This window comes from Halichoerus grypus, chromosome 8, assembly GCF_964656455.1.
Source record: "Halichoerus grypus chromosome 8, mHalGry1.hap1.1, whole genome shotgun sequence".
NCBI classification, from domain to species: Eukaryota; Metazoa; Chordata; class Mammalia; order Carnivora; family Phocidae; genus Halichoerus; species Halichoerus grypus.
Genome location: NC_135719.1, coordinates 132,424,995 through 132,497,083, shown reverse-complemented (window position 1 = coordinate 132,497,083; position 72,089 = coordinate 132,424,995).

Below are 72,089 nucleotides of genomic sequence, written 5' to 3'. Positions count from 1 at the left end.
TTTTCTACAAAGAATTTGGAAGTGCTAGTGGTATTATGGTGCTCAGAAGTTTTTCACTCCACAGAAAGATGAATTCCCCATTTTTTTGAAGAGAAAAATAAACACTGTATAAGGGAAGGCTTTTGTACTAATTGTTTATCCACATTTATTTAGGCATTTATTAATTACCAAAAAGCCTTTTTAAAATTTACTTTTGTAGACATTTATTAATGAGCTAGAATATAATTATTTTAGGTTTACCTTATAAAGAACATAATGTCTTTTACAGTCTTATAGAGTTAAATTTACAAACTAGAATCTCCATGTTTCTGCTTTTCTCCATATATTTCCTTGCAACATAAAGTGCAATAATTATATTTTTTGAATATTAAGTAGTTTTCCAGAAGGTGAAGATAAACAAATTTGAGTCCTTTACACTGGTGCTAAAATATTAATGTGAAAATTTCACCAGGCCAAATACTCAAAATCATATAATAAATACAGAAATAGGGTATGGCAATTAGGTGAAAGAAATCAATAAACTTATTAATAGATAATTATTATGATAAAATTTGTAAATATCTTAATTCAGCATACTCCCAGACATTTTTGTCATATATCTTCAGTTAGAACACACAAGAAAACCTCTTTACATCAATCAAAAGCTCACCTTTGAAGGGTTCATTGTATATCTGGCACTTTTGACTAAGAGCTATTATTCAGCAATAGAAAACAATTATTGTCATTTTTAAAACAACTATTTGTAAGACTCTAGAGCTTATAATGTGGATTTGCATATATTTTCAAGACTAGGACAGGTTTTGGTCGCTTACATTTTCATTCCATGACAGTTACCCTTGATTTGTAGCAAGGCTACCACCATGAATGTCGAAGCACCTGCTACCACCGATTCTCATTCCTGGGAGAGTGCCTGTCTTTGAAGCTGCAAAGATCACATTATATATAAGTTTCTGCAGTTGAAAAGGCCAGTGCGAAGCCGTAAACTGAAAGGTCAGACATGATGTGACTCAAAGAATGGAAATAGTTTGGTTGTTGCTAATTATACCCATCCTGTCAAACCTACATGCACTTTGAAAATTATTTGGGAGTTACATTTCACAAAATAAAAAGGCCCTATTTGCTCTGAGCTTCTCTATTTAGCAGAGTATCTGACTTGAGCGTAAGCTCTGCTCACCCTAGGATAGAGACACATGTGCACATCTGGGAAACTAGAGGTGCAGACCCTTCACGGTTGTTTGGGGCTAAGAGTCGAAGGATTCTTTTTTTTTTTCTTAAAGATTTTATTTATTTATTTGACAGAGAGAGACACAGCGAGAGAGGGAACACAAGCAGGGGGAGTGGGAGAAGGAGAAGCAGGCTTCCTGCAGAGCAGGGAGCCTGATGCGGGGCTCGATCCCAGGGCCCTGGGATCATGACCTGAGCCGAAAGCAGACGCTTAACGACTGAGCCACCCAGGCGCCCGTCGAAGGATTCTTCTCGTGCCGTAGAAGAGGATTCTGAAAATGGTTTTGTCATTCCGGATGTCTTCCGATCATCTTCACAAAGATTTATTGAATCTCACGAAGAAGAAAATTTCATCTCAGAAATATTAAAATAAATTAGCAAAGTGAGAAATACTAAAATAACTGCTTCACAAAAATCTCCATGGGCCGGGCGCCTGGGTGGCTCAGATGGTTAAGCGTCTGCCTTCAGCTAAGGTCATGATCTCAGGGTCCTGGGATCGAGTCCCGCATCGGGTTCCCTGCTCAGTGCAGAGCCTGCTTCTCCCTCTCCCTCTGCCACTCCCTCTGCTGTGCTCTTCTGTCTATCTCTCTGTCAAATAAATAAATAAAATCTTAAAAAAAAAAAAAAAAAATCTCCATGGGCCGTTGGGAGTAGTGAGCTCAGGAGACCCAAAAGTGGGAGCTCAGTCAACTAACAGAAATGTGACCGGTATCTTTTAGGTCAAACACACAGTGGCCCTGGTACCTCAGCATGAACATCTGTAATTCCGAGAGCCAGAACAGGCAAGGTGGAAATCACAGACTGCAAAGAAATAACCTTCAACGACCTCTGAAAATATCTAAGGGGAACAGTCATTGTAGGTGTGGTTGGGACAAGCAACCTGTCCTGTCTATTTAAAGGGACACCTCCAGACACATAAAACTGTTTAGACATGTAGAGTGCAGACTCTTGGATCCCTATAATGGTTTAAAAAAAATCTTAAACTTCAGCTAATTCATATTGGACCTTCTTCATATTGGAGACAAGAAAATGATGGTGCAGACTGTTAACTTTTTTCAAGTCCCCTATCCATTTAGAACTGCAATTGAAAGCCAACTCTCTTCTCCTAACCCTGAGAATTGCCTCTCATAGAATATTCAACTCCACAAGTATTTGTTAAGCACCTCTTGAATGAACAGCATTAAGCCTTATACTTTAGGTATTTTTCTGCATTTAATGGTGCCATTTTGGGAGAAACATAAATTTTAAGAACCTCAAATGTCTTGGTGTACAGAATAGCTTTCCTGTAGTACTCTATAATCCTAAAATTATGAAATAAGCTTCAATGGTATTGAATCTTTTCCAGTAAGTAATTAAAGCATAGTGAAAATCTGGAGATGAAGTGCACCACGGGAAGGGGAAAGCAACAAAATGTGCTTATACTTCAGCACTGGGCAGTATGAGTAACCTCAGGAAACGTCCATGTAAAACACATCGCCGGACTGCAGCAGACGTTGCATTGGGATGTGATTTTGCTTTCCTCCTAAAATGTGTCCTTTCATTTCATGCACTTCCTAAACAAGAAACGCCCATAACGCTGTGATGTAAACTGTTCATTCTGTCTTGGAAAGCAGATACCATTTAAATATTTATAGTAACACTAGTCTCCAATTTGCATTGACTGGTTCATAGTTAAACCTTCAGTCCAGATAAACACAACTCCATCAAGATGGCATATAAAAACTACTTCATCTAGTCATTTGCATTTTTTCAGGGTTACATGTCATCTTTCTCTTTTTAAATGGACATATTTCAAAAGTTTTAGCTATTAAAGTTTCTATAATTTTTCTTTAATTATTTATTTATTTATTTGACAGAGAGAGAGAGACAGCGAGAGAGGGAACACAAGCAGGGGGAGTGGGAGAGGGAGAAGCAGGCTTCCCACCAAGCAGGGAGCCCGATGCCGGGCTCAATCCCAGGGCCCTGGGATTATGACCTGAGCTGAAGGCAGACGCTTAACGACTGAGCTACCCAGGCGCCCCAGTTTCTATAATATTTAAAAGCAATAATTTTAAAACCGATTTCTTGGACTAGGTTATTTATCCCTGTTAATCCTTTTATTTATTTTTCCCGAACTTCTGCTTAAGTACTCTCAATCAGCCTTCTATATTCTCCTGAATGATCAGCCAGACTTCTATTTTTGGTTCATGAGCTCTTTGGCAATGTCATCATAGCTTTCAAGACATTTAGCATCCACTTTTCTTGGCTAACCTAACCGCCATTCCTGTTCTACTTTTTGCTCCGTTGCCTTCACCACAGAAAAAAAAAATGTCACATAGCTTTTGAAAGTAAGACATAAAATCAACTTGAGGTTTTGGGGGTAAATAATACAGCTAATGTTCTTAGGGTATGAGAGTTTCATAACTATTAAACAAATCTGAGTCACTTCATTTAGAAAAAAAAGTGGTTAAAAGTACAATCAAAGATGATTTAGAGATTGACCCACAATTTGATGGATTTTTCAAAAGTATATTTAGTCCAAATTGTAAAAGTTCCTGATGAACCCATAGGAGAAAATATTGGCTTTCTTAGAAAAATAAAAGTATAAGCCATAAGCTTTTTAAAAGGACAGAATTGAAATTCATGAAAATAAAGACTTTGGCACTTTAAAAGATGATGTTAAGAAAACAAACAGGCAAGTCAGATGATAAAAAATAATTACAAAATATGGCTGATATAGGACATTTTCTAGATAAAAAATTTTCTAGTTTTTTTTTTTTTTTTTTTTTTTTTAAGATTTATTTATTTTAGAGAGACAGAGACCTACATGGGGCTTGATCTCTGGACCCTGAGATCATGATCTGAGCTGAAACCAGAGTTGAATGCTTAACCAACTGAGCCATAGGCGCCCCTAAACATCTTCTAGTTCTTAAAAAAATGAACAAAAAATGTTCATTCCAGGAAACAAGATATATAAATTTCAAATAATCACATGAGAAGAGCCTTGTTTCTCATTTGGGAAATTAAAATTAATTTCACACTGAGATATTATTACACATTCACTGGAACTTATAAAATTGAAAAGACTGACAACAGCGTATGTAGACAATGGTGGGGAGCCACCAGAATTCTCATACATTGTTGTTGGAAGGTACAATGGTACAGAAACATTTGAAAATTATTTGACTGTTTCTTAATCTTTCTGTATGACTTAGCTTCTTCATTCCTATGCATTCATTCAAACTAAACGAAGATGTATATCCACAAGGACTTTTACTCAAATGTCCATAGCAGCTTTGTTCACAATGGCCCCAACTGAAAGATCATTAATTTGTGAATGGATAAACAGATGGAGGTGTATCCATACTACTAAGTACTACTAAGCAATAAAATTGAATACTAGCAAGGAGTACTACTCAGTATTAAAAAAGAATGAACTGCTGATACAGCAATATGAACCTATCATTCAAGCATTCTGCAAAGTAAAAGAGTCAAACACAGACTACATAACATGCTTATATGGACCACATATACACAGAGCTGCTTACATACACTTACAAGACTACACACACACACACCTGCTTACATAAAATGCAGAAAACTCAAAACTAGAGACAGACATAGATTTGTGGTTGTCAGAGAGTGAGAATGGGGTAGGAGGATTCAATGAAGCGGGGGTGGGGAACTTTTTATGTTGATGAAAATGTTCTGTATCTATCCTGTATTATGGAAATAAAATACAAGCCGCATAATTTTTAAAATTCCAGGAGCCATATTTAAAAAGTTAATAAGAAAAAAGTGTAATTAAACTTAATTACAACATATATTCTATGTAACCTGACTCATCCAGAATGTTCTTCTCTATGTTGCTTTCCTGTTTCCAGTGCTCAATCACCACATGTGTCTGGTTGCTCCCCTATTGAATAGTGTAGCTCTATAACACGGTAACTCACATTATGATTGACAGAACTCATAGAATTGTACACTGAAATTCATTATTTTATTGTATGTAAATTATACATTAAAAAGCTAACCAAAAATGAGCAAAATAAAACAGCACAAATGAGGAATGATGAAAATGCGTAACTCCTCTGTATACTTTTAGAATATAAGCACTATATTTGGATGTCTATCTCTATCATCTATTAATTTATTTATGTTGCATTTTTCAACATTCAAAAACAAATTGTTTCAGAAACTATATTTTCTATAGACAGAAAGCCAGAAGCAGAGCAAAAACAAAACAGGATACATAGAGTTCTTTTTCCAAAAGTGAGAGCACGCTGTATACATTGTTTTTTACTCTGCTTTCTTGACTTTCTCTATATAAATAAACACATAGTTTCTGAAACACTTGATTAACTCTCCAGTGTTGAGAAATGCAAGACATTAACATGATCTTAACATACTCTGGAGAGAGGATAGTCCAAGAGTAGCAGTGTTCCTTTAAGGTATACATAGCCCATTAATCAGTAACAATGGCAGCAAAGAAACAACTCCAAGGGAAAAGAAGTAAATCCCTTATTATGGATTCATTCTTCAACAGAATCTTTTCAGCTGACTGTTAATTTGAAATTCAAGGCAGAAATAAAAAATAGCATCTTGTCGTGTAGCTTCAGATAAATGGATGTGAGCCTGGGCCTCATCGCCCTGGGACCTCACTCTCCTTTATTTCAGTGACCTTCTGGGATAATTATGGTCACCATTTACAGAGCTTATTGATTAAGCAATTAATAAATGATGATAAACCCAGGAATTGCTAAGTGTAAGCATTGAGGCAGCAGCAGACAAGTGTTGACTACTAACCTCCACCTGGGTAATAGCAGAGCCGGGAGAAAACGCAGGAAGTACAAGCATTCCAAGGGTTGACGCTCTGCAAGGTGGGGATATTAAAGAATTCCAGCCATTTACTTTCATCTGCCCTCCATTCATAGCACTCTAAAGCACTGTCCAAACAGACATTTCAAGCAGTGACTTATCATGAGGAGGAGACTGAAAATGCTTACTGTCCCACACATTTTCACACAGAATATGTGCATCTAGTCTCCACTATCTTTACTGTCCTAAGTATCCAGTTGTATATTGTTGGAAATTATTTTTTCCTGACAGCCCACAAAGTGAAACAGTCCTAAGAGGCTCTTTATTTAAATTCAAAGAGCAAGTGTTAAGATTTTCTGCAAAAATACTTTTTTAAAATTAAAGTGTTCTGCTGTGTTTCTTTGCATATACAGTAAACATGAGTATATATTATCATGAGAGACAGTATATAGGTTTAATTCCTTATGATTTCACTTAAATAGTTCTTTCTTTTGCTTTCTTATGATTTATGATTTCACTTAAATATTACTTTTATTATGGAAATACATAAAACAGAGTTTCCAGTTGAAAGATGTAGGCTAAAACTATTTCAAAACACTTTTGATACTAAGAAATATTTTTATGTATTCAAATACACATTTTTAACATGGTTGGAGAATCCCACTTACATTATTATTCTTTATAATGAATACATAAATGAGCTACAAAATTTAAGGTGAAGATTTAATCTTAGCAAACAGGAAGCATGATACACTATACCTTTGCACGGTGTTTAAGTTCTTATTTGGCATGTTTATTGATAGTTTCCAGTATGTTCATTGATAGCTAACTGATAATTCTTATCTGGTATGTTTTTGACAGTTTCTGGTATACTTTATTGATATATATGTATGTTTCGTTAGAATAAGAGATTATCATGAAGAGATATGTTTTTATTTAAGATGATTATTAAAACGATGACCAGGCAATAGACAGTACTCTGGCTTAAAAACAATAAACTATCAACAGAGTTACAATCTATACATATTTATTAGCTGTGGTAATCACAGCTAATATCTATGGGTTATCTATGGGTATCATAGATATTAAAATCTATACATTCTATTGCATTATTCTGTTCTTGGTGTGATTTTGGAAACACAAACTACCAAGTAAGATGCCAGTCTCCTCTGGTCAAGCCTGTCTGGGCCTTAATAATCAGAATCCACAAAGAGGAGTCGCTGAATGGAGGTAATAACATATTACCTTTGTCCCAGGTATTTTCCCTATACCTAACTCCAAACCCAGCAGATATCACCAGTTGTTTAGGACTTTTTTTCTTGCTAGTTGGCAGGATGGTCAAGATTACTAACCATTTATTCTGCCAAGTCATTACCTAGTGAAACAAATGAGCATTTTCTGTCCAGATATTTAACTAAGTGTTCTTTATACTCAAATGCGTCCTTATCTGAAGAACTGCTGAAATAGTCAACTCTCTCCTACTTATGCTTATGAAGAGTCGTGAAGTCATAAAAAGACAAGCAAACTGAAACTTGCTTTTAATTAACATCTAATCAGATTCTTGAATTTATATGTTTAAACCCTACAAGGGTTCCTTCCTCCTCTTCTGGAAGAGAAGCTATTTCTATATATAATGGCAGGGAGTGCAGTCAGAAGTTCTGTGTTTGCTAAATTATCAGTTGACAGATCATTTCTACCACCTAGCAGGCCACAGAGGAAGGAAGTGCCAGGCAACCTTCAACACCACTATGGTTGGATCTAGCAGGTGATCCACAATCAGCTTCTTTAGGCATTTTTTTTCACCTTAATCATAAATTATTTCACTCCTACAGAAAATCCAAGAGACTAAGATGACAACTATATACTCTCCATCCAGGTTAATAAATTTTTTTTCAGGTTAATGTTGCTATATTTGCTTCAAATATTTTCATTTTATGTTATTTTCTTTTTGAGAAATAATGTCTAAGAAATACAGTTCCAACCCTCTGGGTATAATTCCCTAAGCACATTCCCCAGCCTGATCCTGAAAAATGTAACTGCTATTCTTAATTTGTGGTGTTCTAATCCATGAATGCATATGTATAATCAACGAGACTTGCTTGCATGTCTTAAACATTTTTATAAATATTCCCATACTGTAGTGGCTATCATTCCACAACTTGCTTATTTTCACTGTACATTGTTTCATAATTTCAACATTTGATTCATGCAGCTCTAGTTCATTAATTGCAACTACTGATTAGAGTTGTATTTCATGAGTATTTTATAATACCAATGAATTCCTTAGCAGACATCCTGGTTTTTGTGAAATTTTTTTTTTTACTATTTCAAATAATACTAAAATGAACATTCTTTAAGACGTGTCCTGGGCACTTGTATAAAGAGCTTCTGAGGGCTATTTATCTGGATTGCCAGGTGTTTACACCTTCAGCTTTACTGGGTATGGTTCCATTCGTTCTCCAGAGTGGTGACACTGTATTACAGTCCCATTATCCGTGTATGAGGGCTCCCTTTCCCAACAGGTAATGACTCTCTAACATTTGGGCTCTTTGGAAAACTAATACATGTGAAAAAAATCTCATTTTTGAAAACTTTGTCCTTTTCTATAAATTTTCTCTTTACATATTTTGCCCTAAAGGATAACTTTACTCACCCTTCTCCTTCTGCTATGTAATTATTTTATTTAAATCACTGCTGTCTTTTCCTGCGGTGTCCCTCACCAAGGTACCCCTCCCTGCAAGATTATACTTTCTAGTTCTACTAATGTCACTTTTACCAAAGGACTTGATTTGCTCAGTGAAATCTGAGTGAAAGTAACTCCTGTCAACTCTGAGTAAAGGCAGTGTGGGCCAGATTATGGTTTGCTCTGAGCTCATCTTTCCGTATCACAAGACTAGAGATTCCCAGATAGAAGTTCCTCCATCAGCCTGACTCACAGAGTGAAGATTGTATGGAGCCAAGCTAAGGTCAATCTACAGTAGACATTTAGTGGGAGCAAAAAAACGCACCTTTAATGTATAAGCTACTGAGATTTGGGGATCATATTCTAGCACCGTACAACCTCTTGAAACTGATTGAAATAATGATCCTACCATTTGCTATCTTCCCATCCTTTACTTGGTCGATGCTTACATAGACAAGGTTTTCTCTTTTCCGTTTTCTTTACCTCTGCTAGTTGGGAAGCTTCGGATTACAACTTTTCCAATGGTTGTCCTTAAGTTTTCAGCCCATAAGAAACTTAGCAAGCATGATACTGATCACTCCCCCTCCACAATTGTGGTATTCCTGGCTCGATTTTTAACTTTACCTTTATTTTAAACCACACACAACAGTCTCTATATATTTTTTTTTTTACTGTCAATAATTTATTAAGTTTACCGATATATTTTATTTATTTGTACAGAAGGTCTGTTGTTTTTACTTTTGATTACTTTCTCCCTCTGGTTTACTGTTCCTTGTCTAGTGATCTGTGGCTGTTTGGATGTTGCCTCTGGGTCTCCCGTGTAAAACTAAGTCTTATAATGACAGGTTGTGGTTCGTGCCTCCATGCTGATATTAGAAATATTGAAGTACTGGTCCAGGGACAGCAGGTAGCTTTGCTCAGGTCCTGATGAACATGTTGTGTCTTTGTCCTCCCACTCATTAAGCCTGTGTTCCCACATGAACCTCAACCCCAAGACGAGTGCTATGTGCATTTCCCAGCCAGGGCCCCTGTGAGCACTCTGCATGGTCCTATATTTTGCGTTTGGAACAACTTGTAACTACTCAAAGAAAAAGACTTTTTATCACTTGTAAAATACCCTACCAACTCCCCACCCCCAACCAAACTTATATCCAAGGAGAGAAACTTTTTCTAATTTGCACAAAGTGCCTGTATAGTTTAGCGGAAACTAGTTTCCACCTCCATTTAGCAATTTTCATTCCTGTTACTCCTCAAGAGCTCGACTCCCAGCTGCCACTCTCTGCAGCTCCATTCATCTCTTTGGATTTCTTGTCCTTGGAAATATAAATCTTTTTAAGCCTGGCTTTGGTTGTAAAGTTTTCTCCTTGGGAATGCTACCTGCCATTCAGATGTGTTTAGAGCAGAGTAGCTCTTCAAAGCATATCCTTGCTACGATCATAATGAATGACATTTGAATTCTCTCATAATTCCTCTTGAAAGCAATACTCCCACCTTCTCTGATTCGATGTCCTCACCCTCCTCCTTTGTGAAACATCAATTTACCCCACGTGAGAAAGGAGTCTTGACATTCTTGTACTTTTTATTTTGTACATTTAGCTGTCTTTGCTTTAGCCAGATTTTAATAGGGCTTTTTCTAAACCAAGGCGACTACTAGTGTTGCCTGGGAAAGGGTTGGATTCTGGTCCTGTGAAATAGGGAATGGCACCTGAAAATCCAGTTAATTTTATCCAGTTAGTTTTATCCACCAAGCATAACCCAGACTCCTTTCCTCCTAAGTTAACTAGACCAACACCTCTACACAGTGTAAGTATATATTTTCTTCCAAAGAAAACACAAACTTTTCTTTCTTCTTTCTTTCTCTTTTTCTTTCTTTCTTTTCTTTCTTTCTTTCTTTCTTTCTTTCTTTCTTTCTTTCTTTCTTTCTTCCTTCTTTTTTAAAGATTTTATTTATTTATTTGACAGGGAGAGACACAGCGAGAGAGGGAACACAAGCAGGGGGAGCAGGAGAGGGAGAAGCAGGTTTCCCGCTGAGCAGGGAGCCCGACGCAGGGCTCGATCCCAGGACCCCGGGATCATGACCTGAGCCGAAGGCAGATGCTTAATGACTGAGCCACCCAGGTGCCCTAATTTATTTATTTTTAAAACACTAATTTCTTACATGAGGAAAGTCACTGACTCTAATTAGCATTCCTAGTTTCTCTCTTTCACTCTTCCCCACGCCACCCTGCATAGCGTGTGTGTGTGTGTGTGTGTGTGTGTAGAAACAATATTGGCATTATTGTGGCTGAGGGGATATTTCCCTCCTTCAGGGTCTGCTTTCATGCCCAGGCCCTATATCATCCAAGAGTGTCTTGGGCTGACCTCTCTGAGGCCAACGGCATGCTCCTCAAACAACCTTTCTAGTACTTAGGATATTTGATGGCTCAACACCTACTGCCCTCTGTGCATGGTGGTCCATAGCTCTTCCAAACAGCTAAGAAAACCACTGTGAATGTCCATCTCGCCCATCATTCTGCCCTGTAATAAGTCCCATCTTTAAAATTCCTCTAATGTTTTCTTCTCCATTCATTTAGATACTGCTGCGACTCCTATATTCCCCAACTCCTAACAGATATTATTTCAATTGCCTGTTCCAACTAGGCTTAATGCAACATTGAGCTTAATGCAAGCCCAATGCTTGCCTTTTGGGGATATCTGGGAAAGACAGATCAAAGAATTTTCTTAAAAACCTTACTTTTGGTGACCCACATCCGATCTGACTTCTGATGCCTATTATGGAAGACCCTCTGTCCTGACTTGTCCCTTTAGCTTGGCACATGTCAGTGCTGAAAATTGCATTCCCTGTTAGGAAAGAAGGGTCTCCTATTTCAGGACAGAAATAGTCCAGCTTGAACCAGGATAAAATTGTTCTCTGCTAATACCACACTTGGAGCAAGAATATAACTAATTTGACATTTGACACTTTCCACAAATTAGAAATTAATTCCTACAGTCAAGGAAAACCCAACTCTTCACAGGCCAGATTAATAGCTGTCCTGTATATTTATATCAAATTTATTAGTAGTAGGCTCATAATATATTACTTATGACATTGTTATAAAAATAAAAGGAAAGGTGATTGTGTGTATTAGTTTTCTATTGCTATATAACAAATTACCACAAACATAGCAGCTTTAAAAAGATACCCAGTCATTCTCACAGAGTTTGACAGCTCAGAATGCTGTGTGGGGTTGGATGGCTTCTCTGCTGAGGTTCTTGCATGGCTGAAACTGAGATGTCCTCCAAGTTGGGCTCTGATACTAAGGCTATGGAGAATAATTCATGTCCAAGCTCATTCAGGTTTTTGACAGAATCCACATCCTTGTAATATACATCTGAGGTCCCCACTGTCTTGCTGGCTGCCAACTGTGGATCTCTCTCTTCTCCTAGAGACCATTCATAGTCCTTCTTATGTGCCTGCCTTCATCTTCAAACCAGAAACAGAGTATCCCAGTCCTTCTCACTCTTGGAATCTTCCTGACTTCCTTTCCTGCCATCAGCAGGAGGAGGTTCTGCCTTTAAATGGCTCAGGTGATTAGATTAGGTCCACCAAGATAATTCCCTTTGGTATAAAAAATAAAATCTTCATGGGAGTAACATGGGAGAGCAAAGGTTACAAAAGCCATCTTAAAATTCTACCTGACACAGTATGCATTCTGAAAGTGTAAATTCATTGAATACACCCTCTATGTATTATATTCCAGTTCTCATATTAAAGCCTCAGGATTGGAAGATGAATGAGATGATGAAAGAGTGTCACAAACCAAGGATTATGATTAACCAACTCCTGTGGATCTAAAGGTCAAATCAAAAAGATTAAAAATAGTGGCGCTTGGGTGGCTCCGTCACCTGGGCATCTGACTCTTGCTTTCAGTTTAGGTCATGATCTCAGGGTCGTGAGATCAATCCCCACATGGGGCTTCATGCTGGGTGTGGAGCCTGTTTGAGGTTCTCTCTCTCTCTCTTCCCCTCCCCGCTAAAAAAGGATTAAAAATATAAGAGTAGATCCTGTTTTCATTTTCTTTGGATATATACGCCAAAGTGGGATTGGTGGCTCATAGGGTAGATTTGTTTTTAATTTTTTGAGGAAACTCTGTACTATTTTCCATAGTGGCTACACCAACTTATACTCCCTCCAACAATGAAAAAGGGTTCTCTTTTCTCCACATCTACGCAAACACTCATTACCTCTTATTTTTTTGATGATAGTCAATCATAACAGGTATAAGGTGTGAGGTGATAGCTGCACCCTTATATTCATTGCAGCATTATTCACAATAGCGAAGATATGGAACAATGTAAATGTCCATCAATGGATAAATGGACATAGAAGATTTGGTATGTGTATAAAATGGAATATTATTTAGCCATATAAAGGACATTCTGTCATTTGCAACAATGTGGATGGACCTTGAGAGCCTTATGCTAAGTAAAATAGACAAACAGAAAGACAAGTATTGCATGATATCACTTATAGGTAGAATATAAAAATGCCAAACTCATAGAAACAGAGACTAGAATGGTGGCTACCAGGAGCTGGGGTGCAGGGAAATAGGAAGATGTTAATCAAAGAGTACAAACTTCCAGTTATAAGATAAATAAGTTCTAAGGGTCTAATATACAGCATGGGGACTATAGTTAACAATATGTATTATATACTTGGAAGTTGTTAAGAAGGTAGAGCTTAAATGTTCTCAACACAAAAAAGAAATGATGATTATGTAACATGCTACAGCTGTTAGCTAATGCTACGGCAGTAATCATTTTGCAATATATATCAAATCAACTCAGTTGTATAATTAAACTTATATAACATTATATGTCAATTACATCTCAATAAAGCTGGGAAGAATTAAAAAATAATAGATTAGTAAAATATGGATGTATTATCAAAGGTCTTTAGCCTAAAGAGAGAAAGAGAATGTAAATAGTGGCAATGTAATAGCATTTGCAGGTGCCATGATAGTATTAAGTGCTGGATTCTCGGGAGCTTAAAAGAGGAGTAGTCCAACTGGGTATTTACCCCGAAGATACAAATGTAGGGATCGAAGGGGTACGTGCACCCCGATGTTTATAGCAGCAATGTCCACAATAGCCAAACTATGGAAAGAGCCAAGATGTCCATCGACAGATGAATGGATAAAGAAGATGTGGTATATATACATATACAATGGAATATTATGCAGCCATCAAAAGGAATGAAATCTTGCCATTTGCAATGATGTGGATGGAACAAGAGGGTATTATGCTAAGTGAAATAAGTCAATCAGAGAAAGACATGTATCATATGACCTCACTGATATGAGGAATTCTTAATCTCAGGAAACAAACTGAGGGTTGCTGGAGTGGTGGGGGGTAGGAGGGATGGGGTGGCTGGGTGATAGACATTGGGGAGGGTATGTGCTATGGTGAGCGCTGTGAATTGTGTAAGACTGTTGAATCACAGACCTGTACCTCTGAAATAAATAATACATTATATGTTAAAAAAAAAGAAGAAGAAGAAGGTAGCAGGAGGGGAAGAATGAAGGGGGGGAAATCGGAGGGGGAGATGAACCATGAGAGACGATGGACTCTGAAAAACAAACTGAGGGTTCTAGAGGGGAGGGGGGTGGGGCGATGGGTTAGCCTGGTGATGGGTATTAAGGAGGGCACGTTCTGCATGGAGCACTAGGTGTTATACGCAAACAATGAATCATGGAGCACTACATCAAAAACTAATGATGTAATGTATGGTGATTAACATAATAATAAAAAAAGGAGTGGTCCATTCTACCAAGGAACTGGTAAAGCATCAAAAGTTTCCCAAAGAAGACCACACACAGCTGATTTTGAATGACAAGTAAGTCATTATGAAGTTTGCAAAGTAGCAAGGACATTCTATGACAGGAAATCTGCATAAGCAAGTCAGAGGTATATATTGACCTGTTTGCAGAAACTAATGAGCCATACAAAGGAAGTGAAGATGATATAATAATTTACTCACATTGCTGTTGGAGCCTCCATGAATCATAACCCACACTCTGATAAAGAACAATGATGTAGATAGGAGGTCATTTACTGGCATGGCATTTCTTGTCTCAAGATCCATTAGTGGCCTAATGTTTCTTTTTTTTTTTTTCCTATTTTTTAATTGTTATGTTAATCCCCATACATTACATCATTAGTTTTAGATGTAGTGTTCCATGATTCATTGTTTGTGCATAACACCCAGTGCTCCATGCAGATCGTGCCCTCTTTAATACCCATCACCAGGCTAACCCATCCTCCCCCCCTCCCCTCGAGAACCCTCAGTTTGTTTTTCAGAGTCCATCAGCTGTCATGGTTCGTCTAACCCTCCGATTTCCCCCCCTTCATTCGTCGCCTCCTGCTATCTTCTTCTTTTTTTTTTTTTCTTAACATATATTGCATTATTTGTTTCATAGGTACAGATCTGAGATTCAACAGTCTTGCACAATTCACAGCGCTTACCAGAACACATACCCTCCCCAGTGTCTATCACCCAGTCAGCCCATCCCTCCCACCCCCACCACTCCAGCAACCCTCAGTTTGTTTCCTGAGATTAAGAATTCCTCATATCAGTGAGGTCATATGATACATGTATTTCTCTGATTGACTTATTTCGCTCAGCACCTAATGTTTCTTTTAATAGCAATTCTAAACTCTTTTTTGTTAAAAAAAAAACAAGATATTTAATAATAACCCTGTTGTATTTACCCAAATCAGAACATTTAGAATTTTTATCTGTTTAAAACAATATCCCATTTTCTAATTGGTGTAATTTTCTGTTCCATGAAGACCTGTTTCCCCACATCATCTTACAGCCTCTCAAGTTTTCTCTGTCTTAAAGTACCTGTCTGCTCACCTCTTCTTACTCAACTTCTGCTCTTTATGGTGTAATTCAAATTTCTACTCTCTGAAGCCTTCCTAGTCTTCACTGATTTTGCCATTTTTCAAAATTTTCTCTCCATGAAATTTCTATTGGACATAATTAGCACTTAAATAGATTATCTTCCTTTTAAAGATTTTATTTTTAGAGCAATTTTAGATTCTCAGCAAAACTGAAGAGCAGGTACAGAGAGAGCCCACACACCACCTCCCCTACACACGCACAGCCTCCCTCACCATTAGCGTGCCCCAACAGAGTGGTACATTTACAAGCAATAAACCTACATAGACATACCATTATTACCCAAAGTCTACAGTTTACATTAGGATTCACTTTTAGTGTTTTACATTGTGTGGGTCTCGACAAATGTATAAGGCCATTTATCTACCATGTATCATACAGAATAATTTCACTGCCCTGAAAATCCTCTGTGCTCTACTTATCCATCCCATCCTCCCCCCAACTCCTGCCAATCACTGATCTTTTTACTGACTCTGGCCTTTTCTTTTCCTTCTTTGTTATTTTATTTGTATAATATATGCCTCTCTGGGGCGCCTGGGTGGCTCAGTCAGTTAAGTGTCTGCCTTCCGCTCAGGTCTGATCTCAGGGTCCTGGGATCAAGCCCCACCTGTGCTTCTCCCTCTCCTCCCCACCTGTGCTCTCTGTCTCTCTCTCTCTCTCAAATAAATCGTTAAAATCTTTAAATATATATATGTATATGCCTCTCTAACTTGATGACAAAATTGATTAATTTGATCTTCGCTCAAAACAATAAATATGTTACTCGAGTGTCAGATTTAGGATTCCAGAAGCCTTCAGGCTTCACAAAGCCATCCTGCCCTTAAAATGTACATAAAAGGATCTGAACTCTCAATCCACAATTGATGGTATAATTTGGGTATTTATATTTACCCTTATGGCATTTAGCTCCAATATCCAGTTTCAACAGAATTACTAATCCTGTCTCTATCTTTAGTATGCATTGTCTGTTTTCCATAAAACGTCACCCTCAAACTGGATACCACACTAATCTATTTATTTTATGGAGTATCACAGCAAGTTTTTTAGAGATTTTTATTTATTTATTTATTTGACAGAGAGAGAGAGAGCACAAGCAGGGGGAGCAGCAGGGTTAGAGGGAGAAGCAGGCTCTCCACTGAGCAGGGAGCCCGATGCAGGGCTTGATCCCAGGACCCTGGGATCACGACCTGAGTTGAAGGCAGACACTTAGCTGACTGAGCCACCCAGATGCCCTTGTGTTGATTTGTTTTTAATTCTGGATAAATGGAGAAGATATTACATTTATAAATTATCATCCCCAAATTAGATATTAGTAACACAAATTTTTCAAGTCATTGCTACTAAAGATTATCCCACTTGCAGTTCCACATTCCCACTGTCTTTCTAAATCCTTTTTGGCTCTCCACCCACAGGCCTTTTTAAATAGCATCTGGCATTGTCCCTTATTATTCAGAGTACATCAGTTCTTTCTGGCGTCGCACCCTCCTCATCTTGTGGGCAGCCCAGAGACATACACCAAACAAGCTCTGTTACCTGTGTTTATTTCAGCCAGCAGAGCCCTCTGCCCCGTGCGAGCTCACCAAATCCTCCCAACATAAAAATTACTGCTTTGCTGCACCTTTGGTCAGGTCACATTCTTAGACAGGGCCTCTCCAATTTATCCTGTGTGAGCAAAAGGGAGGTAGCGTAAGGATTTATGATCCTCTAGGCGAAAGAATAATGGAGGGACTGCTCTTCCAATTACATTTATTAATTAAATTAAAGGTGAGCTTTGCCCCTACAGAAATGTGAGATTCTAAAACTCATGATGAGGACAGTTCCTTCAGTGTGGGCTGAATTCTTTTCTCTTGAATTCTTCATTTACTGGAGCTCCAACTCTCACTGTTGCCAACAGGAATTTTTGCCATACAAAGATAGGAATGTGGTCCTGGGAATTTAATTATTCCTAAAACAGAATTCCTGTTTTATTGAATATAAATAGGTATGCTTAGTTATGTTAGAGATTTTATAGTACTTAAATACCAATAATTACTCAAACAGATTTATTGAAGTTTAATGGCAATGTTAATAATAATGTCGGTATGTTTTATATGCAATACTTGTTACACCTCATTAAACAGGTTGGTAAATGATCCATTGCTGTTTAATTAACATGCAATGACTGTGTTATTAAATCTTAAACTGTAAATTAAATCCTGATTTGAAACACTTAAATTTAAAGTGTGATTGAAAACTTCTTTGGGCATGAGCCCCCAGAGTCCATTTTATTTTCCATGGTTCCTTCCTACCCTACTCTACTCCTATCCCACATCATACTTTGGAATTGGAAAGTGGACTGCACTTAATTTGTGTGGCTGAATTTTTTTGAATGGAGAGAGGCATGCCTTTCTAGTAGCTGAGCAAATTGTGAATGGAAAATAAATTTTATAAAGTCGATCCAATTTCTTACATATGGAAGATTACTTCTTTTTTTAAATTAAATTAAATTTAATTTTTTATTTATTTTTTTATTATGTTATGTTAATCACCATACATTACATCATTAGTTTTTGATGTAGTGTTCCATGATTCATTGTTTGCGTATTAACACCCAGTGCTCCATTCAATACGTGCCCTATTTAATACCCATCACCAGGCTAACCCATCCCCCCACCCCCTCCCCTCTAGAACCCTCAGTTTGTTTCTCAGAGTCCATAGTCTCTCATGGTTTGTCTCTCCCTCCGATTTCACACCCCCTTTGGAAGATTACTTCTTAAAAAATATATTTAGGAAAAGAAGTAGGCTAAAGTTTTACAATTATTCCCTCATACTTTCATAGTAGGTTATACTGCAAGCTTGGCAAGCTTTATTTGGCTAATTCAGAACTGTTTACTAACTGCAAGATCCATGGTGCACATAGGACTCTTCAATCTTTGCTGAACAAGCTGGCTATAAAAAGAGCAGGTTGAGGTTAAGTGGGCAAGTGTAGTTTCTCTATTTTTAATAGTGAGAATCAAGTCCTGTTAGAGTTTATATGTATTTCAGAAATATACAGAGTGTATGTTGGAGTTTGCTTGATAGTGACCCAGAGAATATCAATATTCTCCAGATGTTGTATAAGTTTTTACATCTTCTTTTGTGTTCTTCCACCTTGTGGAACGCAAAACAGATTCCTTGTGTTAGAATTTATATTCTGTGCATCTTTTCTCCAATGCTAACCTAGAATAGCTTTCAATAATATTTTAGCATTGTATAATACAAACATCCTGAGATTAGGGAAAACTGCAATTTCAAATAACGTCCAATATCTTGGCTAGATAGGGTTGAATTATTTTCCCATAATTCTTTGGATAATATGAATAGTGCTAAAGGTGCATAAATTTTCACTTTGAGTTTTTTAAATATTTTTAAAGATATTCAGTAAAGCTTATTTGACATACCTACATATAAGATTATAGTCCTCTCTTCTGTATCTGTAGATTGAGAGAAAAATCCAGGTATTATAGAATAATAATGGCAACATTTTTTAGAATAGCAAAATAAAACATTCTCATGGAATTTCATAAACATAAAAGTGTTTCCCAAATTTTACCTTCATGAAAGTATTTGTACACATATGCTCCAAAGTGTGTACACTGGAATTAATAGTTTGTCTGGAAAACTTTCTGCACACTCCCTGCCACCGTCACCACCCCACATCTCATCATATCGCTCAGATGAACATCTCTCCTTTCAAAAGTCAGCTCAACACTGAATATTTTTTTTTAAGTAGGCCCTACGCCCAGCATGGGGCTTGAACTCATAGACCCTGAGATCAAGCGTATTATGTTCTACAAACTGAGTCAAACGGGCACCCCAACGTTGAATATTTTTTACAGCTTTCCTGTACTCCTGTAAGGAGTTAGCTTCTTCTTTGGGATTGCTCCCTCTCAAGATACTATACAGCTCTACTGTTGAGTGGTAGCTCAGTAAGAAGTACTGATGTGTTTCCATGGTTGCCTCTCCCTAATTGACTGTAGACACCTTGCAGGCACAACCCATGCCCAGTTGATCTCGAATCATGAGCCCCAGTAGAGTGATGGACACATAGTCAGAGCTCAACATTTTTAGTAAATAAATATTTACCCCTAGGATGCTATGTATGAGCATCCGCAGAGATTACCATTGCTGCATTTCACCTCAATTGTATTTTCCCGTGGTTCTGCTGATGTAAATGTGCACCATCTTTGAGATTCCCTCCATTTTCTCTTTTATCAAAACCTTCTTATAGGGCTGCCACCGGTAATTTTCCATGAGTAGAATTCCGTCAGTCTCTGAGAGGTGTTTAATGTCTCATCAGTCATCGTGGGGCAGGGCTTCCTCCAGGCAAGCTGTGAAGTCAATTCACTCATGCCACACAGGCTCTTAGCATTGTTGTCACTTAATATTTGTGAATTATAGACCGGAAGTATGTACAAAAAAAACACATTATTTCATCAGGAAAAAAATAAATAAAAGTGGTTCAATTAAACTGTGAACCTCAAAAATAGTCTAATATTCAGGTATACATTTCTAAGAAAGCACCCCTTTCTCTATGCATTTCTCCAAGATGAAGAAATTGTTACTATAGAACTTTGTTAATTTGAATTTTCACTCTCATTTTAACTTAAAACTTAAGATAGAATTAAAATATATATTTTCTTATGTAAATGAATAATTGTATTGCATTTATGTATTTACTTGTGTCTTTTCTCTCTCCACCAACGAAGATAAAGTCCTCAAGATTGATTTTTCAATGCGGAAACTGGTCTGCCTAGAATAGCAGCTGCTCAATAAAGACATGTGGAATCCATGAAGATTCAATTTCTTTTTTTATGAATTGTACTTAAATACAAGGCCTCTGCGACAGTTTGCATTTATATGGTATGTTTACATTACTGCTTTTAGTCCTATAATGGCTCTGCATGGTACATAATTCAGACATAATTCATGTAATTGTACACATAAGGTAGTAGATAAATATTAAGAGGCCTGTCCAAATTAACAGGCCAGAGAGTAGCAGAGCTGGTAATAAAGCTAATGTGCTCTTATTTTCAATTCAGGGAAATCTCTATCACACCAAGATAAATAACTGCAAGTTCACTTACATTTGTGAAAATATGATTTGCTCATTTTTAGTGTCCAAATACACAGCTTGGTAAAAAGAACCGAAATCTGACAGACATCTTAAGAAATTCTTCTGCTCTCTCTTTTCTGACCCTCTCTCTGTCTTTGTATTTTTTTTTTCAATTCATTCACATAGATTATATATATAAATACACATACGTACTTTCTTACATTTGGGTATGTTCAGTAGCACTTTTTCTTTATAACTACCTTTCTATTGAAAGGATTTATAGTATCTGAGAAAAGATGAAATAATGATTATATTCTCTCAAAGAGGCATATTCTTATTTGCCAGTGTCCAGAGAGACTTCCACTAGACTCTCCAAGTGAGTACTGTATCTCATGCTAAAAACTCTAAGAGCAGCCACTTCATATAAAATTGAAAGCACCTAACAACCAAGGCTCCTGTATGCAAAGAAGAGAAGCACAAGAGGAGACTGATTAGCATGAGAGCATGAGAAGTTCTGCTGACCTGGTTCTGCATAAAACCAGTGAAAATTACTTAAGAAGTAACAACAACAAAAACTAAAGCTTCTGGAAATGATCCTAAGGGAAAACAATACATGAATAAATATCTATGCATGAAAATCTATGAAAATTTGGTTAGAAAACCAAGAGTCAAATGGGAAGATAAAATATTCAAAGTGATAAAAAATGATCTACCAAGAGTCCTGTATCTAGGAATGTTGGCTTTCAAAAATGAAGGCAAAGTTAAGATAAATATGATAGTCATCTGCTAAAACATATTTTCAAAAATATATAGTGAAGGGGCACCTGGGTGGCTCAGTCAGTTAAGTAACCAACTCTCAGATTATGATTCAAGATCATGAGATTGAGTCCCACTTTGGGCTCTGCACTGGGTGTGGAGCCTGCTTAAGATTCTCTCTCTCTCTCTCTCCTTCTCCCTCTGCCCCTCCCCAGCTCCCAGCACACATGCACTCTCTCGCCCTAAAAAAAGAAAGAAAGTGAAAAACATAATTATAATCACAGACCCAAATGTAAAAGTGCAAAGTTCTAAAACTCCTAGAAAATAACACAGGAGAATTTCTGTATGACCTTGGGTCTGGCACTGACTTTTTAAATACAACATCAAAGTCTTGCTCCCTGAAAGGAATAAGTGATAAGCTAGACTTTATTAGAATTAAAGATTTTGCTCCGTGCAAGACAATCTCAAGAGAACTAGAAGACATGTGACCACTGGGAAAAATATTTGCAAAAGTATATCTCATAAAGTACTGTTATCCAAAATATAAAAAGAATACTTAAAACTCAACAATAAGAAAATTAACAACTTGATTTTAAAATGGGCCAGGGGTGTCTGTATGGCTCAGTCAGTTAAGCGTTTCACTCTTGGTTTTGGCTCAGGTCATGATCTCAGGGTTGTGGGATCAAGCCCCGTGTTAGGCTCGGTGCTGGGTGTAGAGACTGCTTAGGATTCTCTCTCTCTCTCTCCCCTCTGCCCCTCTCCCCCTCTCTAAAATAAAATAAAATAGGCCAAAATTCTGAACAGACACCTCACCAAAGATATATAGATAGCAAATAAGCATATGAAAAAATGTTCAACATCATATCTCACCAGGGAATTGCAAATTAAAACAACAATGAAATACCACTACCCATCTATTAGAATGGCTGAAACCCAAAACAATGGCAATACCAAATGCTGGTGATGATGTGGGACAACAAGAACTGTCATTCATTGCTGGTGGGAATGCAACGTGGTACAGCCACTTTGGAAGACAGTATGGCAGTTCTTACAAAACTAAACATTCTCTTACCATATGATGCAGCAATCATGCTCCTTAATATTTACACAAATGCACTGAAAATATGTCTACACAAAAACCTTCACATGGAAGTTTATAGCAGCTTTTTTCATAATTGCCAAAAGCAAATAAGATGTCCTCTAGTAGGTGAGTGTATGCATAAACTGTGGTACATCCAGACAGTGGAATATTATTCAGTGCTAAAATGAAATGAGCCATCAAGCCATGAAAAGACACGGAAGAACCTTAAATGAATACTGCCAGATGAAAGAAGCAAATCTGAAAAGGCTAAAAAATTTTATGACATTCTGGAAAAGAGCAATGGAGACAGTAAAAGGATCAGTAGTTGCCACAGGTTAGGAGGGAGGGAAGGATGAATTCCAGGGCAGTGAAACTATTCTGTATCCTACCACAGGGGATTACTACAATAGTGGATACTATAATACATTAATATATACTTGTCCAAACCCATAGAATGTACAACACTAAGAGTGAACCCTAATGTAAACTATGGACTTTGAGTGTCCATGTACCTTCGTCAATTTTAACAAATGTATCACTCCAGTAGGGGATGTTGATAATGGGGGAGGCTGTGTATGTGTGAGGGCAGGGGATATCTGGGGTACGTCTGTTACTTATGCTCAATTTTGTAGTGAACCCAAAACGGCTCTAAGAAAAATTAAATCTATTAAAAATCATTAAAGAAATTAAAATGTTAAGAAGAGAGAGAAACTTTATACAAATAAATAAATTTCCCTCCACAAATTTTTAATAAAACATTTAGTGTTTGGATGCCTGGGTGGCTCAATCAGTTAAACAGCTGACTTCTGCTCAGATCATGACCCCAGGGTCTGGGATTGAGCCTCACTTCTGGCTCCCCACTCAGCAGGGAGTCGGCTTCTCCTTCTGCTCCTCCCCCTGCTCATGCTCTCTCTCTCAGTAAATAAATAAAATCTTAACAACAACAACAACAACACATTAATCGTTAAATATATGCATGGCATTCTGCTTTTTGTGTTAGGGACTCAAGTTGAAACACAGGTGAGTTGTATCTACAAGATGCTCACATTCTCTTTGGCCAGATGAAATACATACACACAGAATAATTTTTGCAGGCCATGTAATGGTGACTACCATAAGGAAGATTTAAATGAAGTTTAATGGACCTTCAAAAGGAGTACTTACCTCTTTCAGGGAAAGTTCTTTGAGGCAGGTGGCATTATCACTACTCTTTGAAAGAAGGAAGGACTCTGGAATATATATAAATGTCGAAGGTCTTTCCTGGTGGAAGGAACTGCAAAAGTAAAGGCATGTGGTTTAGACAGTGGAGGTTTAAGAACATATGTAAACCAAAATCAAGGATTTAATTCCCGAGAGAAAGCTTGGACACGTAAAATCGAGGGGGGAAGACTGGAGTAGCCAATCAGCTGTGCACGTGAGGCAGTGATGAACAGGCTAATCCCAGACGGGAGGAGGGAGACTTCTTCACCTGAGACAAGAAGAGGATGGATAAATACTTGAAGTAAATGGAGGTTGAAGAAAGAGAATTCAGATATATTTAAATAACTTATTTCACTAAACTTCATAAAGCAACATGTTTGGCAAGGGATCAGAGTGGTCTGGATACAGTTTAAGGCTTGAGATCAAGAGGAGCTTCAAAGAATGTACAGGAAATAATGTGACAAATACCCTATCAGAGATCAGTTGAAGAGGCAAGGCTATCATGTACAGTTGAGCATGTTGTGGCTGCAAAATGGTGCCCGGATGAGAAGGCAAAGTGGGGGCTGGACACGCTGCCTCAGCCTGTGTCCACTCCAAGGAGTGCCTTTCTTTAACTCACGCAAAAGTTCCAAATGGGCCAGTAGTGACCCTGAAGAAGATCTAAAATGAAACTGATGTTTAGGTTTTATTAAACACCTATACTCTTAAGTGAACCTAGAGTACTTGGCTTAAGAGAAATAAGTGTCTTTGTGTTAAAAAGTAACCAAAAATTTAAAGTGGGCGTCCTTTAAGTTCCATTAGCCCTGCGGGACCCCTGAGGGGCGAAGCTGGTTAAGGGACAGACTCTTGATTTGGGCTCAGGTCCTGATCTCAGGATCATGAGATCGAGCCCTGGGTCTGGCTCTGTGCTCAGCATGGAGTGTGCTTGAGATTCTCTCTCTCTCTCCCTCTGCCCCTCCCATTTGTGCACTCTCTTTCTCTGTGTCTCTCTCTAAAATAAATAAATAAATCTTAAAAAAAAAAGAAGTCCCGCTAGCCCTGGAACTAGAGTGCAGTAAGGCATTTCAGAATCATGATGTCTAAATTCTGTAGTGCAAGCAGCAGTCACTTTCAGAAAGTAGGATTTCCTTCCACCTTAGTTATGTTGGCAACATTCCCAAAGCTATTGAGCAGTCTAAATAATTTGCCAATATATTTACAGCGTGGATTTAATTAGATAAATTTTCACTTTAGCCAAATGGCTTTTCTCAATCACAGCTTGGTTTGGACTTCCTATCTTGAAAACATAGCTGGTGTTTTCTGGAAATTCTTAATGACCGGTCTGGTAGGCGAATTCTAAATAAAAGACATTCTTCAGATCTTATTTTAGGTAAATTGTCTCTTTCAGGAGTAATTCAAGTAGTTGAAAGTTAAAGGCAGTATCGTATTTAGATGGACATAATTTCAATACTGAGGGCAGCACTCAACCATCTAGTTTATAATACCTATGCCTCAGTCAGAGACGAGCACAATCAATCTTAGCCCACTGCACTGGGGATATAGAGAGATTATGCAAATATGAGAAAAGGAAGAGAATATCTTGCCCTTTTTACAACACTCTTTGTTACTATTAAATGTCAAACTATACACAATGTACTATTTCACTTCCGAATTTCAGAATTCCCAGACTAATAAAGAAGCTTAAGTAGTTTAAAATGATTATAGCCTCAAAGGCATTTAGGTAGGCTGCAGAAATCATGCCTTCCCACCTCTCCCTGGCCTGCCTTGGTGGGTGCTGCAGGGAATAAACCTAATAGAGACAATGCAGAACAGCATGGAGTACCAAATGATCCCATCAAATTGATTTTCAACTGGTGCCAATCAACTGAAATGAATGCACTTTTTAGTCTGGAATAGTTTCTCTCTTGCATATTGAGACAATTGATTTGATGCAATTGGTGATTATTCTCTCTGTGTCTGCCATCCAGTATAAATAGACTTATCACTTCTATTTGGTGATGAACAAATAGCCTTGGCCTGTGCGTGTAACCTACGTATCACCCATCACAGTTTCTGGGCTGTTACAGGTACGGAAGTAGGGGGCTTTGTCTATTTAAAGAAATCCTCAAAGTAAATGCTCAATATAAATCCCAAGTATTATTCTCTTTAGAAAGAAGTGTTTCTTAAAAAAAGGTGGTTTTATAGAATTTGGCTTCCCTAATTTTCATAGCAGTTCTGAGAATATAGTTCCCTTCTCTTCAGCTACACTGACTTCAGAACTTCTTTTCTAATTACTCAATAAAGAGGCAGTTTCTTTTATTTTTCCAATTTTTATATCTCTAGGTTTTTCCATAATTACAGGCACAGATATCCAATTTGTTCTACCCCTTACTACTAAATTAATTAGTTATCTTTTCATAAAACTAATGTCACCTCAACTTTGTGGCTTTTTTTTCCACCAAAAATCTCTGACAATAATTTCTGTTGTATCACAAAATATTTCCTTAAAAAAGTCAATGAAGTTATAAAGAAAAAATTAAATGCTATTATGCTGCCCCATTCTCTCTTCCACTGTCCCAAATCACTCTTCTGGCTGCAAAACTGTCAGGCACAGCATGACACCTGCTAAAAATGAGTTCGACCCAGCGTCTTGTCAGATGTAGCCCATGTTTTGTGCTCTCTGATCTTCTAAAAAGAACAAACAAACCCTGAGCGTAGGCAGTTACTTAGATGGTTCTAGGGAAGCTGTCATTTCCATGGTAGCTTTTTTCTCTACTGCAGAGAGAGGCTGAGACTAAACACTCCTGGAAGAAAAGAGAAAAATGAAATAGCATCACTAGCATGTGGATGAATATCAAGCAGAAGAAGATACTGGGCCACAAAGCAAAGATGACTGTAGGTGCAAATACAAAATGGGAAGAGAATATTTGAGTGTTTTAGTGAATATTCAGCATGAAGATGATGTGGGTAGCGTAATGTCCAGAAATGTTTCATTAGTGAAAATCATACTTAATGCTGTTTAGCTCTCTGGTTATAAAATGTTTAAATATTTGCCTAAACTACCCTCTCTGGTCTATAGAAATTATGGAGACACAACCAAAATATGTGTGTAAATGTGTGTTTGTGTGTGTATAAATGACTCTAACATTCATTATATTGAAGGGAACAAAATGCTTAAAGTGTTGAACAATACATAAGAATCTATTTTCTACAAAATACTTGAGCACAGTGATACAAAAATACAAGTACGCTCAGAGCAACATTGCTAGTGGTAGAGGAAAAAAAGAAAAGCAATTGAGAGAGAAGAATTATACAATATCCACAAATGGAAAACTGTGCAGCCATTACAATAACTGAATTAGATTCTAACTTAGAAAAATATCCACTGCATATTGTTAAATGAAATAGCAAGCCTCAGAACAAAACGAAGAATCTGATCCCAATTTGTTTAAAGACCCAAAAGAAATTGTAGTCGAACATGAAAGATGCATATTTATATGCACAGAAAAATTCTCAACGGATAATAAACACAGAACTATTAAGGGAAAGAAGGCAGAGGAGGGCATACCCTTTTACTATATACACTTACATATTATTCGAATTTGTTAAAGCCAACATGTTTTTCTTGTTTAACTAAAACAAAAAGATTAAAAGAAAAGTGTGAACTGCGGAGTAAGTGCGTTTTTAGATAGTCCAGAGGGGAAGGAAAAGTGTCAGACTTCCAAATAGACCCTTCCATTTATATTTCAGTACCTCTGGCTGTTTTTTAAAGGTCATAAATATCTGTAGTTGGTGACTACAGAGTGACCTATTTATCCTTTCCCTTGGCTTTGAAGTCAAGAAATATGTGTGTGCCCCTCTCCACATGCCTCCTTTCTGCACCCCTGTTTTCCACGTGGTCTGTTGTTACAACATCTTGGAATCAGCATAATAAAACCCCAACTGCTGTCTCTTGACTTCCAATTCTGTGATTAAAAGGGAGTTCAATTACAGTGCAGAGGGGTATGCAAGGTGTATGGGTATGGAGCAGTGAGTTCAGATGTGGCACAGAGAGTTCTGGCAAAGTGTGGCTCCAAAGCAGACAAAAGCAGCAATGTTAAGGGAGTGAGTTTAACGCAAAGAGACATGGGAAAGACACTTACTCATTTAATTTCTATTGAAGAGGCAATCGCATGTTAGGAGAGAAAGGGAAGGTTTAAAGTATAACTGTAGAAAATTAGTTTCTGGACACCTTCAGAGACTCATAAATATTTGGGTTCTCCCCCATCACCACCCCAAAATTTCCTAAATCACAAACAGTGCAGGCATCCCCAGTGACAAGAAAGCAGGGCAGTGACAGATGCTAGCTGTCACGTAGATACACAGAGAGAAACGGTCAGGCACACCGTTTAATGTTCTTCATTAAAAAGCATGTTACACGAAAGGGAGTCCATAGTAAGGGGAGCAAACTTTTAAACACATGTTGGTTTGACTTACATGCCAGAGCAGCTACTGTCTTTATAATCAACGTGTACAGAGTTGCAAAAGCATCCACGTGGCATTTTCAAATATGTTTTGCAACTTTTTCCATGTGGTTGGCAGGTTCTAGCAAAGCATAAATTAACTACCCATGTGTTTGTCATCCCATTACATATTGCAGCCATATGATGATAAGAAACAAGCGAATACTTTCCTCACTATTTTCAGAAGGATTATATCCAACCTTTGGATACAGAAAAACATTAAAATGCACATAGTGATAGCACTGAGATAGCTATACTGTGGTATTAAAAAAAATTATGTCTCAGGTGAACTAATCCCTGTACAGCAAATATGTGTCCACTTCTTTCTATCATCACTGCCAATACTGCATTTGGGCATTCCTACTACTACCACTTAAAATGTTGGAATAACTATCTGATTCATCCCCCTATGTCCAGTTTCTCCTTGACCCAGAATGTCTTATGTCTACCACTGCCAGACTAATCTTTCTTATGCCTAGTTTTTACAGAGTTCTGAAGTCTTCCATGCCTTGCTCATGCCTAATGAATTTAAGAATAAACTCCACAGCCTTCCACTCGACGCTTTTTGTCACAAAGATTCAACTTACCATTTGTGTCTTTGTTGTTTTATACCTTCTACCTGAAATCCGGATAGCCTTTCCCCACCATTGCCTTTTGAAGTTCAACCACTTCTTTTTTTTTTTTCTTTTTAAATTTTTATCTTTAATTGAAGTCGAATTGACATACAATATTAGTTTCAGATGTAAAACATAGTGATTCAACAATTCTATGCCACAACTTTAATTACCATCTGTCACCACACAAAGTTTTTATATTATAATCTCTATATTTTCCATCCTCATGACTTATTTATCTTAGAACTGGAATTTTGTACCTTTTAATCCCTTTCACCTATTTTGCCCATCCCCTCACCCCTGTCCCCTCTGGCAACCACCAGTTATTTGTATTTATGAGTCTGTTTCTGTATTTTCTATTTGCTTGCTTGTTCTGTTTTTAGATTCCACATATATGTGAAATCATATCTATTTTTCTTTCTCTGATTTATTTCACTCAACATAATGCCCTCTAGGTCTGTCCATGTTGTCACAAATGGTAAGATTTCATTCTTTTTTTATGGCTGATTTGCAGAAAGCCCAGGATTTCACTGTGGAGTAAGATACTGAACTGAGTCTTAATCTTCTACTATCAGTTGTCTGAAATGGAAATAAATATCTACATTTTGAGAAAGAGCACCAGGAACATAGTGGTTGATAAATAATTGACAACTGTCTCATTTTTCCACCAATGACCATTAAATGACAGATTCTACCTTTATATTTTAATTTCCATTTTCTTACTATTATGTTCTTTCCAGATCTCCCACTTGCTCTCTAACATAGACTAAATGCTTTTCAGGAATAAGGAAATAGGAACAGCTTCTGTCTGTTAGTGCATCTGTTGTAGTTAAACAGTGCTAGGATTTGGAAGCAGATCATTCAGATTTCAGTCTTATCTCCTATGACCCTTACGAATCCTACTCAAAATCTCTGCCTTCAGTTTCCTCAGACATAATATAGACAGTATCTGACATAGCTTGCAGGGCTCTTAGTAACTCAACAGATGTAATATATGTAAAATGCCTGGCACAGTGTGAGTGGTCAATGGATATTTGTTGAAAATAACTAACTGGCAGGTACAGGTGATTATCTGTGTTACTCTGCATTTCTATGTAAACTGCAATCAACACAGACCATAGTGAACAAAATGAGTGCAATTTAATGAAAAAATAACTAAACTTGTACCTGAAATGTTCTTACTTTTAAAGATCCTTCTGGTATTGTTGCCAATGTTTCTTCCAGCAAAATCCTTAATTCCTATTTCTTAATTTGCTCATCTCTTAATCAAGGGGGTTCCATTAAATTGTCTCTAAGATCTCATAAGGCATTCTTCAGTCATACTTTTAAAAAATGTATACCCTAAAAACAAAACAACAACAACAAAATGTCTACCATGCCTAACTCCAGAAAGGAAAAGCATCCATCCCAATTTCTTGGTCACTCTTATTTGAATCAGTCAGAATATGCCAAGTTATGTTATGGAAACAAGCCCAAATCATAGTGGTCTATAACCACAAAGGTGAGTGTCCCCCACAGGACCTGACCAATAAGAGTATGCAGCAGTAGTCATTGTGGGTGCTGGGTTGGGAGGGTGGATACATTGCTACATATCAATTAAAGAAATAAAAAACCTCAGGATCTCTCTCCCTTTCTCACTCTTTAAACAGTTTCCTAGGTTTATTAATTACATTTCAACATATCCAAAGAATAATTAAAATTCAGCAGTGATCTATCATTTTCTATCTCTAAGCTGCAGCAGGTAAATTTCCACTGGGAAAAGCTAGGGTCATGTAAGGTACCAAGGGGATTTTTTTTTTCCTGTTTTGATTATTCTGGGAAAGAAGATTAGTGGGGGAGAAGCATAAAGCCAAACCTGTTCAAATTAATCCAGAAATATACAATATGCCAAATATAAAAGGCCAAGAGATTTCTATTTCTAGAATATATGTAGCTGGTTAATTTATAAGTTAGGTTTCTCTTAAAGCCTTGGTGATTTTATTAGGCTATATCCACTAAGGAAATTAAACATTTCAACTTTGCCTTGTGCATTCAACAATCAGGGTCCATTCAGTTGCATTTTTTTTTTTAAATTTAGGCCATTTTATCATTGGTAGTCAACAGACTCAAATATTTAGACCTCTATCTGTCATTATCCAAAGATAATGAAAAAAAAACCCATATAATTGTAGCCTCCTATTTAAGAACCTTTATCTATGATTGAGGCACCATTCAAGTATAAGTCACTTCTTGAATTGTGGCTAAGCTTTAGAATCTCCTTTTAGTCTAAGTCAAGAATGTCAATTTATGAGCTTATTGAGGAAAAATCAACGCTTAGAACATACCTGAAATTTACAAAGGGTCAATCCTCATTAATGTAATTTGCAATAAGAGCTAAGCAGAATAAATAACACACATTTTAATTGGGAATCTCTATTAGTAAAATAGTCTGTGCACAACAGCCCCTAATTGGCACAGTTTTCTTTATGTGTTCCATGTCTAAAAGGCCTATAGCAGAAAGAACGGGTGGTAACAGGAATTGTTTTAACAGCAGTACAAAGAACTAAGGAAAAATCAGACCCATCTAAAGAGTGAACTATTCATATAAAATTAGGGCTTCCTTAGTTTTATGACAGTAATATATCTTCTTAAAGTTTCCCTACCCCTCAGGAATGATTAGAGGGCTTTTAACTTATTTTTAAAGCCTACACACACTATGATACCACATATTTTCTTAAATCCCTATCTCTTCTGCATCAGCTAATAAGCATGCCACAGAAAGGATACTTTCTTTGGCTTTAGATTTGAAGGAAGTATGTTGGTAAAGAATGAAGGGAGTTGTTCTTTTTTAAGTTTTGATTAGTTGAAGTAAGTTTTAGTTTATTAATTAACAAAAATGGAAATAAAAGTGCATTAGATTGTCTACAACAAAATGATCAGGACATATTCCCCTGGATGAAGTCAAAGTAAATGTAAATAATAATATTTCACTTATTAAGCAGTTCAAGTGTCCTACAGTTATTCTCATAAGTATGTAATGAATATATTTATTACCGAAAATCAGAGAGGAAAAAAAGAGAATCCCGCAATGCAGAGAGTTGTGATTTAGATATCAAATATTCCTCTGGTTCTATTCAAGGACCAAAAACAAATCATAGTGCTGTTATTGAAAGATATATTTTTTTAATCTCCCTTTTATTGGCTACCTGAGACATTCTAGACAAGTCAGAAAAAGTCTTGATGGACCAACTTGTCAATAGACATAATAGAGCCATTTTAATGTCAGTCACCTTGGCAAGAGGAACTTGGAATCAGAAAATGTACTGACAATTGTAATGTAGTTTCCAGTGTGTGCTTCCCAGAACCTTCACCGATGTTAAAATAACTTATTTTCTTAATAAGAAGAGAGCCAGAATATAAGAGAGGGATACAGTCAGAGGCAGACCAGAAGAGAGAAGAAGCGACAAAGAGAAACTACAGAGGCAAAGAAATGTGTATAGACTATGTATCAGCTCCACACCTGTGTAAATTCACAAGGGTTCCATGAACTCAAAATGCTCTTCAGCCTTGACCCAAAGCAAAAGAATATTACTTTAGCGACTATCACCCAAGTGCACAATCCTTTTAAAAATAGATCCTTTGTGAATTGTATTAATCACCATGTATGGAACCTTTCAGTCTGAAAGGTAAATTTCAAGGTGTTGAAGCAACGTCAGTATGGAGGGTGTTGCTTTTGGAAGAAAGCTGTCAGGTCTTTCAAGGGTGCTGTCAAGTACAAGTTGTCAATATGAATAAGAGACTTTAGGGGCACTTATAAGAGGGAGTGTGAGGGTAAATGGTTGACGAGGAAACATGGGGTAAAATTGCCGGGAACCCTCTCTATTTTTTTTTAATTAGAAATTCCATCTAGCAGTTTCTAGTCCACAGGGATTCTGAGGCCAAATCTAGAGGAATGTGTTTACAGAACGACTGAAATCTGTAGGGTCAGGACCATAGCAACATCAATAATTAAAAACCAGTTTGACTTAAAATTAGTGTCATTAATTGTGTTTTAAAAGTTAACATCTTCTGAGAATTTCTCACCCTCAGAGTTTCCCTCCACCCTCCTACTTTGCTAGTTAAAGAGTGGTTAACATATAACTGAAAAGCCAACTGTGCTGGAAACCCAAATGACGGTACTTGTTAGAGGGGAATAAGGCATTTGGCCTGCGCATGGAGAATGCACCGGTCAGACCAGCTCACACCACCCACATGAAGTCTGCAGAGCCACCTCAGTTCATAACTTTCACACCACTCTGTGTTTTGCTTTGGGTTCCCTTCATTCAAAGCCTGTGATCTTTGGAAATGGTTTTGTTTTCCCATGGTCTTAGCCGGGCTTCCTAGAGAGCAGTGCCTGGCAACAGCTCGCCTCCCCGCCTCACTTGAACTCTAACAACAGACCTCTTGTAATGACTCCAGCGCAGGGGTAGGATTAGGATATTCGTCCAAGAGACCTGGCTTTTCTCAGTCTCACACCTTCTGATTTTGAAAAGAAGCAAATTTGTTCATGAGTTTAGAGAAGACATTAATTCTCCTGTTGACCCTTGGGCCCTGACTCTAGAGATAGCAGGGTCATTTTTTAAATATTCAAACCTTCATGTGCTACCAAGATTCCAGCACAGACAGCTAGTTTCATATTTCAACTCACATCTATTCAAAAGGGTCAAAATAACAGTCTTTGTTCTTTGGGGCTGCTATAGCAAAATACCAGAGACTGGGTAGATTATAAATAACAGAAGTTATTTCTCACAGTTCTGGAGGCTGGAAGTCCAAGATCAAGGTGCCAGCATGGTTCGGTGAGGGCCCTCTTCCAGGTCACACACTTCTAGTTGTGTCTTCACATGGTGGAAGGGGTAGGGATTTCTCTGGGGTCTCTTTTATAAAGGCACTAATCCCATTCATGAGGGTTCTCCCCTCATGACTTAAACACCTTCAAAGGCCCCAACTCCTAATACCTTCACTTTTGGGGGTTGGAATTCAGTATATGAATTTTGCAGGGACACATTTGGACCACAGCAACAACATTCCAAATTCAAAGTTGTGTATCTGATAAGGGAACTCAGAAAGTAAAGATTCACCAACCAAATGACCAACCTGGAAACTCTATCAAGCAAGTCATCTTCATATCGACCAGTATGTTCTAAACAACAGGACATATAGGATAGAAGGAATTATTAGCTTCTACAGTGACCACAGATTTCCTTGATCAGATCAGGAATATACTATGACAAGCCACACAAGAGGAGATCAAACATCTCAGTACCGTGTAATCTCTCCAGATAGGCTCGGGAACATCATGAAGGCACACACACAGAGTGCACCTGCCACAATTTCAGGGTACTGGACACTCAAGAAATCCATGAGCTTGAACTGAAGAATCAATGATGGTTAGTGCCAATACAGAGTTTTTGTCATAGTGGAGGTAAGAAAAGCTTTGGTTGGCCCTTTTTTCATTGGGAACATTCTATTTTTCACCACTTTGGTGCTCATCAGTGAAATGACAAATGTTAATGCCTATGGCTCATGCTTGTAATTCTGTATAATCAGTAAAATATCAAATTCAATTCAGGGTAATCTTAGAGAAAAAGTATTTCATTTGTTCTTAAAGTGTCTGCTTTGAAATTTGAAAAATTATGATTGAAATTTTAGTTCATCCCATGAGTAGAATATGAAAATATTTAAATAGCTAAACAATGCATGTAACATATAAAGGATAGTCAAGAATTAGTTCACTCTACCCTTTTTGATAGTAAATACATAACCTAAACCATCTGTGTATGTGTATATGTGTTCTCTTTTATTTTTTATTTTTTTATGTGTTCTCTTTTAATCAGTGTATTTATTCTATGAATTTACCAAGGCCACTCAAATGAATATGTACCGGTAATTCTTTGGGAAAATGACCTATGCACATGAATTAAATTTGAAACAATCTCCATGAACATCTTCATATGTATATGATATGCATATTAATTCTCTGCTCCAGGAAATTGTTCTATATCACAATACTTGATGTGTATACCTTTACTTCCAGACTTTATCAAAGAGAGAAGAATCTCATGCATTTTTCTGAATATTTTACTCAGAAACTAATGTCACTAAGATACATCATGACCAAAGCAAGTAGTTGTTTTCCTCTTCCTTTTACAATTTATGAGAGAGGTTTGGTTGTGTTACTTATATAACATATGTATGTTAAGTAATTGAAATAAGTACTTGAATATGTGTATGTTATCCAAATTTAAAGGATGTTTTCACTTTCAAAGATTCACTTGGTTAAAATCACGTGTTTACACAAGTGTGGTCTGGAGAAGATTGTGTGTGTAGACACATATGTTCTTGGTATGCAATATCATTACAGCCTCCCGATGTTATTTCTAATAGCCTTTATAATGTATAGACCTTATGAAAAGCAGCACTGCCAGATACCTAATTTAGGATGCTGACCTATAAAAATGAATGCTAATTTTTTTTTTTTTTAAGATTTTTATTTATTTATTTGATAGAGACACAGCGAGAGAGGGAACACAATCAGGGGGAGTGGGAGAGAGAGAAGCAGGCTTCCCGCTGAGCGGGGAGCCCGATGTGGGGCTCGATCCCAGGACCCTGGGACCATGACCTGAGCCGAAGGCAGACGCTTAACGACTGAGCCACCCAGGCGCCCCGAATGCTAATTTTTAAGAGCAAAACTTAATAATTAAAAACAAACCTTTTTTTAACAACTATGCTCATTATTTTTTTACTATTGTTTAGAGTTTACTTGCCTCAAAAGTATCATCATTAGCATAAAATATTAAGTCACACTTAAGACAAATATGGAGTGTCAATAAAATTAGGCAATGTGAAAGGACTGTGTGCCATTAAATTAGCACTAAATAGTTATTAAAACTGAATGCTAATATCTGTTTTTAACTTCATGGCAACCAAGTTGAAAATAAAAAAAAACAAATGGGATAAAATGATAGTTATACCATTTAAAAAATATTAAAGGCACATATCTACATAGATGCTTTTAAATGGCAAAATATTCCCCATAAACATTATTTATTTCCTAAATTGAAGTTAAACATATCTACTTTTCTGATCATCAAGTCTATTTCAGTACTAAATTCAAAGAGGAATTTGTTTTGTACCATGTTACATGAGTATTATTAAATAAATTCTACTATGACCCAAAAAATTTGCACAAGATATGGAAATCACTCTTCATCAGATTATCTTTAAATTATTATGGCATAAACTTAAGTATAAAAGAAAACCTTTTATGGATAGACCTCTATTAAAATTTGTACTTCTGTACATATCTAGCATTCAAGCCTAACTGATACACTTTAAATACAAAAGGCATGATGACTAAGTAGAAAGACAGCTTCAGAGTGAAGACTTGTTTCAAACCTAGTTCTGCACTTTACTGCCCATTTTCCATTTCATTTACACTCTGTTTGTTAAAAATGGTGTAACAAACATTGGAAGTAAACGTGATAATGTATGTAAATTACATGACACATGATGCTTATGTGAATGATATATTTTTCCTAAGGAGTCAATACTTTGATTATATAATAATAGCACCTTGAATTTATAAAATAATTTATAACTTAAGCACTTATACGTGCATTAATTTGTAAATTTCAGTATTGTAAGACATGATTATTTTTATCCACCTTTGTTGAGATATCATTCAGATATAATATTTACCCACTTTAAGTATAGAACTGGATGTAATCTGATAATTTTATGCAGTTGAGTAATACCACCATTATCAAAATACAAAATATTTTCATCACCCTAAAAACTTCCCTTAAGTCCCTTTGTAGTCAGTCTTCTCCTATGACTCCTAGTCTCAGGCAACCACTGACATACTTTAGTAATTATACTTCTACACTGTGGAATTATGTACAGTGCTAGGTGAAGGGTACAGCTTCTTTGCCTTATGCTTTTACTCTTAGAGGTTTTCAATTGCTCTAGCACCGTTTGTTGAAAAGACTGTTGTCTCAATGAATTACTCGGGCATTGAATTGAAAATCCATTGTCTTTCTATGAGAAGACATAAAACTACTCCAATGGAGCTATATGTTTGTCTTTATACTAATACCACACCATCTTAACTACTACGGCTTCACAGTAAACCTTGAAAGCAGGTAGTGTGTTTTCCAATCTTTCCTTTTCTTAAATTGTTTTAAAATTGTTTATGCCTTTAGGGGCACCTGGGTGGCTCAGTCGTTAAGTGTCTGCCTTCGGCTCAGGTCATGATCCCGGGGTCCTGGGATCGAGCCCCGCATCGGGCTCCCTGCTCAGCGGGAAGCCTGCTTCTCCCTCTCCCTCTCCCCTTGCTTGTGTTCCCTCTCTCGCTGTGTCTCTCTCAAATAAATAAAATCTTTAAAAAAAAAAAATAAATAAAATTGTTTATGCCTTTAGATAGAAATTTTAGAGTCAACTTGTGAATTTCATGGGGGAAGAAAAGCCTGCTATGATTTTGATTTAGATTACTGTACAGTCACCTACTAATTTTTATCTGTTGAATTTTTCATTGTCATAGAATTCAAAGCTTCTTAGTGATTTCCTCTTTGACATAGGGAATATTTAGAAGTTTGTTATTTATTTTCTAAATATTTCCTAGTATCATTTTATTATTGATTTCTAATTGAATTAATTTTGGTTGGAAAACATTTTCTCCATAATTTCAATATTTTTAAATGTATTAAGAATTTGTTATAGAATAACATACGGCCAATCCTTAAAAACATCACATGCACTTGAAAAAACATGTAGGTTGCCATTTTTGCAGTGGTTATATGTATTTCTAATGAGAAGTCAATTAGTCATCAAATCATTGATTCCATTTATGTGCTTTATGTAATTGGGTCATTTTTCTCTTGCTGATTTCAAGATTTGGCCTTTTTTGTGTGGGAGAGAAAGTTTCAACAATTTGTTGTATGGATGTGCCGAGGCACAATGTTTTTTTGTTTTTCTGCCTTGTTTTTGAGAATATTATATGTGGAATTTCTGTCTTTAATTAAATTGAGGAAACCCTCCCTCAACCATTATTTTTTTATTTTTCCTTTGGTTCATTCTATATTTCCTTTCCTTCTAGGACTCTAAACGACTATTTGATATTATCTAAAAGGTCCTGAGGCTTTGTTAGTTTTTTAATAGTCTTTATTTTTCTGTGTTCTTCATATCAGATAAATTATTTTATCTTCAAGTTCACTGAATCTTTCATTTATCATTTCCATTCAGCTGTTAAATCCATCCAGTAAAATCTTAAGTTCACCGATGGCTTTTTTTTTTAAATTTTATTACGTTATGTTAATCACCATACATTACATCATTAGTTTCTGATGTAGTGTTCCATGATTCATTGTTTGCGTATAACACCCAGTGCTCCTTTCAATACGTGCCCTCTTTAATACCCATCACCAGGCTAATGCATCCTCCCACCCCCCCCCCCAGAACCCTCAGTTTGTTTCTCAGAGTCCATAGTCTCTCATGGTTCATCTCCCCCAACCCCGAGGGTTGTGTTGCTGATCACTGCCCCCTCCGAGATCAGTGCTGCTGATCACTGCCCAGTGTAGCTGTTTTTGGTATTATGCCCCCTTCATTTTACCCTTCCTACTATCTTCTTTTTTTTAACATATAATGTATGATTTGTTTCAGAGGTACAGGTCTTACACAATTCACAGCGCTCACCATAGCACAACCCTCCCCAATGTCTATCACCCAGCCACCCCATCCCTCCCACCCCCCACCACTCCAGCAACCCTCAGTTTGTTTCCTGAGATTAAGAATTCCTCATATCAGTGAGCTCATATGATACATGTCTTTCTCTGATTGACTTATTTCGCTCAGCATAATACCCTCCAGTTCCATCCATGTCGTTGCAAATGGCAATATTTCATTCCTTTTGATGGCTGCATAATAGTCCATTGTATATATATACCACATCTTCTTTTTTTTTTTTTTTTAAAGATTTTATTTATTTATTTGACAGGGAGAGACACAGCAAGAGAGGGAACACAAGCAGGGGGAGTGGGAGAGGGAGAAGCAGGCTCCCCGCGGAGCAGGGAGACCGATGTGGGGCTCAACCCCAGGACCCTGGGATCATGACCTGAGCCAAAGGCAGACGCTTAACGACTGAGCCACCCAGGCGCCCCTATACCACATCTTCTTTATCCATTCATCTGTCAATGGACATCTTGGCTCTTTCCATAGTTCGGCTATTGTGGACATTGCTGCTATGAACATCGGGGTGAACGTACCCCTTCGGGTCCCTATATTTGTATCTTTGGGGTAAATACCCAGTAGTGCAATTGCTGGTGGCTTTTATAGTCCTAGAATATCCACTTGGTTCTTTATATTATACAATATTTCTCTGCTGTCAATATCTTCATTCATGTGAGAATATTTTGCTTTTCTTCTTTGAGGAAAACTATAATAGCCATTTCAAAACTCTGGTCTGCTAGTTCCAACAGCTAGGCCATTCCAGAGTCTGTTTTCCTTTCTCTTGAAAATGGGCTCCATTTTCCCGATTCCTCTTATATATGGGGTAATTTTTAATTGCACTCTGTGCAGAATCTGTCATTTTCTCTGATTAGTGTTGCTTCCCCTACTTCAGCAGGCAATTGTCTTAGATAGACTGGAAATGTAAACTCTGTTCCTTTGGTGGAAGCACATCTCAGTCTTTTGTCTCTGGCTCAGCTGTTTTGAGTCTGTACCATGTACGCATAGTACAGGGCTCCTGGTAGATAGATATGGGATCATCTCTCTGGCTCTGTCCCTCCTAGGGATTCCCTGCTCTCTTCAGTAGCCATAAATCCCTGGTAGCTTCATTTTTTCTGATTTCCTGGGTCAAAATACTGCAGCTGTTCTACCACCAGCAGCACACATTCTGCTAATACCATGATAATTACCCTTGGGCCCGGGCTAAAATCACAGGTTTGAGAATCCTGTTTATATACTTCAATGCAGGTACTCCCACCACAGTCTGTCTGCTGCTGATCACTGCCCGGTGTAGCTGCTTTTTGGTATTATGTCCAGATCTTATCATTGTTTCCTTTAGTGGAAAAGGGGTGGTCAGATAACAACTACTTATGTAATTACCAAAATGTTATTCCCATTTTGTATGTGAGGACACTGGTGTCAAGTCAATTAAGCAAATTTGTATAGTTAACTAGAAATAGCAGTGGAGCTGATTCTAGCTCTTAATATCATGGAAATATATTCTTACAGTGTCGCTCATTTTCATCTGAGAATATACACTTTAAATTAAATGTATACTTATCGATATCCTGAAAATAAGCAGTTACACTAAAAGCCTGTAGTAAATTTTATAGTTACTGATTACATTTAGTTTAGAAACACAAGTGTTTGCACAGTAAGAACTTAACATTTCCAGATCATCAATATGTTCATTCCAACAAACATAAATATCAAGAGAAAAGGGAATTCAATTGTTGTCCTCGGCAGCAATTATTACATTCATATAACAGTTGTAGTAACAGTGAAGCATATGAATAGTTACTAATCAATAAAGACTAATTTCAAAATAATGTTTGCTATATCATAGATGGACCTTGTAATTATTAGAACTGATACATATTTCCAGAGACAGTTGAGTCAGCACAACACACTAAGCTTTATGTTTATAAGAAACTAAGTTGATATAAGTATGGCTTATATATCCAGAAATTTCCATTTGAAGACTAATCCCTAGCCTCATGGTGAGAAATTCTCTTAGGGCCAGTACTAAACCTTTAAATTATTGCTTACCCTAATCTTTTCTTCACTTTCTTCTGTAATCATTATTATGTTGTTGTTGTTGTTATTGTTGTTGTTAGGATTATTAGAATACTAATGGGTGGCCAAACTAATGGGAGGTACTAAATACATCTACTTTATATCCAGAAACAAGGAAATGTTCCTGAATGAACAAGATGGGGATAGCATTCCCTATACTTCTTTGTTGTTTTTCTGGAAGGACTCAAAGCTACTCAGTCATTTTAACTGCAGTTACTGACTGTGATGGAAAGCAATTTGAATAAAATGCATATTCAAAACTATTTACTTAACCTGGAAGGTAGCAGACAGGGTATTTAAAATAAAGCTTCTGGCATAATATGTGATAAGTTTAATGATCATTGTGCTGGAAAACAGGTGTCAGCTTGCTTCCCTTCCATTTCTTTTTACCCCCTCCTCCTCCCTTTCCATCTGCTTTTTTTTTTTTTTTCTTTTCTCCAGCCTCTCCGGTGTGTTTTGATATATGAATAGCAATTTGCTATCTTCAGTTTATGGAGAGGAGATGCCCACAAACATTGGGAATCAAGAATGAAGAAACACCTCCTGTTCCCACTGCCACTCTTTCCTATCTCCTATAATAGGAATGCTCTGCTGTTTTATAGGTAGATGGATGTGCTTTTATGGTGAATGCTAAGGTGGTATTCCCCACAGGTATTCCTCAAGGTTAAAGTGTTGGTAACTAATGGGTATGTATGTATTAAACTTTTCATTTCTGGAAGAAATTTTCCTGAAGGCATGTTACCCCATTAATGTTAGATTTCAATTCTTTCGGTATTAGAGGATACCCTTCAGTTATTCAATTTTAATTTGGGATTTGCCTATACGAGGTCAAATATTTAGATAAAAACAAACAAACAAAGAATAAAAAAGCCCTAGAGAATCATCCAGAAAGTTTCAGGATTAATATGCCAAACACTGTAATACTTTTTCTATTATCTTAGTGCAGACAATTATCACATTACTCCTAAATAATTGGTCTTCTTGACTCTAGTCTTACCCCAAACATGCCATCTTCCATAAATGTTTCAATAACTCTCTTCCATAAACAAAGATCTCATGATGTTACTTAACCAGTCACAAATCTTTAACAACTTTTTATTATACTTAGGACCAAAACAATAATTGAGGACTGATATTTCTGTCTCTAAACTTTGAGCTGCAAGAATGCAGGAAGCATAAATTATTCACTCAATCATTTATTCATTTATGAATGCATAAAACATTTATTGAGGACCAACTATGTGCCAGGCATTGTTTAGATATTGTGAGAGAGAACAGTAAGTGACTATAACGGATAAAAATCCCTGCCTTTATGGAGCAATGAAGGGAGAAATGTAATGAACAAATAAGCAAGTTGACATTATAGCATCTTAGAAGATGATAAAGTATGGAAAAATAAAGCAGAGAAGATGTCCCTGTCGGGGGTGAGGAGCCAGTTCTAAACAGGATGATGAGGGAGTTCTCACTGCTATTTATAAGCAGTCTAAGGAAGTCAGGAAAAAGGCTGTATGTGTATCCTAGGGAGCATCCTCCAGGAAAAAGGGCTCATGGAACCTTCCTGTCACATTCCCAGAGCAGGGAAGAGAGCAACCTTACTGGAACTGAGTAAGAGAGGGAGGGCAGATAAGGTCAGAGGATTAAGTGGGTTAGGAGCTAGGCCAGTGTAAGGTCTTTGGCCCTGACTCTGGGTGAGGCAGGAAGTGATTGGCAGGTTTCCAGCAAAAGGAGGGCATTACAGCTTAAAATGATCACTCTGACTGCTCTTTTGTGAATTAAGTGGAAAGGGGCCAGGGCAAATCAGGGAGGCCTGGAGGTTCCTGAGTTAGTCTAGGTTACAGATTGGTGGACACCTGGAATAAGGTGAAAGCAATGCACAGGAATAGATATGGGTTTTGTGGGGCCCTCTAAAAAAATACAAAATTATTGCTATAAAGTCAGGTATGGAAGTAAATATTTATTTAGAAAAGGTAAAGATATTACCAGTATTAAAAAGCTGACAATGCAGGTATCATAAAAGTCTTGGAATATATAAATTATTATTATTGTTATTGTTATTATTAGCTGCATGATACACTTCTATGTTACTTTTTCCCTACATTGTAGAAGCATTTTTTGAACACCTCCTCATATAATACTTTAGTAGAGAGAATAGAAAGGTAATTCTCTCATTGAAAAAAATCAAAACTTGTTTTTTTGTGGAAGCCAGCTTACATAAAATCTGTCTTTTATTTTTGACAGTGTAGAAAAATAGCTTTTAGTTTCATAATTTCCTCTGCAGTTCTTGCCCTGGCTGTGCCTCATGATGGATGGAAGTCCTCCAAAGCTCTAGTCCTTGAATTTCCCTTCTTTGACCCCTGGAGAAAGCCACTGCCTCAAACGCTGGTCCAGGTTGGCCTAATCTTTATCTCCCGGGGTTCCTCCCCCCTTCTCACCATTGCTACCACTGGGCTGGTCCGGGGGCGGGGGGGGGGGGGGCGGGATGGATAAGCCTCGGTTATAATGTTGATCCAGTAGATAGAAGAACCATGATGCCTTCAGATTCTTCCCCTTGGTGTGAATGGTAGGGCCCAGATACTGGTCAAGGTCAACCAGGAGCAAGTGTCGCTCTGGACTTGGTGGTTATAGAAAGGAGTGCTACCAGCATGGTGCCCCCTACTGCCAGCCTCAGGTCCACCACTGGCATGTATGATAGGGCTCAAGGCACTTTGTGCCTCTACCACACGGTTAGATTCCTTTCTCCTGAATCCACAGAGACCTAGAAAGGCCCGATACAAGTGAGGGACCATAATGTTTAAGTTTCATTACTTTTAAGTTAAAACTACTTTTGGAAGTGGAGATGGGAGAAGTCTGAGTCTTTTTAAATGTTGGCCGTAGAATCAAGAGGACTTGATGATGGATGGAACGTGTGTGTAAAGAAAGGGAAGAAGGTGAGGAAAGCACTGTGGTTTTAGCCCAAGTTCCTAGAAGGATGGAGTTGTCATTTTTTCAGATGGAGAAGAAAATGGGAGGAGAATATTGAAGAATAAGAATAGAAATTCAGTTTTAGACATGTTCAATTTCTAACAGTCACTGATGGACAAATAGAGATGTCAAGAAAGGCAGCTGGATATGAGTAGGGAGATCAAGAGAAAGGACCAATAATTTTACCATGTGTATGTAACATTGAATCATCATGTTATATACTTTAAATATATGCAATGTTCTTTGTAAATTATACCTCAGGAAAGCTGGGGAACAAAAAGCAGGATGGGGAAGGACCAAAAGGAAGATACAAACTTGGGAGTCTTCAGCATGTAGATGGGATTTAAAGTAATGAGACTGTGAAATTAAAAGGGAATAGGAGAGATTTCCAAGGACTATGTTCTATGTTGCACTACCATTTTATTTTTTTAATTTTTTAAAAGATTTTATTTATCTATTTATCTCAAATAAATAGAGAGAGAGCATGAGCAGGAGGAAGGGGCAGACGGAGAGGGACAAGCAGACTCTGAGCTGATCATGGAGCCCAAACGGCCTCGATCCCAGGACCTGGACATCATGACCTGAGCCAAAATCAAGAGTCATACACTTAACTGACTGAGCCACCCAGGGGCCCCGCACTCCAATTTTAAAGATTCTGAAGGATAAGAAGAACCCGTAAAGGAAGAATAAAAAGGAGTGGCCTGAGGTAGGAAAAAGAAGAGAGATACAGGGAAAGAGAAATACTGCCTGGAAGCCAAGCGAGGAAAGTACATAAGTAATCAGCTTGCCAAGTGCTGCTGATAGATCAAATAGGAAGAGGACCTAGAACTGATCACCGAATTAAAAAACATATAGGTTTTGGGGCACCTGGGTGGCTCAGTCAGTTAAGCATCTACCTTTGGCTCAGGTCATGATTGCTGGGGTCCTGGGATCCAGCCCTGCATCAGGGTCCTAGGATGGAGCCCCATGCTGGGCTCCCTGTTCAGCAGGGAGTCTGCTTCTCCCTTTCCCTCTGCCCTTCGCCACCCCCTCCCAATCATGCTCTCTCTCTCTCAAATAAACAAAGTCTTTTAAAAATATATAGGCTTGGGGCGCCTGGGTGGCTCAGTCGGTTAAGCAGCTGCCTTCGGCTCAGGTCATGATCCCGGGGTCCTGGGATCGAGTCCCACGTCCGGCTCCCTGCTCAGCAGAGAGCCTGCTTCTCCCTCTCCCTCTGCCTGCCACTCAGCCTACTTGTGCTCTCTCTCTCTCTCTCTGTCAAATAAATAAATAAAATCTTAAAAAAATATATAGGGTTCATTGATGGTCTTGACAAATAAATAGATGTGGATAAATACCTCCTTGCAGTATGGAAAGAGAGGGATTAAGCAGCTGGCTTGTGGTCTATTTGTCTACCTTTACCTGGGTGATGTTTCCAGGAAAGCATGAACACAGATGACTCCAGTTTGCACCTCACAGCAAATAAACTAACGGTATTGGAGGAGAGTTCTTATTCATGAAATTATTTTAGTAGAATATCATTGATTTATAGATTTATGAGGCCTAGGTTCCTGGAAAACATCACATAAACTATGTAACTAAGTACAGAATGGAGAGATTTCATTACCTAAATCTTCCCTGTGAGAAACTGTCCATTTCGATAAGAGATCAGTTCTTTTGACCTAGGCAAGAGAGTGCGTCTGACACTGCTGGGAAGGACATCAGGAGACACTCTGCTTCACCTGTGCCACGAGATTATTCATATCCTTGAAATTATTAGTGAAAGATCTCTGTGAGCCTGATGTGGCAATCTGAGTCTTTGCTTTAGCTGGAAGAGGATTCAAGAAAAAAATGAAAGAGTTTAACTCCCCAGGATATTTGCTCTTAATGGGACGAGGAGAATGAGGCAAGTATAGAGGAGATACATAGTCAAGATAGGTTTAACTCTTAATGTTTTGAAATTCCTTTGAATTATCTAGAAGAATTAAAATCAGGGGAAACGCAACCTGCCTTCTGAAATGTTTATATATGTTCCCCCAAATAATGGACTAAAATGTTTATAGCAACATTATTTGTAATAACTCCAAGCTGAAAGCTACCCAAATATCCATCAACAGAATGGATCAATAAATGATGATATACTCACACCGGGAAATATCATACAGCAATGGGAATGAGCAATCTACAAATACCTGCAACAGTATGAATGGCTCATAAACTTAGTGGTTGAACAAAACAATAAAGGCACTAGAGATTTGTAAACTAATAATGTAAAGGACAATACATTTATATAATGTAGTGTGTTTGTAATGTATAAAGTACAAAAATGGGCAAAATAAATCTGTTTTGTCAGAGTCAGGATACTAGTTATTTTGGGGGGCAGTAATTGGAAGGAGTCAGAAAGAGAACTTTAAGAATTCTTACAATGTTCTATTTCTTGATGTAGTTTTCACAGATGAATTCAGTTTTTGGAAATTTGTTGAGTTGTATATTTACCATTCAGGTACTTTCCTGCATGTCAATAAAATTTTCTAAAAAATACTGGGCACAAAGTGGCTTCACATTCCCCTTATTCCACTTACAAGGCCTAATTAAATTGGGCCCTCATAATAGCAAGCTTGATAAAGAAAGGAGAAAAGAAGGACGTAGTGATCTTTATAGTCTCTATCTCTTTATCTCCACACTTGGTCCCAAGACAGGAAATTCTCACAGCTGAGCATTCTTGCTTCAAAAGGATATCATGACCGATGACGTGATGTCCGTCACATTATTTACATCGTATCTTGACAGAAATAGATCCTTATCAAAGGATATTCTTCTATAAATAGCCATGCAATATGCATGGTTCTCAATTTATGATTGGTAAAATGAGGAGGCATAAGATAGAGTAGCCCCACTCTTTGGACTAAACCTTGCTTCTCCCCCACCCCCAACCCATTTAAAATCAATGACGGGGCCTTCTTTTTGCCCTACCTTGCTCCACATATTACCTGTGAAGCCCAGGTTACTTTTCATCAATTTATTTGTTTACAACATGGTGATTAACATAACATAATAAAAAAAACACACACACACACAAAAAAAAACTTGGACCAAAAAAAAAAAAAAAAAAAAGAACATTAACTAGTTAACAGTAGAAGCCTTTATCTTTTTAGGAGTCTGTGAATGTTTAAGCTTGCTTAGAGAGACTCAATGAACTAATATGTGAAATTACAATATTCTTAAAGCCAGGTCAATAAGGAACAACATTCCCAGTGTTAATTTAGTATATTACTCAGAGTTCACACACTAGTTTGATGATTACTTTCGAAAGTGTTCTCATCTTCACTGGTGATATAGATACAACCCTGACAGCTCTGAAAATGATTAAGATCCACCTGGAAGAGCTGAATCTCACACAGCCATAGCAAGAATACTCCCCCCAGGGAATGTACGATCAAGTGCATATATAAGACATGGACATGTCAGGTTAAGTCACACAGGGCGATAGGGATGCTAAATGACACAAGAATGAGTTAGACTATAAAGATAAAGGGAATTACATTGGGGAGATATGGTGGTAGGCTGGATAAAGAAGGGAAGAACACAGAAATATGTGATTTGGGCGTGGGCGGGTGGGAAAATGAGCAGGCTGGGGCAGATGGTCTGATGGGTCTGTCCACTGAATTTTGTGTATGATTCTTAGGTCTAGAGGAGTTGTAGGAGCTCACTGAGGAAATTTAGGTAAAGATTTTATAACGGCTTACCAAAGATTAGAACATTTTTTTCCCCAGCAAATAGACAGAGAAAAGCATTGAGGACATTTACAAAGTCTTCATATGGTATGCCCAGCATTGGGTGGATGGGACACTGTCACTTAAGCTAAGTTGAAAACTATGGCATTGATTCTATGGAAGAAAACCTGCTAAAACCTTAATCCTCAAGAGGAGACTGGGGCATTCAGCAAGTTTCAAAACACAGGACTTGGCAACAAGGATGGAAGTTAGAGCTGGACTCCCCGGCCGGTCACAACAGGGACTTTTCGCAACAGAAATAAAAATAGTATGGGGTACAAGTATGGAGATTAAGGTGTCTCCTCCAGGCCAGGTCAATGGAAATGATGGGGTTCTTTCAAATGGGTGTAAGCCACTCCTACTAGATCTTGGCATATTGAGAGGGATATTAAGGTCCCAATGCCAAGGCAAAGACTTCTAGAGATAAGGGGAAAGAACAGAGAAGTTTAGAATTAGGCTGGCCCTGACTCTTTTAAGATCAAAATCCTGTGGCACTTTTTGATAGTTACTTTCATGTGTCAACTTGAAGGGGTTTTTTGGATGAGATTAACATTTAAATTAGGGAACTCTGAGTAAGGAGACTGCCCTCCATAATGCCTCATCCAATCAGTTCAAGACCATACTAGAACAGAAAGTTCTGCCTCTGAGCAAGAGTGAATGTTCCAGCAAACTGACTTCAGACCTCATCAGCACCCCTGGCTCTCCTGGGTCTTGAGCTTACCTGCCCACAAGGTAGATATGGGCTTGCCAGTCTCTACAGTCACGTGAACCAATTCCTTATACTAAATCTCTCTCTCTCTCTCTATGTATATATTTCTCTGGAGAATCCTGACTAATACACATTTGACCCTGTACCTCAAAAATATAAGACAATTTTGAGAGCTGAAGAGTCAGATCAACACTTTGGAGGGTAATTCATATTATTTATTACTTTGGGATCTACACAGCTGCTTGGTACTATATATTCAGTAATATATACTCAAATATAAGATGAAGTTTGTTGAATAAAAACAATATGCAAAAGTCTTTTTTTTTTGCCAGAAGTGTTTGAGAAACAAAAAATCAATCCAACAAATAACATCATTTAAATTAATGTGAAGGATGCTAAGTCTAGAAAAGAAATAATTTTGATCATGGCTAGTCTGGTTTCCTAAGTTTTAGTTTCTGCCACCTTAATTTACATTATGTATGTTCTTTTCCTAGTTGCTAAGGATATGCAATAACCACTGAGAGAAAGCCATCGCTTTTGTCAATAATAATCACAACTGAGTCTACCAATGATTTTCCCAGTGTTAACACCATTGGCAGAAATTTTGAGAATAAATAACAAACCAAAATATAAAACACTTCCAACAACCTCCTAAAAAATATTTTAACTTTGCAACCTTGTTAAGCAACTTTCTTTTCAAAGCTCTGTCCCTAATTCCACAAAGCAAAAACTGAGGAGCTAATATTTTCCTCAAGTGAAATGTACACTTAATTTTTCCATAATGTCAGGGCGCCTGGGTGGCTCAGTCGTTAAGCGTCTGCCTTTGGCTCAGGTCATGATCCCAGGGTCCTGGGATCGAGCCCCGCATCGGGCTCCCTTCTCAGTGGGAAGCCTGCTTCTCCCTCTCCCACTCCCCCTGCTTGTGTTCCTGCTCTCATGATCTCTCTGTCAAATAAATAAATAAAATCTTCAAAAAAATTTTTTTTTTTCCATAATGTCTATGATTTAGGATGATTTACTAACCTCTCTAGGATATCAAGTATCCTACCATTTTAAGTGCACAAGGGAATAGGGACCATTGCCATGGTAATATTACTCTTGTTGTCCTCAGAAGGACACAGGAGTTCAGTGAGACCAATCTTTATTTGTAGCCTCTTCCCCTCACGATATCAGAGAGTGCCTATCATACTAGGGCCACTGTCTACCTGAGATGCCCTTCAGAGAACTCAGTCTTTCATTGGGGCTGGGAAGGATAGAAGGTGGCTTGTTCTGTTAGCAATTAACTGTTTCGTAATTGTCTTGAGATATTATATATGTATTATATAATATATATATATATGTATTATATATAATATATATTATATATATATCATATATCACATCAGTTTCATATATATATGTGATATATATATGTGTGTGATACTTCTATTTCTCAGTCTTTAAAATAGTTTGGTTTGTTAATGGTATTATTGGTAAGGCTTTCAGTCAATAGTAGGCTATTAGTAGTCAAGTTTTTGGGGAGTCAAGTTATACAGGGATGTCTGACTGCATGGGGAGCCAGGGCCCCAACCCCCATGTTCTTCAAGGGTCAACTGTAGATATTAGTCTTTCTACAAGGGGAATGCTTCATTTGCTTCTGTTTACCATTAGTATACTCACGTCCCTCCAGGAATTCCTCAGCTTTCCCTAAATCTAATCCTGCCTCAAAGTCTCGCTATGTCAGTTAAATGACTTAATATATGAAAGTGCAGTATTTAGAGTAGGCCAACTGCTCTTACAAATCAACCAGACCTCTCAGTGGCTTAACACAACACATTATCGAACAATGCATGTCAGGGAATGGGGTGGATCTGCTCTAAACATTCAGGGACCCAGTCAGTGGCTCTGCCATCTAGTGGCTCTGCCATCCATCAGGTCTTCAAAGCCCATCCTTTATTTTCTGCATCTCACTGACAAAAAAGAGGAGAGAGAATATATGGAGAAATGCACTGGAGACTTTTGAGGGCAGGGTTTGGGAATGTATACATCATGTTCAACAACATCTAACTGTTATAATTTAGTCACATAATAATAAGGTTAGGTGGGACAGGAAAACGGTAAACAGTCAGTTTTCTACAAGTGCTTAGAAAAATACTTGGCATAAGAACTCAATAATGGAATTTATTAGGTAGGATCCACTATTGAATCAAGATTGGTAAATCTGTAAAGTCATCATGACCCAACTAAACAAAGAAGGATTCAACTATCCAAGATACACTGATGGGGCTCCATGCTCAGTGGGGAGTCTTCTTCAAGAGTCTCTCCCTCTGCCCCTCCACCTTCTAAAATAGATAAATACCTCTTTTTAAAAAAGAATATATTTAAGCTCAAAATCAAATCAGGCAGAACTGACAACTCAGGTTGGACTCAGGCTGGACACAGTTGGGAATATGTAGCACAGTTTAGTGGTGAGGGACTAGAAAATAGGATAAATGTGAGTGGGGCAAAGTGGGCATAGTGGAGTGAATTCAAAAGAGAGCAAAATAAAGATGAAATGTAGTTTCAATAAGAAAGGGTAACTAAGTGTAATATGATTGAGACTGCAGAAGGAAAAGGAAATTAGCATAAAAGAAAGGCATGCCATTTAAAAATGGGGACTAAGAATATACTAAAGATCTAGCAGTGGATAAAAGGAATGATAAAGGTAGGAGGAACTGAGCAGGTTATTATGTTCTAAAAACTAGGAAAAGGCTAGTTCTGAGGATGTCTATGCATCATGTCAGGGTGTTCCCAGCTAAATGGAATTCTATGAAGTATAGTGGTTATTCCTGGCTAAAGAGATGAATTTGCACTGAGAAAAGTGAGCTATTGGAGGCTAAAATAAATTGGTAGATATGGGAGAGCACAGTGCAAATAGAGGTGAACTACCATGACCATGGTGTCCAAGTTACGATATCTGTAGGAAAGGAAAGGAAATTGTGTGCAAAAAAGACACTGGAAGGTCCATGTTAAGTAGAACCTTCTGCAGACCCTTTCTTGGTCGTCTTGACATTTAATCTGCATGATCAAATTCTGAGGGTTGTTGTTTTTTTCCTGGATATTTTGTTGTTGGTAGTATTGGTGTTGTTGCTGTTGTTATGAATTAGGAAGGGTTTCCTACACTATATATTTTTGGAAAGAGATGGCTAAGAGGAGAGAGAGGTTTGGGAGGTTGTGGCTATCACCAAATGGGGTGACAGAGGAAGACCCCCTGCTTTGTACAGAGCCACTGCAGAGTCCTGCCCCCTGTATCTTCCTTTGCAAAGCACTGGGTATAGGACTGGATGTTTGCTTAGATCCAGTAGAACTGTTTTTCAAATAAGCTGAATGAAATCTTAGTGACTCATTTAGAGAAATTTTCACATAAATTATACCTCTTTAGAGCCTCATTTTTCTTTGCACTTCAGAATAGCTGTGGACAGTACCGAGAGTAAGTAGAGATTATGTCCTTATTTTTTATAGGAAAAACAAGACCCAAAGAAATAAAATTACTGTCTCAAAGTCACAGATCTTCTAATTGGTGGTTCTGAATATGAACACTGATTTATCACCCAAAGCTCATTTTCCAGTCATATTGCTGACATTAAAAGCCAAATTAATCTCCTGATGACAGCGCATGTAGGATTGCCTGGGAGCAAAAAGGTTTGCCAAGTAAAAAGACGTCCTGTCAGGGAATGCATGCATGCAAGTGCACGCACACAGCTGCACACTCACACGTGTGTAAACACATCACTCCCAGTTACAACTTAAAGAGAATCAGCGCAGTAGACAACAGAGGCAGGTGACGGATTTTAAAATATTTAGTACACAAATGAGGTCAAATAAGATTTCAGATCTTCATTTTAATCCATCCAAGCCCAATACATTACTGACAAATCTATCTAGTTTAAAGAAAAATAACAAGTTGGGTGGCATTAGGTTGGTAACTAATATCGCATGGGCATTTACATTGAATCTGGAATGGGAAACAGAATCAATATGCTATAATGACTTATTTTATCCTTTTATTTAGTCATTGATTCAACAAATATTCACAGAGTGCTTCTGAATTTCCAAACATTTTAGTAGATGTCAGGTCAGAGTGAAAACGTAAATTAAAAAAAACAAAAAAAAAAGCACAACTATTTTCATTAAAAGTGTAAATATTATCACAGGTCTCCATCCGGTTAATAAGCATTATCATGTCTTCTGACCTAACTTTGCTTACTTTTACACTATTCTCTGCTAGATTTAATTAACAGCATCTGTGAATTATCAAAACAACTGAAATAATATAGAGGAAAAGTGGCATACATCATGAATCTAGCATCTTCTCTGCCTCAATTTATTTGTTCATTTTTTTTTTCCTATTATAAATCCTCAGGCTTCCTAATCTCTTCATCTGTCAAACTTGACTTTATTACAAGGCAGGCTCTTATAACAATGAATGCGGTGAGTTGGTGTCTCCCTCGAAAAAGGGGTTCAATCAAAGAAGGTCATTTTATTCTGATTTGAGAAAATTTAATTATCTCTGCTGTCCTGATAATTTGCATATTTTACCCACAATGCACCATAACACATTTTTCCTTCAAAATTATCATGACCTATAGATGAGTCATTTTTATCCTTGTGGCTACTGTTGAGGAAAGTGATGGACAGATTGAGAAACTTCTGCAATTACTGTTTCAGTCATATCTAACTGAATATATGTTAGGGCAGAATGGAGGCAGGAGATTTCAAACGTCCTGATCTGATTCCTTTTTTCTTTCGCCAAATCTGTCAGCCACTGTAATAGCATTGATACAATCTCTGAGTTGCTTGTCTACCATGACTTACACATTTTAAATTTAAACTAACTTCCCTTTTTGTATGTATCTCATATTTCCTAAAGCAGTGGGCTAGTAAGTGGAAAGGTACACACTACGAAATGGGTAGGTAATGCTCTCCTCATAAACATCTTGAAAGATAAAGCAGAGATACACAAACGCAAAACCAACCAAATAAAACAAAACAAAGACAGAAACAAACAGAAACCTATTGCCATGACATTGTTAAAGTGAACAGTGGGGGCTTATAAACACTGAGTATTTCACACCACATGGTGCTTAGAATAAGGAAATCACCTTAAGCAGGTTTTGATTAATGAGATGCTCGAGAGGTTAACTGGACTAAATTTTGACCTGGGTTTTCTTCTAAAGGCTAATTATAAAGTTTGTGCAACTCAGTCTATAGCCCTAGAAAACATCACAGTTCCAGAGCTGTCATTCTTCTCCCACTCTATTTTTACTTATTATTATGTTTTGGTTTTGGTTTGCTTTTTAGGATGGGAGAATTGAGTTTAGGATCAACAACCCAGCCTTGAATTATGATGAGATTCAAAAAAGTCCCCATCATCACGAGCAGATCTCTGACAGCACTAAATTTTATTATTAATAACTATACAATTCATCAGCATGTGAGACAAACTTACCTGACACTTTTGCAAATGAAATAGCTCATCTTTTTCCTAGCATACCAATAAATGCCACCTACTCCTCACATTCCCCACATGAACCGAGTTCAGTTACAGAAAGGGAGACCCTTCCGTATCTTCACCTTTATGAACTCATGATTTTTTTTTTTTTTCTGAGCACGAGAAGACTTGTTTCAGAGCCTGTTGCTCTTCTTAAACATGCTTAAGGAGATTTTTTTGTTTTGTTACTTTCTCCCTTTGAAGCAAGTTAACATTTCTTTTTATTGTTTTGATAAGAAACCTTCAAAAGTTATTGGAGCAAAATAAGCCTTCAGATACAAGTTTTATATCTCTAAGAATGCCATTCTTCTCTGATTTACCAAGATTTCCATGAAGGCAGGTGACTTATTTCCTTTGTCTCCTTTCTCTAGTCTTTACCTCTCGAGTGGGCGATATAAATATTTGTCAGAAGATTTTTTTAAATTGGAGAATATTACTGAGTTCTTATTATATAACAGATCTTGTACTATATACTTTTATGTGTATCATTCCATTAAAGATCACAAAAACTCTGTGAAGTACATAAAATCGTTATCTCCATTTCTAGAAGATGAAACAGAGAGATTATGAAATTTACCCAGGTAAGTAAACAACAGAGCCCAAGATCAATCTAACTAAATTTGCCAGGCTCTAAAGCCTATGCTTTCAGCCATTAGTCAGTCGCCAATGGAAACAACTCTACTGGGTGCCAAATAGGTCATGTGTTTCCCTCTATTCCTCAGTCCTCCTTGCTGTTGGGGCCTCATGAGCCATCTAGCAATGGGATGTGAACAGAACTGCTACATGCTATTTTCAGTCTGAGGTAATTGAGGGTGGGGTGAGCATGTATTTTTCTCATTTTCTTTCCTCCTGCTGCAGCCAATCTGGAAGGCACACATTGGCAGTATTCTAAAGTGGCAGAACCTCCAAGTGCCCAACTTTCTGAGTGTCTAACATGGAACAAAGCCACCCTCCACTTCCAAAATGTGCTCTAGATGATTTGGAGGGTAATTTGTTACTTTGGCAAAATCCAACCTTTCCTGACTAATATAGTGTCCTGTGAGAAAGAAAAAAACAAATTATTTAGTGACTAAATGGGTATATGATTGATTTCACTGGTTCTGAGTGAGTATATATTATATTAAGGATACATAATTCTCATAATTGTCAAGAGATGACATCACACACCTCACATAAAAATTTATTGGAAGTTCTGAGATTTCTTTTTTTTTTAAAGATTTTATTTATTTATTTGACAGAGAGAGAGAGAGACACAGCGAGAGAGGGAACACAAGCAGGGGGAGTGGGAGAGGGAGAAGCAGACTTCCCGCTGAGCAGGGATCCTGACGTGGGGCTCAATCCCAGGACCCTGGGATCATGACCTGAGCCGAAAGCAGACACTTAACGACTGAGCCACCCAGGAACCCCTGAAGTTCTGAGATTTCTTAGTGGAAGAACAGAATAAAGTATACAGATGCCATTAAGTACTATCAATATTAACTTTTTGAGAATATTTGCTTAAGGATTTTTTTTTCTTCCTTTTTAATCTAAGAGGATAAATACTATTGAACTTTTAACTTTAGGGGGGAAAAGGGTGACATGATATTCTGGAACTTTTTATTCTTCAGTTAATTACATTTACTATTCTATCTGATTATAAGCCACTTCTAAGTCAGGCCTATCTGAGACCTACAAAAATTGGGGAGAAAAAGGTTCAAGTGCGGAGGGACTTATCAGGGTGAAATGGGGAGAAGAGCCTGCTTGATATAAACTGTAGATAAGGTCTTACTCCTCTACATAAAGATTTCAAGACAAACAGGAGTCAGAGTTTCAAATAGCATTAGTCTCTGCAAAATATGACTCATTCACATAATGAGGTTCAATTTGTTCAAACTGGAAAAAAAGATTTGTTAGTCACAGAATTATCTTTTCTAAAAATGTGCACAGAAAATACCATTAGAAACTTTACTTTGGGAGCAAAAAGAGTATATGTGTCTCAGTCCAGAGTAACCAAAACCATGGAATATCAATCACAACATGTGAATAGGTAAATGAGTGAAATCATGTAGCTAAAGCTGTTACTTTGGGCTAGGAGCCAGGAGGCATAGCTGTTGTTTTTTTGTTTTGTTTTGCTTTTTTGTTAAAGATTTAAAGACAGGGAGAGAAAGAGAGAGCATGCACATGAGCAGAGGGGAGGGGCAGAGGGAGAGAGAGAAGCAGACTCCCCACTGAGCAGGGAGCCTGATGCTGGAATCCATCCCAGGACCCTGGGATCATGACCTGAGCCAAAGGCAGACACTTAACCAACTGAGCCACCCAGGTGCCTGGCATAGCTATTTATACGATCATAGGCAAGTCATTAACGTGCCAGGTTCAGCTTTGTGTAATTTGTAGAAATTTGTGTAATATGGCAAATTAATGTCTGAAATATCTCCTAGTCTTAATATTCTGAAAATCTCTAACCCTTATAGCATAGTGGTTAAAAACATATGCTCTGAACAGCTTCATAACCTGATACATTACCTAACCTTTTTATAATTAAGTTTCTTGACCTGTCAAAATTAAAATAATAATAGATCTGTCTCATAAGGTTATTGTGTAAATAAAGTTAAGATAATGCAAGTAAATGCTGAGAACTACTTAAGAAATAAGAATGATTTTTCTAGGTAAAAGAATACGTATTTTCAAAATTGTTCATGCCCTACCAGATGTTGGGGAGGCAAAATTTTTCTCTGACCCTTTAAGGTACTTTTGGCTGGTTTAAGAATTAAATTGACATGAGACAGATTAACAGAAGAAAATCAAATTTATTTATGTATGTATTGGGGCTCCATAAAAAAATATGAGGCCTAAGCAGCCAAGCAGTTGAGGCTCATATACCTTCCTCAGCTAAGAAGAAGGAGTTAGAGGTCTGGGATTTAAGAAGGAAGGCAGACAATTCATAGGAAAAAGAAAAAGAATAAAGGTTTGGTAAACAAATGTTTGGTGGGCCATACAGAAACAATGGGACACAGAAAGAAATTTTCACAGACTTTGTTAATCTCCTCCCTATCACATCTAGTGCAGATTATGCCGTACTTACCTATGGTGGTAATTCCCTTCCTGGAGCAGGTCCTCTATCTAAATTCTTTTGGGCAGTTAGAGGGAAGTTCGAAGGTTCTTTCTGAGCCTTCTGTTTCATAAAAATAATCAGCCTAAAATAAGTCACATGCCAGAGACACATTTTGGGGTGGCAAATTATTCACCCCTACACAGACAATTTGGCTAAGTCTTCCCCTAAGAAATGATCTAATTTGAGGTTGGCTAAGATTGGGTTTACTTAATGCAGTCATAAATTGTGTAAATCACTCAAGTTCTTATATGTTAATTCTAAATGTCTTTGCTCATGTTTATTTCCCTACAGAGTTTGATCTCATGTTCTCTTCAGAGTGAGTTGGAACTAGTTGAATGTTACTAGTTCAGAGCATATGTTTTTAACCACTATGCTATAAGAGTTAGAGATTTTCAGAATATTAAGACTAGGAGATATTTCAGACATTAATTTGCCATATTACACAAATTTCTACAAATTACACAAAGCTGAACCTGGCATGTTAATGACTTATGCATGATACTATTTTGGCACATTTACATAATTCCTTTATCATTATTTTTTAGTTGAAGTAGTGCACCAATGAAAGAGTTCTTTAATAAAGTTACTGTCCTTTTTTTAGGGGCCAGTTATGTCAGCTCAAGAGACTTATTCATTTTCTCTATTCTTAATATGATGTAGATGAGCCTTAATCCTCAGCTGGAAACTGATCTAGAATGGGGAGGGGGGGAACAGATGCACACCAAAACTGGAAGAGGTTTCCTTGCACTGTTTGTCACTGTGACTAGAACAGTCAGTGGTCCGTTCCCAGGAAGCAAAAGCATAATAAATAGGAAGCTTGGAGGATGGGAAACCTCGTTAAGTGACAACAAATGAGGACTCTGCTAAAATTTTGGCCTTTCTCAGATGATTTTAAAGGAATTCAGTAAAGATAATTGGGTTGGTGTTTAAACAGAAGTAAGGAGAGGCAAGCAGGGTGGTAGGGATAAGAACTCTTATGGAAAGGTAAGTGTCATAGTGACACTCCCTTCTCATTCTCTTGGTAGAAAGACATTATCTAACTCTGCATTTTACTTTAATACAACCTTTCTTTTATGAAATCAGAGGAAACCTATATATATATTACATTCTTTAACATGAAAGGCTTTTCTTTTATGTATTTAGGTGTACCCTCTATTTCTGGCCCCTAAATTCTAGATTAAGCAAGAGAAATACGCTTATATTCTACCTTTATTTTTCCTTCCTTTAATAATATGGAAGGAAGAAACATTCCAGTGTAAAAGTCAGAAAGATGTGTATTGGCAAATTAACAACAAACACACATATTGTGGAATCTACAGATGTTCTATGGCTTAAAGGTTCCTTATTTCTACAAGTCAATATGATTTTCACTTGCTCAGCTCAACAGAATCTCAACGTACTCCCATGGGATGTTTCTGCCGTTACCTTCCAAAAGGGATTAATTAGTACCTGGAAAAGTTATGCTGGAGTGTTGGTAATTGCTCAACTACTTGCTGAGACTACAGTCATTTCCAGAAGGAGAAAGGGTGATCTGCTGCTGATAGAATAGGTAAGCTTTGTTTATACACTCCAACATTAACTGAAAGACAAAGGAGAAATAACTTCAGTAAGGAATTTTGCAATTAGGAGTCAATGTACGATGTCACTTCTCACTAGAACCTTGCCATCGCCAAGTAGTTTGTTCAAGCTGAGGCCTGCCTGTCTCTTTCACAGTGACACCAGCATCTGACGCATTCAGGGGAGGCGAGACTATAATCTGAGCCAAGATACTAATTATAAAGAACATAAAAGGATGCTAAATTTGGCTGGCGAACAAAATCAAATGACTGTTCTTTTAAAAATCAGTTCTAACATTTGATCTTCTTAATCATCTATGGTGATTGTAATAACACTGGAAAATAACACTGCATAAAGGATTAGTAAACATTGCTAAGAAAGAACTAGCCCAAAGATAATAAAATCATATTTGGTTAAGAAACCTGATTCCCTATTAGGGCCTCCCTCCATATATATTTAACCTTTTTGGCTTTCTGCAATAGAAGACAGCTCTGGTTTGCCAAATCATTGCCTGATTTAATTATTCATAATAATCATCTTTAATAATATGGATAAAAATTTTTATTGTTTTTTTTCTTTTTTTGCTTGGCGGGGAGAAGAGTTCTTTTGCTCTTAGTGAAACCTACATGACTGAATGTATTGTACAGAAGACTGTCACAGGCAGAGAGGGCTTGTTCTTAGTCACACGTTCTCACTCTGCACAGCTCTTTGCTCCTCAATCATGCCTTCTTAGGGACGCTGTCCCCTAGAGCCTCATCCCTTCATCCCTTACAACTTCACGAACCCAATTCCACTTGAGCCTGTTGTGCACCCTCTTCTCGAACGAGGACAAACTGATTGAGCTTCAGCATTCCATTCCACTGACACCTTTCCCAACTACAGTTCACATTCAAGTCCGGGAAAGCCTCCTCGGTAATATAAGCGAAGCATGTACCGGCTGTGTCGGTTGTCAAAGAAAACGCAAATCCTGTCAAATCGTCTCGATGCCTACAACATTTATAACATGGGTACAGGAATTGGTATCAAAGGCACTTTGAGTATATTTTTTCCCTAAAAGCTTAGGTAAAATTTAACTCATATAACCAACACGAAACCCTGATCCTCCAAGGTGGAGTGGGAGAGTCTCCTGGATAAATTCAGGCAGTTTTCCAATTCATGATTACTTCCCTCCAACAAGGGCTGATCACTGTAAATGTGTTGCCGGGATGGCAGACTCTTCTTTGGCAGAAACCCCAGAGTAAATAGATAATGTGCCTGGGAAACCAAGTTCCCAATCCTGGGAAGGTCAACCGAGATGGACTGCAAGAGAGTCACTTTTCAATCCTGCTGACTTCTTCGGTAAGCAGTGCCGGGAAGCACAGACACTGGCAATACTGCTCTTCAGGTAAGTTTCAGTCATTAGCAGCAGTAGTAAACCTAGGAGGCCGACTGCAATGAGCAAACCGCGGTAATGCTGGTAAACAAGCGTTCACACCTGTTAACAGCTGCGTGGATTTGCTGTAGCAGGTATGCTACGTAAACTCAACTCAACGCCACATTTATCACTTATTAAGAGTTATCAAACTGCATCATGCAGATGATCCCTCTGGCTATTGTCACAAATAAAGCTGGGTGTCGCTTGTCAGGGGCCTCAATTAAGTGGATGTACAAGCACAATGTAAATCAGAGATCATATCACATAGGCTCCAATTAAAATTCTGTACTACAAAAAATACTCCAAAGCCATAGTCCTGGATGACTGCCACAAACCACTTAATTCTAATATTTTTAAGAAGCCAGTGGAAAACTTTCTTGATGATTTTTTTTGGGGGGGAGCAATCACAAAGGCAGAGGCATTTACAATTGTGTGAACAATTGTGATGAAGAGATGAAGATTGCTGATTAAATTGCTGCAAAGCCAATCAAAACCAGACCTGCCAATTTGCAAATTATATTATAAATTCTGTGGTAATGATGGGAAAGAGACTGGGTGGCAGAGTTTCTAGGTACGACTTAGGCAATTAATCTGATTGTAAATTTCTTCCACTGCTACATCACATACTTAATAAGTTGAATACTCCTACCATAGATAGTGAGGCCCTTGAATGCTGAATCACAGAATTTACGAGTTGGAACGTACGTTAGGAGTTGTCAAATATGTCCTCTCCCTGATATAGTAAGATTTTCCACAGAATGCCTTTAAAGTCACTGATGAGCTTCTTTTCAAATATTTCTACCAATCAAGAACTCAATATTTCACAAGAAATACATTTTATCTCTGAAGATCACATTCCTCAATTAAGCTAAATTATACCTCCCCATAATTTTATATACTAGTTCTATTTCAATCCATTTGTTCCTACTGCTTCCCACAAGAATGTAGGTTTCATGTGGGCAGAGGCTGTGTCTGTCTTGTGCATTTTTTACCTACATCATCTAGTACATGGCCTGGGAGTGGACAGAACCAATACATATGTTTACTGAATGAGTGAAACAATGTCTCAATAATCTTGAGGGGCGCCTGGGTGGCTCAGTCATTAAGCATCTGCCTTCAGCTCAGATCATGATCCCAGGGTCCTGGGATTGAGCCCCCGCATCAGGCTCCATGTTCCACGGGAAGCCTGCTTCTCCCTTTCCCTCTGCCCCTGCTTGTGTTCCCTCTCTTGCTGTCTCTCTCTCTGTCAAATAAATAAAATCTGAAAATGTTTAAGAACAGTTAAAAATCCTTTAATTCACATCTCCTCTTTCAATTTTTACTCCTACATTTTACCATCCTGATTGCTCATCTATGGGCTTATTTAACTCTATGTATGTGTGAGTGTGTGTCTTGAGAAAGAGAAAATATGCCTATGCCTTACCATATTACTGCTAGTATTCCTTGGCCATTAACAACTTTAAAATGGTGTAATCACTTCCATCTAGTCAGGAGTGCTTTGTCCTAGTATGTCAAAATCATGGTCTATAACTCATAGATGAGGACACAATCCAAACTGTGACTCAGCAAATCGTCTTGTCTCTTTCAAAGTCACAGGTTTAAATAAGAGCAATATTAAAAACACCATGTATTCCTTCATTTCTATCAGTTTCTTATGCAGACCTTGAAATATACCAATAAAATAGTCCCCATCAAAATGAAGACAACAGATTTCTAACTGATATCACAGAAGTTTGTAGGGACCCTCAAAATTTAAATTATAGTGAACTATACACTTTGCCTTTTTTTAAAATGAAACTGGAGACTTCAGAAAGTTAGAAAATCCAACTTTTTATTCCTCTTTTCTAATTTATTTGTACTTAATTCTCAGAATTGTTAGCAGCCAGAACTGACATTTTTGCCAATCATGAACAAAGACTATGAAAACTTCCTGGGGTCAGCTCTTTCTAAGAAAAACTAGTGAGTATTTATTTAGTACCTACTGAGTTCACACAATGAGTATTTATTCAGTAACTACTATGTGCAAGAAGCAATTCTAAATACCATCTCTTATAAAGATTACAGTTGGGATAAGAGGAATTGGAGAATAAATACAAAAAAATGAGTAAAAAATATATATATGAGATAATGCTAGTGGAAAAAGAGACCAATCTATGTGTTCTGGCCAATAGGTGGGAGTGATGATTTGTTGCTCAAATACTGTAAAAGTGACATTTGAGTAAAGAAGTAAAGGAGGAAGGGGTCAGAGTTATGTAGATAATTGGGGGAAGCAGACAGAACAGGCTTTTTCCAATGCTACTCAAACCTTACAGTGCAAATAAATGAAGGCCATGACACAAGGGTCCACAGATAACCCCAACAGGGCAACATAATTTGTTGGTATAGTCTGATGATAAGAGATATGAAGGGAAGAGGAAAGGAAAGTGATTTTAGTAAAAAAAATCGGGGCACCTGGGTGGCTCAGTCATTAAGCGTCTGCCTTCAGCTCAGGTCATGATCCCAGGGTCCTGGGATCAAGCCCCACATCGGGCTCCCTTCTCGACAGGAGGCCTGCTTCTCCCTCTCCCACTCCCCCTGCTTGTGTTCCCTCTCTCGCTGTGTCTCTCTCTGTCAAATAAATAAATAAATAAAAATCTTTAAATAAAAAAAAAAAAAAAAAAAAAAAAAATCATAATCTTTTCTATAAAATAGACAAGCATTTCCCCCAACCCTTAATCTCAGGATAATTCTCAGCCTTTGTGATTTTCATTGATGTGGCCGTTATTTGAACCTATTTTATGGTACATTCTCATTTTCATGTGCTATCTCACTTTTGGATACCATTAGGTGCTAAACCGTGTAAGTGCCAAGAATATCATTTGGGAGCCTGCTTCGCATGAGAATTCTAGAGCCAATTTTGCATTCAGAAATGGATGGGAAAGGTTTCAGGAAAGCTACTGAATTTTCATATGGGTGCTCAAATGAAACCTTGAAGCCATTTATTTGAATTTATTTTATTGCTACACACATATCATATAAATTTGCATTACCTTTTATAATACATATTTACTTATTGTTCTCAGCCCTCTGCTAAACCAGAAAGGCAAACAGATTTCAAAGAAATTCTAATTATCCAAATTAAAAGATCTTAAGTGATTCTAGGGTATGTTATGCATGCAGCATATGTGTGTGAGCTTTCCCTCTCCCTCACACATACCCTTCTGGCTGATTTCTGGAAAACAGATAAACCAGCCGTGGTGGAAAGGAAACGCCTATTAGAGACAGCATCATATCTTCCACACATTATCTTCTCTCCTCCTTCTCTTGCCTAGGTAACATAATTCAATTCTGCCTTGGCCATTCACCTTTGACAGAAAACCTTAAGGCGATGATTCTGTGAGGAAAATCTTTGATAAAATAATTCCATCCTCTGGATATCTTGGCCTCATGTATTTATCATCATTTAGAAAAGTGGCTGAACTGTTACCTTTAGGACGGGGACTTAAAAGAGACTGAATAAATGCTGAAAGTCTTTAGTTGGCTTTGCCCAATACTTTGGGTTGAATATAAAATGGATCACAGGAAATCTATTTTTTTTTTCTTTCTGTGCAAAGCCATTCAACATTTATCCATTATCATAGAAACAACTCAATTAGCAGCTCTTGGGGACCAGAATATAGCCCTACTATCTACACCTTAATGGCATCTATTTATCATTGCAATCTAATTTCCAGGTTGAACTGAATGTAAATGGCAGTTGCCCATAGATTTAAAAAAAAAGTTTAAATTGTACTATTTTAGTTCCATGCCCATAATGCTTTTCTGGTATACATATTAAATGTTTTCCTCTAATTCACACTCTGAGTTCTGTAAATTAATACTGCTATTTTGATTTCAGTTAGACTCTTTAATTTTCAGATAAATCATTTGGATGAAAGGGAACTGTTTGCCAGTTGGAGCCTGTTTGCATTATCATTGAATTATTCAGCAGTGTTCTCCCCCATGGTGCTCAGAATATCAGCCCTGCTTTTCCCTTCCACCCCCCGGTGTTTTTTTTTTTCCTTCTCAGTACTGCATCTGAGCAGAGCAGAGAAAGCTGAGGCCATGCAGGAGGAGGACTCCATTTTTCTGGGGCAGAGGGTCAGGACAGGAGGGCCTGTGTTTAATGCCTTGAGTAGCAGCTCTCTCCTGGAGCAGAGGAAGGGGAGGAAGAATTCTCACTGCCAAAGTACAGGAACATGAAAATGTTCACCATCTCCTACCACTGTAGGTTGAACACGCTGCTTCTCCTGGACTCTTCTATTTCATTCTCCAAGAACAGAAGATGGGGTGGAAATCTGTGCTGGAAAGAGGAACTGCAAAGAGGGTGGTGCTCAGTTGCAGAATAAATGCAGACTGTTTTGGAGATCCAGCCTGGCCTGGCACTCATGGAACTGGAGGGAATTACTTGGGTTAGTGGAGGAGGTGAAGAGAAGGAACTCACAGCGCATCCGTCATGGCATTCGGGATGGCCCCTACGTGGTCCCGTTGTCCCTCCCACAGCCCACGTTGTAGCCTTTATCACTTCAGCTTTGAACTGATGACTTGATTCGAGCCACTGGCCTATTCCCACTTTTCTGTCCAAACCCTCGTACTCTGCCAGATTATAATCTTCCTACAAGAGAGCTTTGCATGAGTCCTCCCTCTGTTTTAATGCCTACAATTATCCCTGCATTGATCCCTGCAAGATAAAGCTCATACTCTTTAATCATAACATTTGATGCATTCTGATCTTTACTTTCCCTGCTGTCTTAAGAAAGGCCTCTGTGCATCAACAGATGAATGGATAAAGAAGATGTGGTGTATATATATATATATATATATATATATATATATATATATATATATAATGGAATATTATGCAGCCATTAAAAAAATGAAATCTTGCCATTTGCAATGACGTGGATGGAACTAGAGGGTATTATGCTAAGCGAAATAAGTCAATCAGAGAAAGACATGTATCATATGCTCTCACTGATATGAGGAATTCTTAATCTCAGGAAGCAAACTGAGGGTTGCTGGAGTGGTGGGGGGTGGGAGGGATGGGGTGGCTGGGTGATAGACATTGGGGAGGGTATGTGCTATGGTGAGTGCTGTGAATTGTGTAAGACTGATGAATCACAGACCTGTACCTCTGAAACAAATAATGCATTATATGTTGAAAAAAAAAAAAAAAAAGATAGTAGGAAGGGTAAAATGAAGGGGGGGAATCGGAGAGGGAGATGAACCATGAGAGACTATGGACTCTGAGAAACAAACTGAGGGTTTTAGAGGGGAGGGGGTGGGGGGATGGGTTAGCCTGGTGATGGGTATTAAAGAGGGCACGTATTGAATGGAGCACTGGCTGTTATATGCAAACAATGAATCGTGGAACACTACATCAAAAACTAATGATGTAATGTATGGTGACTAACATAATAAAATAAAATTAAAAATAATTAATAATAATAAAATTTAAAAAAAAAAAAAAAGAAAGGGCTCTGTTCATCCAGCCTGGTGGGTTTTTCTTTTTCTGAAAAGATAGACATGTCTTGTTCTTATACAGTTGTGGAAAGCCTTCTTGCCTCTTCTCCATGTCACATCTTTTTCAAAAACCAGCCTGTGCTCTGCCAGGCCCTTTAGGACACACCCCCTTGGAAAAGTGTCCTGACCAATCTTACTTCTCAAGTCTCTTTCTATGCCCTGGTACGGTGACTGCAGGCTTCCTTCACTGTTTGCGAGGCCAGGCTTGCCTTTGCCTTAGGCTGTGCTGTTAGGACCACTACCCAGCATTCACCATCTCCCTCCCTTCCTCATTATCCTCTGTCTCTTGTGGGTCTGGTAACCTTTTACACACCCTCCAAGGCCCAACCCATTTATTTACTTTTCTGGCTCCAGATTTTTCTCAACACAAACCCCAAGAAGAATTAGATTCCCCCTCAACTGCATTCCCATTCATCTTTACCTATACATTTTTAATTGCATGCATTCTTTTTTTTAGAGTTAGTATTTGCATGTTTTCCTCTTATATGTCTTAACCCAAGCTGCAACTCACTGAGGATAGAAGATGAGATATACTTACTTGTCCTCCAACCTTAGCATAGTAAGTGGCTCATATATGGTGCTCAGTAAGGGTTTATCACTAATAACAGTATGCTTTAGCTTCCTTTTTCATAAATTTGAAGTGAAAGTAAATTCCCCCCTTCAAGTAATCATGATCTTTTCATCTATCTCATCAAAACCAATAGTCTCAATAAATGCGGCTCTTATCACCAGTGAGTATCTCTCCTTCTCAGGGTCTCTGAGCAGTGGGTAGTTGAAGAGTAAAGAGGTTATCCTACCAGGACAAGCTGAAAAATATGCAGAGCTCTCTTAAAGCAATTCGACAGGCAGGAAAGAAAAGTCTTTCTGATTTTTCATAAAGAACAGGCTGGGGTTGCTGCACAGTGACAAACTGTGATACTGACCTCTCAACTATCCTCCCAGGGAATAAAGACTTTCCCATACCAGGACTGGCATTTAAAACAATTGATAACAATAGCTGTAACTACGGGAACCCTTCACTCCCCCAGTTTTGAATTAAAAGAAAAATCAAATCTCAGAGGGATTTGTTTTATCATCCCTAACAAAAGGTGCTCCTCAGAAAAAAAAAAAAAAAAAAAAAGAAGTGACAGCTTGTAAATTATGAGACATCCATCTGATTCAGGCCTGTCAGTCACGCAGTCCCTCCACCAAGAAGAAAGAAAAGTAATGACAATTCTGGGATCAGGAAACAAACTCGAGAAATGGAAATTCAGACAGCCATTCCTGTGGTTCTTTTTTGCACTGGTCCTCTCAAAACCTACTTCATCACAAACACTGGAGGAAGGTAACAAATATTAGTGACAGGGTTTCCTATTCTCTGCAGTTCGGCAGGCAGAAATGAAGGAATTACAGTATTGTGGAAGATGCTGCTCTGGAATCATTTGCATTCCAAATGGGAATGGAAAGTTAGGGGGAAGAATTATATCCCTTTCAGCATGTTTTCAAGCTAAATTTGGGAGACCGGCAAAATCTGAATAAATTATAAAGCCTACACCAACACCTTAGTGATTTAAACTGAACCCAATTTCTTTTAATGTTCCCAAATGACTATCTGACATCTTGACTTTTGTGTGTTAACAACATTTAGTACTGTTCTTTTTAATTACTGAATTTCGCTACATTAGAATTAGAACATAAATACTTATTCAAAAGGAAAAGCAAGAGACCAAAAGATTGAGCCCACACAGGAAATCTCAAAAAGGGTAATTTACACACAGGAATTATAATCTTTTGAACTATTTTGACTTTAGGATAACTTCTCCTTCTCTCTCTCCCCCTACCCCACACATGCAAATATATACATATACGTATATACATATATATGTATACACATATATATACATATATACACATATACATATATACATATATATACACATATGTATCTGAGACTTCATATATATATACGTACATATCTATGTGTATATATATATAGCTGAAAATAGGGACTTGAAAGAATTTACATTCTTTTCTTTTTTTTTTTTAAAGATTTTATTTATTCATTTGACAGAGAGAGACACAGCGAGAGAGCGAACACAAGCAGGGGGAGTGGGAGAGAGAGAAGCAGGCTTCCCGCGGAGCAGGGAGCCCGATTCGGGGCTCGATCCCAGGACTCTGGGATCATGACCTGAGCTGAAGGCAGATGCTTAACGACTGAGCCACCGAGGCGCCCCGAATTTACATTCTTAATAGTCCAGAAATATAGACAAAACCTTTACTCCCAATTTCCTGAATGTCTTTTTTTTTTTTTTTAAGATTTTATTTATTTGAGAGAGAGAGAGAGAGAGCACATGAGCTGGGGTGGGGGGCAGAAGGAGAGGGAGAAGTAGACTCCCCACTGAGCAGGGAGCCTGATGGGGCTTGATCCCAACACCCCAGGATCACAACCTGAGCCAAAAGCAGATGCCTAATCACCTGGGCCATCCAGGTGCCCCATGAATGTCTTTTGATATAAACTACTGTAACAGTCAAAGGAGAAAAAAGAGAAAAAGAAGAAATAAAGAAGGAGGAGTTAGAGGAAGAGGAGGAGGAGGAAGAGGAGGAGGAGAAATAATGGGAGCCTGACATGATGGGAGAATCTAGAGTAAGACAGTGAGCAAGACAGATCCTGTGCTGTCATGGAGCAAACTAGCAGGTATTTTTTTTTTTTAAAGATTTTATTTATTTGACAGAGAGAGACACAGCGAGAGAGGGAACACAAGCAGGGGGAGTGGCAGAGGGAGAAGCAGGCCTCCCGCGGAGCTGGGAGCCCGATGTGGGGCTCGATCCCAGGACCCCGGGATCATGACCTGAGCCGAAGGCAGCCGCTTAACTGACTGAGCCACCCAGGTGCCCCCAAACTAGCAGGTATTTAAAATGTGTTCAAAATGATCTGCTTATTCAGTAAAAGTATGATTCAAGGGCCAATGGCTATGTGGCCAATGGCCAGTGGATATGGGCACTCAGTTAGAAAAGCAATTTCACATAGAAGATTTACAGACCAGGCCACAGATCCTTGTCACCCCTTCTCACTTCCCTTCTCTGCTTGCCTCCACGATGCTCAACTGCTCTGTCTTAATTTTAAAGCAGTTGTTGTAGGTGTGAACTGTGAACTCCCATGTGACAAAAGGACTTGCTAGATGTATTAGTCAGGGTTCTATAGAGAAACAGAATCAACAGGACATATATAGATATATAAGAGGAGTGTATTAGAGGACTTGGCTCACGCCATTATGGAGGTTGAGAAGTCCCACAAACTGCTGTCTGCACACTGGAGAACAGGAAAGCTAGTGGTGCAGTTCTAGTATGAGTCAAAGGGCCCAAGAATCGGAGGTCTGACAGCGTAAATCCTGATCTGAGTCTCAAAGCCCAAGAACCCGGAGTACCAATGTCTGAAGGCAGAAGGTGAATGTTCCTGGCTCAAGCAGGGAGAGAGTGAATTTGCTCTTCTTCTTTTTGTTACATTTTTTGTTATATTTGGTCCCTTAACAGATTAGATGATACTCACCCACACTGGGGAAGGCCATCTGCTTTACTGGGTTCACCAATTCAAATGCTCATCTCTTCCTGAAACACCCCACAGACACACCCAGGAATAATGTTTTGCTAGCTATGTGGGCATCCCTTAACTCAGTCAAGTTGACACATAAAATTAACCATCCCACCAGAAAACTGTACTAAGACACTTGGCCAAACTTTCAGCTAGCTTCTGCCCGCACTAGGCTGTGACCCGAAAGGTGACTGAAGTCCCTTCAGCACCGCTACGGGTGGCCGAGTCTTTGAGAAAGCAAACACAGTACTGACAAACCATGAAACGTACCTTGTCCGAACTCACAGTGCCTAACCATTTTCCACGCACTCCCCTTCCGTGACTTTCCATTTTTCCCACAGCCTCCCAGGCCCCTTTTTGTTCCAGCTTTTTCACTTCTCTCTGGCCCTTTTTTGTTCCCTCTCTGTTCTCCCAACTTTAAAAACCTCAGTCACCTTTGCCTTAGTCGCCATTGGGTTCAGTTTATACTGGAGTCTCTCTCTCTCTCCTGCCACAGGCTGAATAAAATCTGTCTCGCTGCCTTTAACAATTTTCAGTGCTATTTCTCTTTGCTATTTCAATAGGGCATGTTGGCTGCACAGGGAGCAGTGAATGAGTAAAGCTTGTAAAGAAGGTGGATGTTATTCCATTCATAGTGTAAATGGAGAACGGAAGAGAAGATGCTCACCTGAAGACAGAGGCTGCCTGTTATCACGTGTGCACATTCGCTCAGTGTTCTCATATCATCTAATTTTTTCAAGAAAAATCAGAAATCAGAATTTTTTAAGTTCATTTGCCATACTTTTAAAATGATACATTACCAAACACTGTACAAATTAGTAAGCACTGTACACACACACACACACACACACAAATACCAACTTTCCTCACTTGCTGTGGCAGGGTGTGAATGAGAATGCGTATGTGTGTATCTCTAAGCCCTCCTGGATTCTAAAGAGCCAGAATAAGAAAGTATTTTCTGTTATTTAATGTAAATTGCTAAGCTCACTGTTGCATCAACTGCTTGAGACAATATTGCAAGCAGAGTAACACATATGAGATACCTGTTCTGTGAACTAATGGAGGGATTCTATCTCTAGAGCTGTCAGTCACCTTTCAGTCCTGCTAAACTCATGTGAAAAACAGTCTGTTTCTGAGGCAGGGATTATTTGTCTGAATAAACGGGAATGTATGCTCAATGGACGCCATTTGGATTGCGGATGCTACCTCAGTGATAGTGTCTCCGTTAATGCTAGGTAGCTACAGATTTTTAGTTACATTTGACAAAAACTAGAGTGCTCTGTTTCCCTTGTGTTAAGCATTTTACATTGTGTTTCATCACCAAATAAAGGATAAAATCACCCTAAGACAGGCATCTACATAAAACTACCAAAGCAAGATTTGTCTTGAATATTTTTATATCCCCTGCTGAAGTTGGTTTCTCCTTCCTGTAGCCTTTCCTCTAAAAAGACTTTCCTTTCTTCTTTCTCTACTTGTTTTCCCTTTTATGTCCTTTGCTGTCTCCTTCCATTTCCATGGGGGATTAGTAATTAACATAGCAATGTTTGTGAAAGACAGCTCTTCCATTTTATATCATGTTGTCATGATACACGGCGCCTCCAGGTAAGATGTTATTTTATTTTTTTTTAAAGATTTTATTTATTTATTTGACAGAGACACAGCAAGAGAGGGAACACAAGCAGGGGGAGTGGGAGAGGGAGACGCAGGCTTCCTGCTGAGCAGGGAGCCCAACACGGGGCTGGATCCCAGGACCCTAGGATCATGACCTGAACCAAAGGCAGATGCTTAACGACTGAGCCACCCAGGCACCCCTCCAGGTAAGATTTTAAAATGAAACAGAAAATTTGGGGAAAAACTATACTCAACATTGGACATTGTGGTTGCCTACATGATGTGCATCCCACATGCCACCACTGGGTAATTTGAATGAATAAGCCCATCTTCCATAAACCCACTGATAGGAGAGTCTTAATTTTTTCACTCAATCAGAATATTGGTTCTCAAGCATTTGAATCAGAGGGAAAACCTGAAATTTAGTAGAGTAGTAAAGGGGAAAAAAATCTGTAAAGAAGAAACAAAGCTAAGGATTTGGTGGTGCCCATTCTTTGACCCTAAGAAAAAGCAGACATAGAGAATAAGACAGAACTAAAGGAACTGTAGAGAAGTATAACTATAGTCCTGAAGATATCATAAACTTCAGGAATAAACCCTTATCTGGAGTTTTACCATACTTTTTTAATTATGTGGGACAATATGTAGCTTCTTTATTTAAGCCAGTTGGAGTTGAGTTTGCTGAAATTTGCATATAAAAACACTTAATTGAGGGGCACCTGTGTGGCTCAGTTGGTTAAGCATCTGCCTTCAGCTCAGGTCATGATCCCAGGGTCCTGGGATGGAGCCCCGCATCAGGCTCCCTGCTCAGTGGAGAGTCGGCTTCTCCCTCTGTTGGCTGCTCCCCCTGCTGTGCTCTCTATCTCTCTGTCAAGTAAATAAATAAAATCTTTAAAAAACAAAACAACAAAAATAAACATTTAATTGATATACTCTTGATGCAAAGTCATTTGAAAAATTTTAAATGTCCCCTAGGCCTATAAAGATGGTTTGACTGAATATATCGATTCTGTCACTTACTAGCCAAGTGGCTTTAAGTAAGTTACTTATAACCTCATTGTCTGAGCTTTTTCATCTGTAAAATGGGTATTATAATATCCATTTTTCCAGAACTGCTGGGATTATTTGATAAAATATGTAAAAAATGATTAGAAACTATATAAAATACTTGGTAAGTGATGATAGCAATAAGGAAAGAATTTGGGCTTGGTTGTCCATGAAAGCAAAATAATGGCAAACAGTGGCAATGTTCCTTCAGAAACTGGCCAATAGACAGGAGTGCTTGCCAAGTGACTACCAGTAATCCTGTCCCCTTAACAAAGGCATCTGGAATTTTATTCATTCAATAAATATTTGTTGTGCATTTACTATGTGACCTATCACTCAAGATGTTAGAGATACAGTAGTGAACATACTGGGCAGCATTATCTGTTTTCATGATATTTTCCTTCTGATGGAGGTAGTCAAACAAATAAAGTGCACATAACATGTATATAACATGTCAGATGGTGATGAATAGTATGGAGGAAAATCAAACAGGGAAAAGAATGGGCAATTTGCAGGAAGAATCAGTTTTATCCTAATCAGGGAGGTGTTCATAGGCAATGGGAAATTTGCATAAGGTCTGAAGAAGGTGAGTGAGCCCTGCAAATATCTGGAGGAAGAACATACAGACTGAGTGTACATTGTGTAGAAAGGATCTGGGG